Genomic DNA, 72,089 nt, shown 5'->3' on the forward strand with positions numbered 1-72,089 from the left:
TTTACCTTTTATTCATACCAATCTTTGCATTCCTGAAGTCTATTGTAGCTATAGAGCATATCTATATATCTATAAAAGTGAAATTGAGTGTGTCTATGTGTGTGTACATTTCCCTACCAAACTACTCTGTCAATTTTCAGTCTACAGATTCGAGATTTGATATAAGTAGTATTGAAATTTGGGAAGAATTTTTTAATCGGTTTTCGGTCAGAAATTTGACTGTAAAGGGATCAAAGTTCAACGATTTGACCTTTGAAAACTCTACCAAACTCCTCCGCCAATTTTAAATCTAAAGACTTGACATTTTAGATGTAGGTTACTTGAACATGGATCAAACTTTTTAACTTGATTTGAATAAATGTTAAAGGGGCAAAATTGGGGTCAAAGTTAAAAAAAATTGACTTTCGAGGTCTCTACCAAATTACTCAGCCAATTTTTGGTTTATACATTTGAAATTTTACATAATGTGTATTCAGAGATAGGGCAAGCTTTTTAATCGACTTTTGGCCGAAAATTTGGTTGCTAAGGGGCAAGAGTTGAGCTTTGCAGACTCTACCAAACCACTCTGCCAATTTTGGGTTTAAACACTTGAAATTTTAGATGTAAGTTACCTGAAAATGCATGAAACTTATATATATGCACATAAAGTTATGGACAGTACATAGGGCCGGGCCAAACCGGACTGAACTGCTTGTAACAAATAAATGACAAAACATAAATAAAATGAAACAATTAGGTTAAATAATGATAATTTATTAGTACAGTAAGAATCCACGAAATCTAAAAAAAAAAAAAAAATATATATGATAATGGATTAGATAAAGGGAAATAACTTTAATTATAAAGTAGGTTATCTCCCTTGTAGAGATTATAAACAAATAAAAAAATTAAATAGATCTTTTAAATTAATGTTAAACAGCGTTAATTATAATTAATTAAATGGCAATAAAAAAAAAATTCAGCGTGAAGTAAAAATAAATTTAATAAAAATATTTGTATATGTAATAAAATAAGATTGATAGTTAGGTAAAATTTAAATAGATTAGGTAATTAGTTTCGTATAAAAATAAATATATACATTGTAGATTTTACAGTTATCAATATTATCTAAATAAATAAATATAGGCTAATTATCTATATCTATATATATAAAAGCGAAAATGTGTGTGTATATATGTTCGCTTTTTGTGTATGTCCAAGATGTGGCCGGCTCACAACTTAAAACTTTTTATATCACATATAAATCATAATATCTCCGAGTTAACAACAGAGTTCGCTTGTTTATTTAATTTGCTCGATTTTGAGAAGATAAATATTCAACAGTTTTCGCTCGCCGCATGTGGATTAGGTTTTTTAGTATAATAAAAGCGACACTAATTCTGGCGGTATTTTTCCGGTCGCCATTGCCGGAAATGTCCGAAAGCAATCAGTTTTGATCAATGTGGAAATATTTTCCTTATATCAGACAATTGCTATTCAATTTGGACAAGGGAAGCTGGTTCCGCCCTCCCCCACCATCTTGGGGAAATAAAAATAAAAAAACCCGGGTCAAAGTTGACCTCATTAAGTCATTAAAACGTGCACCTGCAAATTTTAAGTAATTAAATAAATTCAAACGTGTTTCCGTTAGAAGGAGCAAAAATGAGAATTAGAAGTGAAAACTGAAATATACAGTAAACGGCGATAAGTTAAAATATATAGAGTTGATGAATAGTCGATTAAAAATATAGATCGATTAAAAATATAGATCGATCAAAAATATAGATCGATCAAAAATATAGATCGATTAAAAATTCGAGTATTGAAATCAGCAGGTTCGTGGACACTCTTACCAAAGTCGGTCCAGTACGAACTACGCAGGACATTTTAGAACGTTACTGCTTTTCTCGAATGCAATATCATTTATAGTGGGTTGAAGGGTTCTAATATACGACACTTCAAGAATTTTTAATTTTTTAATATTATTCTCATGTTGTATAATTTTTATATTGTCAATGATGACCTTTCTAAGATTGGAGGAGGGACAGTTATGTTATTTTATCAAATATATATATATAGCACTAGTATTATTTAGATGCATAGTTATTCGCCGGGATATATATATATAATTAATAATTATTACGCACATGAAAGTCATCTATATACATGTATGTTTCAGAGATTACTCCTCATCAGTATAGCTAGACTGTATTGAAACATGCATGTATGTAGATGACTTACTTTCATGCACGTAATAATTATTAATTAATAAATGATATTTAAATAAAATAAAAACAAAAATAATACGTCCTAAAAAATGTGGGCGAAGAAAAATGTAAACCAAGGGCAAATAGCTCCTTTCTTATAATAAAAACGCTCAGGGAGCGAAAAAAAGAAAGATATTAATCCCTAATAAAAAATAAATAAAAATTCAACAATCTTATATATATATATATATATATATATATATATATATATATATATATATATATATATATATGTGTGTGTGTGTGTGTGAACAAACCACCTCTGTTGGTCGAATTTTACATTATTAGTGATTAAAATATACCATAGTTAGAGCTTTTATTATGTGACCAATCCCGGGCAATTATCGGTTGCTTTGCTAATTATGCTTGTTTGGGTGATGAGGAAACCCAAAACAAAGAAAAATGGCTTCAGTTGATAGATTTTGGATTGGTAATAATATTTAATATTATTATTTTGTGAAGGAAGCCATTAATTTAAAAAGAATAGTATTTAAGTTTGTTTTAGCTAGATTTGGGAAACAGTATTTGACCCGAGGGCCAATCCTTAAGAACAGCTGACGGAACAAATTTGATGGAAATTTTCTTCGGTATGCGAGTATGCACGGAGCCATTCAGAAGAGAGGGAAATGTGTCATAGCGACCCCTAATTGGCCGGTTAGGATTTGGGGAAGCTTCATTCCCCCACCCAGCTACCAATATATATATGTTCATGGAAGAGCGGTTGTAGGGAGAAGAGAGATAAGACGTGAGATGACAGCTGAGGGTCCAGGCCAGTTGAGTACAGTTGAGGTTAGTGACCACATTTAGATTGAGATTCTGCTGTTAGTATCTCTTCAGCTGCAAAACCTTTTCGCCACATATCGTATTTTCGCATAACCAAAACAAAATTAGTGTGCGAGGGAAGATAAAAAGAATCAACTTACTGGCAAGATTACTACAGCCCAAACTTCCCCATTCCAAACTCGCATCCATTTCTGCTGATTGTTCGTGATACATAAAAAAAGGATAGAAAAACAATCAGGTTCACGTAATTGTCTCGACGTTATCATATATGAAAATTGAATCCGGAATTATAGATTAAAGGTACAAGCGCTCTTGGGCGCAGGCAATACGACACCTGTTGAAATATGGACTCTGAAGTGATTAATTTCAAGTACCTACACTTTTATCTTTGTACAGTGGTATTTTATTAGTATTTTGTAGTTATATAGTTTCTGTTAATATAATTTGTTATAACAAAAAAAAATCAACAGCTGGAGTTTTTACTTTTTGCTTCTGTGAAGGAGTTTGCATTGCTACCAGACCAGATGGTCAATTTGACTAAGTTTTCAAGAACCATCTATCAGAAGAGTGCCTACCTTGACACCGGAGATAGAGCTGTAGCCGGGCAGATCAGCAACAACAGTCACGACGTAGTGTGAACCCCACCCCTCTCCCTGAATTGACAGACTTTTCTTATTGAAACAGAATAACTAGCAACCATCGTCAACTCCTATCTCCGCGTAGACGATCAGGCCAAACTGTCGTACTGTGAGAGTTGTTCTAGATGACTAGAATAACTGTGAACTTTGGTTGTTGGGCGTTCCGTAATCGAGAAGGCCTAACACAAACTTAGATACCGAGCTAACTTCTGTTATTAGCAATGAGCGTGACACTGTTGGGTTATATAGATAAATATATAAAATGTCACCTGTCTGCTTAAATGTATGTATGTATGTATGTATGTATGTATATCTGCCTAAAACTTTTGACAGGCGACGGATTTTCACGAGATTGGTATCTTTTTGAAGCTCAATCCTTCGGACGATAAATATAAAAAAAATGCCTAAAAACATTAATTCCTTCACTCTCAACTTGGCACTTCTCTACAGGGAGGGGTCTTTTTTCGCCAATATTTTCGAAGATCACCCCCTCTTTTTTATTGACTAGCCTTAATTTAAACCTTCGTCACTTCCAGTGTGGCGATGGACGCAACAGCAAAAACGTCATTTTTTTTTCAAGTGCTTTGCCTTCTTTACAGTATGGGTTCGAGCATGCCAGCCTTACTACTACTTTTTTTCTCTTTTTTTTTTTTTTTTTTTGCTCAACTCACACCTCCGAACACCCGGGCAACGCCGGACGCCCAGCAAGATGAGAATGTTAATACAAATAGTCTAAATCCTCCCATGAAAAAATACAAAATGGCGGTTAAGTCTGTTTGGTTGTTTTTGCTTTACGACCAATCAACAATATTTGGATTATTAAATGCCAAATTCATTAATTAGGGGAAAAAGTTTTTATGCTTCAAATATTTATTCATGGAGTTTGGTTAGGTTGTTTTGTTTTACATTAAATCAATCCACTTCAGGTTATTTAATATCGAATTCATTAATTTTGAAAAACAAAAATTCATAGCTTCAAACATTTATTCCTGGAATTCAGTTTGATTGTTTTGTAGAAGAAAATTGTTGGTTTTGTTAGTTCTTTGCAGAACATGATTGAGTTTTGTAAAGGGAGAGAAAAAAATAAGAATAATATCAACGTTTGATGCATTTATTGGTCAGGAAATTTCTTATTTTGTTTTCACATTCCTTGTAACTCTCAAATGGTCTCTCAGTACTTGATGCATTTGAAGGTCACGCCCATGATCGAGTGTGTTTAGAATATAATTTTAAGTGATGAACGCACAGATTATATGGACGTATCTAAGCAATATTCATTTTTTTTTCTTTGCTTTTGAATGACCGGTGATCAGAAAGTTTAGCGGCAAAATGATGACCAGCCTGATTTCTCTTTATTAACCATCTAATGGTAGCAAAAAAAAAAAAAAAAAAAAATCCAATCACTATATCGAAATCCCCCCCCTCCGCAAAAAAACAAAAACAAAAAAAACGCCCCAACATTCAAACAATTTCTTTTTCCGCCTTATAACCGGCTTGTCGAACACAACTGGTTAGCCGCCATGCTGTATATGTGTTTTCCGTCTATTTTATATCAGTACGACTGTTTTTATCGAAGAATTCTTATTTTGCAGTTTTATTTTTTTAATGTACCTCATCTCTTCTACCGAGTTGGGTGACGCGACGCGACGTGATGCGAGAGAGAGAGAGAGAGAGAGAGAGAGAGAGAGAGAGAGAGAGAGAGAGAGAGAGAGAGAGAGAGAGAGAGAGAGAGTATGGGAAATGGTTTCTCGGTGAATATGAAAAGGAAAGATTTTCTTGTCAGTTGCATTATCTGATTGACTCGGGCTTATTGTTCCACTTTCATGGTCTTTTGCCCCAAGACATCTGCCATTATTAAGATAATGACTTGTTAAAATTACTTGCAACACTCTGCCTCCATTTTCTTATTTCTACAAAAGAGTTGAAGAGGACAAAACAATAAATAAAAAAAAAGACATTTAAAATTTTTTTTATTTTGTTTGGTGCAAAGTTTTGTTAAATTTTACTCCAACAATATATTTATTGTTCTGCATGTGACAATCAGTATATATATATAATATATATATATATATATATATATATATATATATATATATATATATATATATATATATATATATATATATATATATATAGTGTGTGTGTGTGTATATACTCCTATAAAAAAAATTTTGTGTATGTGTATTGATATTCACATTAAAAACCGTTTTTTTCCTATTTATTTAGGTATTTATTTGCTTCCCCAAGAAAGCCAATGTGACACAAGGTCGTTTTTAATGTGGGGGGGGGGGGGGCAGCTTCCCCAAAACAGGGGCGAAAAGGGGGCACTCTGGCAGTATAAAAAAATAGTAATTGTCTCAGTATGAATGGTTTTCCCTACATTGACCAATGACCAATTAACTCAAGTGAAACATCAGAACAGATACTACACTTTGATCTTGTTTATATATTTTATTGAGAAAGAAAAAATTGAACATAAAAAAACGTACAAAAAATTCAATTCAACAAAATTAGGCACAAGGCCCTACAAGAAATTGGGAGGGGGAGGGTACAGGGTCTTTTTGACTACGTAACAGATGAGACTTTGAAGTCTTACTCTTGACTGGCAACATTTACCAAAATACCTCAATCACTCTGTGGATCCTAATCTAACTAATAACCCCAGCGTTCAATGTAAAATTTAACTATGTACAATTTGTATATTCATTTCTGTATGTTGTGTGTGCCTTTTTTTTTTTTTTTTTTTTTTTTTGTGTGTGTGTGTGTGTGTGTGTGTGTGTGTGTGTGTATGTGTAAGAAGGCTCGAAAACGAAAATACAACTTCGGTATATATGAGTCGTTGAATTGCATTCATCTGCGAGAGATTTAGGTAATTTGCATATTCTTTTAAACATTTATCTTGATTAATTTCCTATTAGTTTTTATTAGATTTTTTATGTGATGATCATCTTTAGTTAACTATTGCGTGTAATTATATTCATGCAGATATTATACATGATTTATATTTGCGTTAAAAGTTTATAGTAAACACAAAACTCTTTCTCTCTCTCTCTCTCTATATATATATATATATATATATATTTATGTATGCGTATATATATATATTTGTTTAAAAAATTTTGTCTACCAAATCCTGGTTAAGTTTTTGGTCTACAGAGATGAAACGTAACATATAGGGTATTTGAACCCATGCGAAACTTTATATTTAGGTTTTTAAAAAGAAAATACAACTTTGTTATATATGGGTCGTGAAATTGCATTCATCTGCAAAAGATCTAGCTAATTTGCATATTCTTTTAAACATTCATTCCCTATTAGTTTTTTCGGTTTTCTCATGGGATGATCATCTTTAGTTAACTATTACATGTAATTATATTCATGCAGATATTCTAAATGATTTATACTTGCGTAATAAGCTTATAGTAACCACAAACATCTTTCTATATATATATTTTTGCATGCATATGCATATTTGTTTAAAAAAATTTGCCTACTAAACTCTTCTGTCAGTTTTTGGTCTACATACATGAAACTAAATAAATAGGGTATTCAAACGCATGCAAAATTTTATATTTGGGTTTCAGCCAGGAAAAATTACTGAAAAGGAATGGAGTTAGCATGATACTATATATATATGTGTATGTATCTCTGTATACATCTATACTCCTATAATTTTTTTTTGTGTGTGTTGATATTCATTTTAACTGGCTCGAAAACGAAAATACAACTTCGTTATACATGAGTTGTTGAATTGCATTCATCAGCAAAAGATTTACGTAATTTGAATATTCTTTTAAACATTACTTTTAATAAACTCCCTAATTATTCGGTTTTCTTATGGAATGATCATCTTCAGTATGTGAAATCCATGATGGAAGAAATTTTCGTTTATAAGCCTTCCATGAGTAAAGATTATTTAAACGTTAACGTTTTCTTCTTTTATGGACAATTTAAACGGCGTAGCGTCTTCCCTGGCCGTCAGAATAGGGATTAACAGGTAATGTAAAAACAAATTATACAAAAGAAAACAATTGGAATAAAATTATAGCGTAAACTGAAGACTAAAAAGAAAAAAGAATATATATCTATACACCTATAAATTTTGGTATTAAACACCCTTTTTATTTATATAACATAATAATGAAAATACGAAAACTAGTCAGAAATGCAAACAAAAAAAAAACTTTGTGCAAAGGGTTTATAAAATGGAGAAAAAGTGTAAGAAATCATAAAATATATAAAAAAGATACATTAAAACACGAAGATTAAAAAAACAAATGAAAATATGTGAAAAGATCAAATATTATCAATACGTAAAGATGATGAGAGATAATATAACAGGAAAGAAAAATATATTAAACACCCTTTTTCTATTTATATAATAAGAAAATACGACTTTGTTATATATGGATAAAGGCATTACATTCGTTTACAAAATATTTAGCTAATTTGCATATTATTTTAAATATTCATTTTTATTAATTCCCTAGTAGTTGTTTTCGGTTTTCTTATGGGATGATCATCTTTAGTTAACTGTTACGTGTAATTATATTCATGCAGATATTCTACATGATTTATACTTGCGTAATATTTGCGTAAAAAGGTTATAGTAAACATGAACCTCTTTCTATATATATTATTTAGAAATAATATTAGAATCTGATGACAATGGCTGATGTGTATCCAAATATGGCGGAAGAATGTGACCGGATCACGCCTAACGAATGTGGCAAAATAGTGACGCTATGTGGGTGTAGACGTGCGGACGTAGTTAAAGCCAACGCTCTTCACAAGTATTAATAATCTGTTGTAATAAGAAGTCAATGTTGAAAATTTCATTTCCATTTACCTTTACACAAGTAGTGGTCCTAATAGAGCTCAATTCTTAATAACAGACAGAAGAACACGAGATCTCCATTGACAATATTTGCCCCTCGCTCTCGAATCATATGACAGAGGAAAGGAATGGAGTTAGCATGTTACTATATATATACATATATGTTGTGGGGACATACACACCCCTTATAATCACTAAGATGGACTTATCCATTAGCCATATAAGCAGCAAGTATAGACCGCTTAATGAGAGCTATCCGGATGTCGTACCGAGACCCCCCCCCCCCATCCTCATAGACTTACTAATCTTACTGCATCACTAACCCTGTTCTGGATATAAATGTTCTTCGTATTCTCACCAGTCGTCGTGTTTTCCTACTTCAGCCTTTCCCGACTCCACTACAATATATATATATATATATATATATATATATATAATTTAAAGGAGATTAGAACAATTGTCTAAAGAGCTGAGTGTATTTCAATGTAACAGTGAAATTACTAGTTTAATTAAAATACAGGAAAGAGAAAGTGCTCGTTGTAATTTAGATATATAATAAGCTCGATAGGTAAATATCCTAGAGCTAATTCAATATTAAGTAATGTGATTGATAATTTAAAATTTTAAATTCCATTGCGTACACCAAGTAAATACTACATTTTCATTTCATTACTAATATATAAGTAATGTGATTGATAATTTAAAATTTAAAAATCAAATTATAATTAAATTAAAAATCCGTTTCATAAGAAGGAACAACAAAATCAATTATCTTGATTATATTGATTTTGTTGTTGTTCCTTCTTATGAAACGGATTTTTAATTTAATTATAATTTGATTTTTAAATTTTAAATTATCAATCACATTACTTATATATTAGTAATGAAATGAAAATGTAGTATTTACTTGGTGTACGCAATGAAATTCAGGCGAACAATAAATTTTGATTGTGAAGTTCAACTTACAGTTTTAATTTTCTTTCTCTTATATATATCTAGGTATCTCTGTATATATATTCCTATAATTTTTTTGTGTGCGTATTCTACGTGATTTATACTTGCGTAATTGCTTAAAAAAGCTTATAGTAAACACAAACCTTATATATATATATATATATATATATATATATATATATATATATATATATATATATATATATATATGCGAAACTTTATATTTGGGTTATAGCCGGGGAAAATCTGTGCTAAAAGGAAAATTAAAAAAATGGAATTTGCCATTAGAAGGTTAAAGGACGCTTTACGAATATGCATGCATAATGTAATAGGTGTTGGTTCATGTCTTAATTTTTAGCCTTGTAGCAAAATTTTTTCATAGCTCAGGCATTAATGTCAAAGGAAGAAGTAAATCGTAAGCTGAACGTTTTGGCTTCGTTTCTCGGTGGTGGTGCACGAATCATTTTTTTTTTTTAACTTTTTAAATCATTACTGTATATTGGGTCTAATATAATAATAAATGCGAAATCTGCAGTAATCAAAATATCATACTCAAGCATATTTTACGACCGGACAATGCCGGGCGGCCTGCTAGCTAATATATATATATATATATATATATATATATATATATATATATATATATATATATATATTGTATTTAGCCAGCCTCTGTTTAAATACACCTTTTTTATTTTTGCGAATTTTCTTATATTTTTTTGTGTGAAAATCAAAAAAGTTAATATGTTCCTTGTGATAGTCATGTATATATATATATATATATATTTAATATATATATATATATAATACATATATATATATATATTTAATATATATATATATATAATACATATATATATATATATTTAATATATATATATATAATACATATATATATATATATATATATATATATATAATACACATATATATATATATATAGATAGATATTCTATTTTAATATATGTTTATCGTTGTAATTATATATACATTATATATATATATGTGTGTGTGTGTGTGTGTGTAATTACGAAGATAAAAATATATTAAAATAGAAAATCAAGATAATAAAAAGCTCAATAAACTAGATGGATCAATTAAAGAAATAAAAGTTAATAAAACAACAAAATCGAATAATTTAAATATCCATTAATATATATACGAGGTGCCTTAAATAAGTTCCAAGACATTTTTTTTTGTATTGGGCAATTTTATTGACAGCACACACATGAAACTCTAGTCCCCTTCAAAGTAATCTTCTCCAGCTGCAATGCACTTGTTGTACCGTTTCAGCAACTTCTGGATAGCTCCATCAGGGAAAAAGCCAAAAGCCCCAGGGAGCAAGGTATGGACTAAATGGAGGGTGAGAAACTGTCGTTATGCCCGTTTTGGTCATGACAGCGTTTTTCTTTCTGATCATCTCTGAATATCTTTGGCACAAATCTTCCACATCTTCAGTTCCTCGCAAAAAATTGTGTGTACAGTTCTCACACTGACATCAAACTGTGCACTTATTGTCTCTATGGATACACGGCGGTCCTTATGTATAATTTTTTTATTTGGCCAATCGACTCTGGTGGTCTGACTTCTATACTTCTCCCACACCTCTCGTCATCCCTCACAGACTCCCTGCCTTCCTTGAATCTCTTATGCCACTCAAAAACTGATGCTCGATTCATGCAAGATGGTCCAAAAGTATTCCATGCATTTTTGTATCATTTTTTTTTCAAGTGTAAAACAGAATGTTATTGCATATCGTTTTTCTAAAACAGTCAGATTGCACTTTTGAAATCCATCAACTGTGACAATCAAGCTTCAGTAGAGTGTATTCCAATCCATCTGTAGCTGTTCATTTGAAGCTGAAATCATAAAAAATGGTCAGTCATCACATAAAATATATAGCAATAACATATTGAATTTACGAACGTCTATGACAATTTCAAATATCTGTACAAAGAAGTCTGAAAACTAATTGAAGGTACCTCGTGTGTGTGTTTAGATATATATCTATATCTAGATATATATAAAGTGAACATGTCTGTGTGTACATTTTCCAACGCAATAACTCTGTCAATTTTAAGTCTACAGACTCGAAATTTGATATACAGGGTACTGAGATTTGGGGAAATATTTGTAATTTGTTTTTGGCCAGAAATTTGGCTGTTAAGGGGTCAAAGTTCAACGATTTGACCTTTAAGAACTCTACCAAACTCCTCCGACAATTTTGGGTTCAAACGCTTGGAATTTTAGATATAAGTTCCTTGGACATGGATCTAACTTAATAATGTGATTTGAGCCCAAAACAATAAACGTTAATGGGTCATAATAGGGGTCAAAGTTAAAAAAAAATTTTTTTTTTTTTGCTCAACGTACACCTCCAAACACCCGGGCAACGCCGGGTTGAAATGGTTATATATATATATATATATATATATATATATAGAGAGAGAGAGAGAGAGAGACAGGATGAAGAATTAACATTTATGAAATTATCAATCTGCTTCACAGGGAGAAACAAAACAAAAATCAAATGATGTGTACAATCGTTTTGGAGACGATATCCATTTATTCACTTAATATTTACAAATAAAATATTTCCAGATATCGTCTCTTCGTCCTCACAAATGAAGCGGGAGGGGGGGGTAGATTGGAAAAGAAAAAAGACACCCAAATGTTAAACTAGCGTTTTTGAAGTGATTATATGGCTGGTGAACTTAGAAATTAATTAGATAAAGGAAAATTGTGCAGCAATAAAAATTAAAAAAAAATAAAGTTAATATCTTTTTTTTGTTTATATGATTAATATTAGATATATGTTCAATTATATTTAATGTAAATGAGTATAATGTAATTATATAATGTCTAGCTGATACAATTAAACTATTGTATGATGATGTTAAATTGGTCGAATGGTGAAAGGAGGAAAAATAATAATTACATTTTTGATTTTATGCTTGGGTAGGATTTTTATAAGGGAGAAATTAGTTATAAGTGAGGTTTAAAAATGTATGAAAAATTGATTTTATAGAATTTTTCTCTAAGATATAAAAAGATACATATATAAAAGGCAAATGTGTGTTAGTGTGTGCACATTTTTTGTATGTCCGGCAAAGGTTTCTTTTGGAGGGGGGGCGATCGGAGGGAGGGTTTCTGTTTCTTAGAACTTTTTATATGCTCCCTAGATTATAATATCTACGGTTTACGGAATGAGGGCGCAGGAATCTTTTATTTGGGCGACTTTTTCCCGCTATTTTCGCAATATTTTTCACTCTCTGCATGTTTGTTTGGCTTTTCCGTATATAAGCGAAACTGAATCCCTAGAAAAGGCAATGGCCTGGCACTTGTGCCAGGGACGTCCAGAAAGCAATGAGCTTTGATAAATGCAGCGAAAATCCATCATATCAGAAAATTGCTATTCATTTGAACTCTTCCCTTTTTACGGGGAGCTGGTTTTCCCAAACATCTTGAAGGAAACTGGCTTGCAGCCAAAGCTTAGTTTCCCCTATGGCGTGATGTCTGGCCTCATTAAATTTAAGCACCTTTCACTTAACTTTTTAATTATTTAATTAGAACGCTGTCGGTAAGATGTTAGTTTTTTTCACACTTTCTTTTCTACCTTCGCCTCAAGGCTTTGGTTTCGAGTTTACCTGCCTACCAAAACTTTTTTTTTTTCTTTTACATCGAAAAACACCCGGGCAACGTTAGTAAGATAGAATCGAAAGTAAGAAGTTATATTTACAACAAAAAAGTTAATAAAACAAGTACCTTTGTATGGGCGTGGTTTCATTTTTTTTTCTTTTTAATTTCCGTAAGGAGGTTTTTTGATGTGTAATATTTACGTTTTTGCTTAATAAACATGTTTTAAAAATCTAAATTACTGAGTAAGGTTATTACTTTTTAAATAGATGCTTATGTCGGTTATTGAAATTCCAAGAGAGATAATTTAAAATCATAATGAAAGAGAGACATTTGTTGGTGGATTATTTAAGGATCGAATCTCCTGATTTCTAGTAAATGTTTATTTAAAAAAATTTTTTATGTAAGATTATGATTATTGCCTATTAATCTATTACATAAAAGCGATGCAAGTGTTTGTGTATGTCAGCGAAAGCTTTTTGCATCGGGGTTCTCACATCAGTTAGATTTGCGAGAAGTCTTTGCATACTTCCAAGATCGTAATATCTCACATTCGCAAACGAACACCCTTTTTTTCCATTTTTTGATCAAAGTAAACAAAATCCCCACTGTAACGTCGTCTCGAGTTTTTGTTTGGCTTTTTCGCATGAAGCGAAACTGTTTGAAAAAGCGGCAAAGCATTTAAATTGATTGACTATGCTTAATTTGACGCACGCAACTTCCACTTGCGCAATGGCGACATCGGTTAATGTGTTATGTTTTTTCCACCTTCCTTCCCTCCTTTGCGTTACGGGTTCGAGCCTGTCTGCCTACTACCACTTTTTTTTAAACCTCACCTTCTTTTTTTCCTTTGTGTTATGGGTTCCAGCTTACTACCACTGTTTTTAACACCTCTATCCACCCTGTTGTATTCTCCCCCCCCCACTGGGTTAATGTTCATTCTCACCCTTGTTACACCACCGCAACACACCCGTGCAACTCCGGATACCCCCGTGGTCTTTTATTTTTCTGCATCGTCTATGGCCATGATCGTCTTGTCTATTGCCCTCTGGCAAATAAACTTCTCCTGCAGGAAAACTTTTGCCAAGTTTTTTTTTAGGGTTTTATTGGAGAGAATTTTACGGAGAGAGACTGAGACTATAAGTAATTATTTACTTAGTTTTCTAAGTTTAGCGTGGAAGGCCAGACATTGTTAACATTGATGTCTCGTTCGTTTGACTTCCAATGGAGGGACTGATTTTAAAATCCTTTCTTTTTCCTGCTTGAAAAGGTGGCGTAATCATATCTTGATAGTTAAACTGTTATTTTGTCTATGGACTATGACTTTTTGCAGTGGCGTAGCTAGAATAGGGCGCCCTGGGTGACATCAACATTTTTCAGCCAGGCTGAAGAGTGAAAATAGTCTGAAAGTAGGATTTATTTATTGAATATTATGTAAAGTTTTTAATCTTTTCGAAAATATTAGAAACTCTCACTTTTTTTTAAAAATTAGTAACTGATATACAGGGTACTGAGTTTAAATTAGTAACTGATATACAGGGTACTGAGATTGATATTTTTGTCGATGTTTATTGAAAACTTTAAACCCTGTATTTTTTGTGGTTTTTAATACATTTGAAATTATTTAATGACCTTAATTTCATTTTCTTTTCTTTTAACTGTGAAAAATGATTGGAAAAAGGATTAAGTGATTATATATAATATATATGTGTGTGCGTGTGTGTTGTATCAAAGGGGGGGGGCGGTCGAGTGACAGCAAAGGATGGGTGACACAATGTCAGTGGGGTGACATTTGAGCAGACCGCTACGCCACTGACCTTTTGCATGCTTGAACTTTGCGTCACCTATAGCTAGGTACGATTCCGTTCGCAGTTAGGTTATCCTGACATGTACTGATGTAATCCTTGTCAAAATTTACACTAGCTGCTGGTGTAACGGAGTCGTTAATATGTAGGAACCCAACACGTTGTTGACTCCGTCGCAACTAACATAAGAAAAAGAATAACTCGATTCATTTTTTTCTTAGTGAAACACTCGACATTTATTTACAGGTCTATGTGAGATGTCTATCTTTGTTCTTCTCTGACGTGATTCCGTTCGCAAGCCACCTGTCTCAAACATATATCAAATACCGTTCCCCGTCTCTGATGTGATGTTCGGTTTGCACACACGTTATAAATTTTCATAATCTTTCAACTTCTTTCTTGCCGTAAAGTTACCTTGCACCCAGCTTGGTCATTTACATACAGTTGCAATACGTGCGTCCGCACTCTGTTACACTGGCGTAGGGTATATTTTGACAATATTATGAGTTGTCGGTCGATTTGAAAAGTAAACGATTGCCTTTGTATTGCAGTTAGGGAATGCAAGAAAAACGATTAATTTGGATGTATGAAATTGGAAGAAAAAAAATGCTTGCTTAGTTGATTAAACTGTTAAATAAAATTGGTTGGAATTGTACAGATTTGGTGATCCTTTCTTTCATAACAAACAAAGTAAATAGGAAACCGATGTAGAAATCTTACTACATCTTCCACATTCACTACACTAGGTTTTAATCAAACGCAAGTTTTTTTTTTTTTTTTTTTTTGTCAAATATTTTTAGACTTCTGTATTTCTAGACTTGTTTTTTTTTTGTTTGCTATTGTTATTGTAAAGTCTATCTAATCCAATTATATGCCTGTCTTTCATAAAATCGTATATATATGTATATATATATATATATATATATATATGCATATATATATATATATATATATATATATATATATATATGCACATAAAATATATGTGCATATATATATAATATATATGTACATACATTCATATATATATATATAATATGTGCATATATATGTACATACATTTATATATATATATATATGAAATATATGTACATATATTTGTATATATATATATATATATACACACATATATATGTACAAACATTTTTATATACGTGTGTGCGTTTCTTTACTAATTGATAAAACAACAAACTATTTTTTGTTCCTTTTTTTGTGCGTCTCTTGGGATAAACTTCCAAAACAAATCTTCCTATTGTGATCTTCTTGGCTTTGCTGAGCCATTCTGCCTGATAATGTTTTCTATTTATAGATCATATTAAATAAAGACTTTCACATATACCAGATAAGAGATGTCATAACTGTAATCCTAAGGATTACGCATATATATATATATATATATATATATATATATATATACACACACACACACACACACACACATATATATATATATATATATATATATATATATATATATATATATATATATATATATATATATAATCATATATAACATTGCAAAACCAAGTATTCCAATCCTGATCGCATTGGGGATAACTCCAGGTTATTTCAAAATCATGAGGGTGTATTAAATTAAAACATACAACATAATCATGTTAACATACCTGTTCTCATTAGATCACCGTAGTTAAGCAACGTTGAGACTGGTCAGTATCAGATAGGTGACCAATTTCAGAATTCCAGGCGTTGTATGTAGGAGGACGTCGACACCTCCGTGCAAGAGTTGCGAAAACCTAACGCCGTCTTTTCCAAAAGATGCGACTGGAGACCGCTTGTTAATTTCAGACTCCCATGAAACATTCTCCTTTGGACGAAACTGGTTAAACTCGCATAGGGTTAGTACTATTTCCAAATGAAATTAAAACTAATGGATTAGATATTGTGATCTAATATATAAAATTTAGTCAACCCGGTTTTAATAATTGGACCTAAATAGCACAAGTTTAAATGTAATGTGAACAGATATCTCGCGGCTGAACTCCCCACATAAGTACCCTGTAGACATGACCCCAATTAGTAGCTCATATCAAGGTGGCAATACGCTTTGTTTGAAGTAAAAAATATTAATGAATTTCAATCGATTTCATTGCTTACATATCTATAATCCAATAACTTGAGTGTTATTTCTTCCGCCCGTCACACCGATAATTTCCTGGGTAAGGTTAACACTTTTGTCCAAACTTCCAACTTCAGTACACGTAACGCACCTTCTCTCAACTCCCAACGTACTTCTGCTAATTCAACTTATTTCTTCAAAATCCAACTTCAAAATGAACGACCCTCTAAAAAAAAAAATCAACCCTCTTTTATCTCCAACCAAGAGCATCTCATTTGCATATCTGATGGTCACATTGCAGGCATATAAAGAGATAAGGCAGCCATTTTTGTTTCTTTCTTCTTCATTCATTTCATTCCACGAATGACCCGTTGAATTATGCACACGTGCTAATTAGGTAAGTCGCACGTTTCCCTACAATATCTGTCCGACCTGATATTCCGTTCTGTAGAAGACATCTTTCTAAAGTGCCGGACTCAGTTAGCATAAAACAATTATGTTTTTATATAATGTTGTAAAGCGAAGTAATCAAATTCTGGCCACGTTGAGTCCCTCATTTGGTGGATCATTTCCGGTTCTTTTTATATTACGAAACTTTTTAATTATACAATTTAAAAACTAAAATAAAACGTTCAGTTATAATGAGAAAGTATAAAAACAGCAACTCCTGCCTCTTGATAAACAAAGCTACTACCAAATTTTTTTACCCACCCCCCACCCGCAGGTTCCTTACTCGACCCAGGGAACTCTTCTACTATACCATTTAAAAAAAAAACACCTGCACACACCCGGGCAACGCTGGGTACCCCTGCTAATAAATATATAAATATCTTTCAGTCATCTGTAAATTTGTGAATATATGAATGTTTTCTTTGTTTGCCATGTCTTTGTCGCTTGTTATGTAGCTAAACTCCATCTTCAGTATGTTGAGTTTTTTTTCTTTATTTTCTTTCCTTCTGGGAATGAGTTCAGCTCCGATATATTTCTATACTATGAATTTCAAACAAGTAAAACATTTGTTTATTTTCCTAATATTACGTTGTGATTTGGCTTTGCGTATTTTATTTTATTCAAATTAAGTCAACGTTTCTATATTGAACTCACGCCCTTGACGTTAAATGTACCAAATACTTTTGCTACTCGCTATATATATATATATATATATATATATATATATATATATATATATATATATATATACACACATACACATACCTACACACACACACATATATATATACACACACATGCACACACATATATATATATATATATACACACACATACACATATTGTATGTACATTTTGTAAAATCTTGGGATAGGGCATTAATCAGGGCCTAAGGAAAATTTTATAAAGTACATATTAAAAATTACTAAGCAAATACAGTGCAATATATAATACACATGTATATAATCAAATAACATTAGAAATAACACCGTAAGGCGGGGCAAATAGCGTAATTATAGGTTGGAAAAACATTGTATATCACATCGTAACCTGAAAAAACTATCTCGTGTCCACACTATAGAACATATATATATATATATATATATATATATATATATATGAAAACCAAAGAAGGGAGGTATAATATGAGAAATATGTGGAATCAATTCTCCCCTTGCTGTTATTTCAGATCATTTTAAACCATTTACTTTCCATTCAATCAAGGCCAGAAGTTTTGGGAAAATATATATGCATATATTTTGTATGATTTTTTTTTTGTTCAAATCAAGATAACTATTTGGATTTTATTTTATTACAAACCAATGGATAGAGGGCGGCAGTACTAGGGGTCTATCTTCAAAAACCATTTGCACCTAGCTTAATCTCTTCATTAGGATGATAATAGATAGAGAAAAAAAGAATTTTTGAAAAAAAGTCATTTTTGGCATGTGGGGGGCTTTTTTTACGATAGTGCCCCCCCCCCCAGGGGCCCAAAATCACCATTTGCAGCAAAAAATTTACATTATGCAAAATTGCATGCACCTAAACGTCCTAAATGGATACAAATTGGTATAGATAGTTGAGACTGATGATTTCTAGCCATTTTTGAGACATTTTTGGGTTCCTAGGATAAAAAGAAGATCCAAAATGAGCCGAAATTTGCCCAAAATTACCCGAAACTTAAAAAATCGGCTATTTGGCTACTATGTTACTCCTAAAACATTCCAAAGTGACTATGAGTGGACTTAGTTGGCTAAAACATACATTACCCCATAATTTCTAGCCATTTTTGAGGCATTTTTGGGTTCCTAGGATAAAAAGAAGGGCCAAAATGAGCCGAAATTTGCCCCAAATTACCCGAAACTGAAAAAAACGGCTATTTGGCTACTATGTTTCTCTACCCGGGTGGCTGGCTGGTGCATCACGGGTTATCATCATAACTACGTCCACCTCGAGTGGAAGTTTGGCGCCAAATGCATACTTCACCATTTTGGATGATAGCTGTAAAAGAAAAGAAAACCGAACATGATATCTGAAGGACCCAGTTGGTAGAAATATCCATTACAACAATGAAGGACCAAAGAGAAATGAAGGACTACAGTATACTGAAATGAAGAACCTGACAGATATAAAGGACCCAGTATAAAAAGGACCCAGCATAAATGAAGACCCCAGTAGAAACACAGTGTCCTAGGGGGTTAGGTCCCCCACAGGTTTTTCCAAATTTTCCAGATCCTGCCCAAAAAGGCTCCCACCCAGCCTTCCAAAAATTTCATCCTCCCACCAGGGACATAAATTCTATCAACAGGCTTAAAAACCATTCACAGAAACTGACTAAGCAATGTAGGTATATGTGACATAACAACATACAATCCCCTGCCTTTAATAAGCCACTTATTCGAAACAAATTTTTCACCTCAATGTTTTTGTGTGCATAATTATTATTTGTCTCTCTGGGAATTTCCCTAAGGGGATTAAGTGAACATTGCATTGCATGGTTTATTAACTGTTCTTTGGGGGATTTCCCTTTTATGTGAAATGGAACTAATTCCTTTCACAGTTTTGGGGTGGGGGAGGACACTAAGAGAAATGAAGGACCCAGCAGAAATGAATTTCTGTTGAATAGAATAAGAATCTATTGCAGTGTTATTATGAAGCCATTGCAGTGTTGTTATCAAGAAGCCATTGCCATTGCAGTGTGTTCTAGCCAACTAAGTCCACTCATAGTCATTTGGAATGTTTTAGGAGTAACATAGTAGCCAAATAGCCGATTTTTTAAGTTTCGGGTAATTTTGAGCAAATTTCGGCTCATTTTGGACCTTCTTTTTATCCTAGGAACCCAAAAATGCCTCAAAAAATGGCTAGAACTTATGGTGTAATGTAAGTTTTAGCCAACTAAGTCCATTCATAGTCATTTCGGACGTTTTAGGAGTAACATAGTAGCCAAATAGCTGATTTTTTAAGATTTCGGGTAATTTTGAGCAAATTTCGGCTCATTTTGGCCTTTCTTTTCATTCTATAAACCCAAAAATGCCTCAAAAATGGCTAGAAATCATCAGTCTCAACTATCTATACCAATTTGTATCCATTTAGGACGTTTAGGTGCATGCAATTTTGCATAATGTAAATTTTTTGCTGCAAATGGTGATTTTGGGCCCCCGGGGGGGGGGGGGGGGCAATATCGTATAAAAAGCCCCCCACATGCCAAAAATGACTTTTTTTCAAAAGTTCTTTTTTTCTCTATCTATTATCATCCTAATGAAGAGATTAAGCTAGGTGCAAATGGTTTTTGAAGATAGACCCCTAGTACTGCCGCCCTCTAGATGCTTTCTTTATTATTTTCGAATTAGTCAGGGGGCTCAGAGTTTCAGCAGTTTCCAATGTTTTTTGTAAACCTCCTGGAAAATTTTGACGATAGCACAATGCTTATACCGCGATCTTTGTCTGAAGTGTAAATCCCAAGTAAGCAAGTATTAAAGTGAAGTTAACTATTGATTAATGATGACCCGCAATCGTAATCATTATCATAACATTTACCATCTTAAGTATAATCATAATCATTATCATAACATTTACTATCTTAAGTATAACCGTAATCATTATCATAACATTTACCATCTTAAGTATAATCATAATCATTAGAATAACATTTACCATCTTAAGTATAATCATAATCATTATCATAACATTTACTATCTTAAGTATAACCGTAATCATTATCATAACATTTACCATCTTAAGTATAATCATGATCATTATCATAACATTTACCATCTTAAGTATAATCATAATCATTAGCATAACATTTACCATCTTAAGTATAATCATGATCATTATCATAACATTTACCATCTTAAGTATAATCATAATCATTATCATAACATTTACCATCTTAAGTATAATCATAATCATTATCATAACATTTACCATCTTAAGTATAATCATAATCATTAGAATAACATTTACCATCTTAAGTATAATCATAATCATTATCATAACATTTACCATCTTAAGTATAACCGTAACCATTATCATAACATTTACCATCTTAAGTATAATCATAATCATTATCATAACATTTACCATCTTAAGTATAATCATAATCATTATCATAACATTTACCATCTTAAGTATAATCATAATCATTATCATAACATTTACCATCTTAAGTATAATCATAATCATTATCATAACATTTACCATCTTAAGTATAACCGTAATCATTATCATAACATTTACCATCTTAAGTATAATCATAATCATTATCATAACATTTACCATCTTAAGTATAATCATAATCATTATCATAACATTTACCATCTTAAGTATAACCGTAATCATTATCATAACATTTACCATCTTAAGTATAATCATAATCATTATCATAACATTTACCATCTTAAGTATAACCGTAATCATTATCATAACATTTACCATCTTAAGTATAATCATAATCATTATCATAACATTTACCATCTTAAGTATAATCATAATCATTATCATAACATTTACCATCTTAAGTATAATCATAATCATTATCATAACATTTACCATCTTAAGTATAATCATAATCATTATCATAACATTTACCATCTTAAGTATAATCATAATCATTATCATAACATTTACCATCTTAAGTATAATCATAATCATTATCATAACATTTACCATCTTAAGTATAATCATAATCATTATCATAACATTTACCATCTTAAGTATAATCATAATCATTATCATAACATTTACCATCTTAAGTATAATCATAATCATTATCATAACATTTACCATCTTAAGTATAATCATAATCATTATCATAACATTTACCATCTTAAGTATAATCATAATCATTATCATAACATTTACCATCTTAAGTATAATCATAATCATTAGAATAACATTTACCATCTCAAGTATAATCATAATCATTATCATAACATTTACCATCTTAAGTATAATCATAATCATTAGCATAACATTTACCATCTTAAGTATAATCATAATCATAACATTTACCATCTTAAGTATAATCATAATCATTATCATAACATTTACCATCTTAAGTATAATCATAATCATTATCATAACATTTACCATCTCAAGTATAATCATAATCATTATCATAACATTTACCATCTTAAGTATAACCGTAATCATTAGCATAACATTTACCATCTCAAGTATAATCATAATCATTATCATAACATTTACCATCTCAAGTATAATCATAATCATTATCATAACATTTACCATCTCAAGTATAATCATAATCATTATCATAGCATTTACCATCTTAAGTATAATCATAATCATTATCATAACATTTACCATCTCAGTTATAATCATAATCATTATCATAACATTTACCATCTTAAGTATAATCATAATCATTATCATAACATTTACCATCTCAAGTATAATCATAATCATTATCATAGCATTTACCATCTTAAGTATAATCATAATCATTATCATAACATTTACCATCTCAGTTATAATCATAATCATTATCATAACATTTACCATCTTAAGTATAATCATAATCATTATCATAACAATTACCATCTTAAGTATAATCATTATCATAACATTTACCATCTTAAGTATAATCATAATCATTATCATAACATTTACCATCTTAAGTATAACCGTAATCATTAGCATAACGTTTACCATCTTAAGTATAATCATAATCATTATGATAACATTTACCATCTTAAGTATAATCATAATCATTATCATAACATTTACCATCTTAAGTATAATCATAATCATTATCATAACATTTACCATCTTAAGTATAATCATAATCATTATCATAACATTTACCATCTTAAGTATAATCATAATCATTATCATAACATTTACCATCTTAAGTATAATCATAATCATTATCATAACATTTACCATCTTAAGTATAATCATAATCATTATCATAACATTTACCATCTTAAGTATAACTGTAATCATTAGCATAACATTTACCATCTTAAGTATAATCATAATCATTATCATAACATTTACCATCTTAAGTATAATCATAATCATTATCATAACATTTACCATCTTAAGTATAATCATAATCATTATCATAACATTTACCATCTTAAGTATAATCATAATCATAACATTTACCATCTTAAGTATAATCATAATCATAACATTTACCATCTTAAGTATAACCGTAATCATTAGCATAACATTTACCATCTTAAGTATAATCATAATCATTATCATAACATTTACCATCTTAAGTATAATCATAATCATTATCATAACATTTACCATCCTTAGTATAATCATAATCATTATCATAACATTTACCATCTTAAGTATAATCATAATCATTATCATAACGTTTACCATCTTAGGTATAATCATTATCATAACATTTACCATCTTAAGTATAATCATAATCATTATCATAACATTTACCATCTTAAGTATAATCATTATCATTATCATAACATTTACCATCTTAAGTATAATCATTATCATTATCATAACATTTACCATCTCAAGTATAATCATAATCATTAGAATAACATTTACCATCTTAAGTATAATCATTACATTTCGCCCCAATGAATATAAAGTCCAAAAAGAGTTTTCAATCTAATCGGTCCCTATCAACTAAGCTCGAGCCCCTGTCTCATTGCCGCAATGTTGCATCACTGTGCCCATTTTGCAAATATTTTAATGGAATGTGTTCTGATGAACTCGTTTCACTTGTACCCCCTCGATGTACATATCCCCGACAAACCCGCTTAGCAATAAGATCTCACCCCTTCACTGTTGATGTCCCTAAATGCCAGAAAGCTTTTTATTCTAAAAAATAGTTTCTTCCCACGAACAGCGAGACTTTGGAATTTCCTTCCTGTTGCCTGCTTCCCTGGCTGTACTGATATGCAGAAGTTTAAATGTAACATAAACAAATATCATGTTAATCTTTCCTAGACATGACCCCAAATAGTAGAGCCTTACGTCCAAGTGGCGATATGCTTTGTAAGGGGTGAACATGAGTAAAAAAAAAAAAAACAAACAAAAAAAGAGGATGCGAAGTTATTTTAACAATTTGACAGCGAATTGGCGTGGATAGGTGATGGAAGATTTCGAGTCAATCTTTTGAGGAAGACAGAAAGAAAAAAATAGACGAGTAGGAGATGGCGGATATTATATTTTTATTCTTTGAAATTTTATTATTTTCATTGTTTAAAAATCTATGACGCCAAAACTTTAAAAAAAAAAAAAAAAAAAAAAAAAACTGGTTCAAAGAATTAAAAAAAAAACAAAAAAAATCTATTTATAATTTTTTTTTATTGTTTTTTGTCCAAGGGTTTATCGGTGGCAAAAAGAAAAAAACAAAAACAAAAGAAAGAGCAAAAATATTTGGCGCCATCTTAGAAAAGACATAAACTGTTTTTAATAACAGATCTACTGCAGTTATCTTTCGTTATAAATAGACGTTCTCTTTCAATATCACCGGTGCCCTCCATCTAGATCTGTGTCTGTCTACTTTCAACATACACAGAATATTTCGGAGAGTTCAAAAGCAATCTCGTAACTAATTTTTTTTTTTTTTAGATCCACCTGCGTCTTTCTTCTAGCAAGTATATCTACTAGTGTTGGGACGATTAATCGGAATAGGGAATTGGAAAAATCGGAACTTTTAGGGGTATCGGAATCAGAAATAGTTGTGCCTATTTTCCGATGTCAAAAACGATCCTTTTGTTTCTTTTTTTATTTGATTTTGTTTGAAGCAAAATCTTCTGCTGCTGGGAATAATAATAATAATAAAACAAGTGAAGCATGCATGGTCCCCCGTGAGTGCACAGTGGACGAGGCATAAAAATAAATGACTAAGTTCAGCATTTCCCCCACTCATTTAGCCCCCAAAGTCCCCAGGGGACGTCAAATCCTGGTGAAAATGAACAGACAGTGCAGTTTTAGACCTTAACATATGTAAATTTGAATTCTGCACCATGCAAAAAAAAAAAAGAAATGACTAAGTCTATCATTTGCCCCTCTCCATTTAGCCCCAAAAGTCCCCAAGGCCTTAACATATTAAAATTTAAGTTCAGCACCATGCAAAACTGCTAAATAGACATACACAGAAAATTTTGGACAAATATGGTAAAATAGTGCCAAAAATGAAGTGTTTTTATTAGCCCTAAAAGAGCCCCTAAGGCACACCCAAGAGTTATCGCGAAGTATAGACAAACAAAATTATATAGAAATCAGTTCGTTGCAGCTTTTCATCACCGAAAGTTTTATAAAAATCCAAGGCATCAATTATTTTTAATAAGCACAACAGTGTCAATTTTAGCCATTTTAAACTGAAAGGCACCCCTAGCGGGCAACCAGAGTTTTCCCGGAAAATCCGTTCTGTTACTTTTTTACTCATATCATGTTTAATGTTTGTGCAAGACTTGAAAAAATTCCAAGGCGTAGTTATTGAGAAAAGTGTGGACAGACAAATGGACAAGGGTGAATTTACAGGTCTACCCTTTTTTTGTTGGGAGACTAGAAATGTGAGGAATCAAACTCATGTACATGGAATGGGGTGGGGGACTCTAAGTGGGTGTAAAACTTGCTGTGAGCAGTTGAAATTAGTAGTCAGTGCTTAGCTGTCTGACCAGTTGAGCTCAACTAAGTAAACTGTGACAGAAACCACCACCACCGAGAGAGTAGGCCAGTGAACATGACAGCGTAACGTCACTTCCTGATCAACTTGTAGGTATAGAAAGTTTCCGTTATTCAACCATGTGGTCACATTAACAGGCATAAAAAATATGGCTGTGTTACCGATTGTCACTGTATGTTCTAAAGAGAAAGAACAATCTCCATTTGGATAATTATTATAATTGCACATTGGGATAATTTTAATCTAACAAAATATAGTAAGTGAACTCGTTTTTGAACTTTTATTTCTATCGGAGAAAGTTGAATATTTCATTTAATTTATTTTTTTCCCCTGTAAAACAAAGAATTTTTATATAATATTTTTCAGTCCGTTCTTTTAATAATAAATAAAACTTTTCACTGAGTATTTCCAAATATTTTAAAGTTAGCATTTTTCACAGCAGTTTTTTTTTTTTTATATATATAATCGGTGAATTTTCAATATTTTAGCACCGGGCGTAATTTATTTCTTTGAAATATATTTAAAACTTTTGTTTCTTATAACATTTTAACTGTAAATAATTTACATGACTGGTTTGTTTTACTGTACACATAGATTTGAAAAAGTTGTCAAAAAACAAATATATAACAAATAAATGTTATCAAAGGTAAGATAAGTTACTTTTCTACCAAACTGGATACATTTTTAGTGTTTTTATTTAATGTAAAGTGTTTATTCTGCTCGAAAAACATAGTGTTTACCGATGTATTTGAAAAATGCAAATGGCGGCATGCTTGCTGTTGAATACAGTAAGTTTTGGAAAACGAGTTTAAACAAAAAAAATATACAAAATACTGTTAGAAACTCACTCAATATATGTTACCGTAACATAGGCGGACACATATTCGGTGCGTTTCTAACAGTTTTTGTATAATTTGTTTGTTTGAACTCATTTTCCCAAACTTACAAGTTCAATAGCGAGCATGCCGACATTTTTCTTTTTAAAATATATCGATAAACATTGTGTCATTTTCGAAGCCATTACACGTTTTAAAGTAAGTAAAACCACTAAAAACCTTTCCAGATAGGTAGAAGAGTAACTTATCTTGTCTTTGATAACATTCATTTGGTATATATTTGATTTTGACCACTTTTTCGAATCTGTGTACAGTAATACAAACACAAAATTTAATTTAACTTGGAAATACTATTTAAAATACACGTGTGTACACTGCACAAGCATCCTTATTATTATCATGATAGTAATAATAATAAAAAACTGGTGTAGATGGCATCGGCTGGTGTCACAACAACTAGTTGTGAAAGGTCAGGGAAGATGGAAAGACCGAGGTGGAAGAGTACTAACCAAATCTCCACTGGAAGTGTGCAGTTCAAATCTGGTACCCTGGGGAGGCGTTTTGTCACCCAAACCCAAGGAAACATTAATGGCCGATGTCAATGAGAAATCCGTGATAACAGCTGTTGCGATAACATACAATCATCTGCACAAGTGGTCAAGAGGTGGAGAACGCTGGAAATCTGCGGAGACTTGTTGTCACTTGGTCTCCAGAGAACATCACAGGTTACTGCCAGTGAGCGATCAATGACAGCCTATGAGACAACTAATACGTTACACATTTTGATGAAAAACATGGGGAAAAAATGGACATAGAAAAACAGAAAATCAAAAATTTAAATATAATTTCCAGCTTCCCAATAAGAAGCACTCTGGATAGGAACAAAAATAATCTCAGTCATGAAAGATTTCTCCTCCACCGACCGAGGACAGAAAAGGTAAAGTGTAGCATCAAAACAGATACTACACTGTGATCTTGTTCCGAAGGCCAAAAAATATTTGTGTTTAATGTTTCTTTAATTGTTTGTTCCCTAAATTCATAATTCAGTTTTATCAGTATTAAATTGTATATGGCTTTAAAATTACGTAATTTTACATAGATAATATTTATATTTTATATTGATTAAAGTTCAGTTTAAGTATTAATCGAACAGTGTTACTTTTTCTTTTTAAAAATGTTTTATTGCTCTTTTTCAAATGGTCCTCATATAGTACTGACAGTATGACAAATCTTACCTGCATTGCACACAGACATTTTTCAGTTAACAGGCCTTCGTCTTATTCTCGGTGGCCGTGCAGAAACCGAGGAAGCTGGCTTATAAGGCTGGGACATTCTATTATGCACAGTTGCACCAGTCTATTTTTCTGAGTTCTGATTGTACATGAGTGAATAATCTCTTATAACTCTTATCCCACTAATTGTCAATTTCATTTTATTAATACACTAGTGGGGATACCCGACCTTTCCCGTGTGTTTGGAGGTGTGTATGTAGGAGAGGGTGACCCTGTTTCAATATTATAAAAAAAAACACGATGTTAAAAAAAATTGGAAAAAACAAAACAAAGCAAAAAGGAAAAAAAAGGTGTAAAAGAGGAATAAAAGTTTAGGTAGGAAGGTAGGCTCGAACCTGAAGCATCGAGGCTAAGGTGGAAAAAAAAAAGTCCAACACGTTATCCCTACGCCAAAGAGACATACAATTGAGAATGGATAAAATTAAACCTTTAAAAACACTTGCAGGTGGTTTAAACTAACGTCAATGTTTTCTAGGTCAAACATGACGACATTGTCGTAGTAGTAGAAGGAGAGAAAATGAAGGAACGGTTTTTTCGGCACCCCTCCTTGTAAAAAAAGCGTCCAGTTTAGGGTGAAGGAATTAATGTTTATGGCCAATTTTTCGATATTTGTCGTCCAAGATGTCGGGCTTCAAAATGATACCAATCTTGTGAAAATCCGTCGCCTCTGTCAAAAGTTTTTGCGAGACATACAAACACACATGATGATGATGATGATGATGATTGCAACGTCTTGTCAGACGAGTGTCATTCCCTCAGACACTTAAAATCCATGAGCCCAAATGCCTGAGGGAGTATCTATACAAAGATGATGTTAGAGAGTTTTAGCTTTGTACGACAGCTAAGTCTCTCTCTCTCTCTCTCTCTCTCGGTTCAAAATGTTGAGATCCAGCAACAAGCAAGAGCAAGATAGCCAGCAACAAATTAAACTGCAGACCAGCTTAATGCGGGTACTGGTCTTTTATATATATAGATGAGTATTCATTAACTCTTTATGACCTGGTTGAATTATTAGGTGGGCGTGGAAGATCTTGCGGAATTTTTAATTTTGATTTCAGATGATGTATTTTCGAATCAGTTTCCGTTATAATACCTTTACTTTATATATCACTACCCTGGGTGTCGGCGTTGTCTGGGTATTTGGAGGTGTGTGTTGAGCAAAAAAAAAAAGTGGTAGTAGGCAGGCAGGCAGGCTTGAACCTGTACTGATAAGGAGGAAAAGAACGTGAAAAAAAAAAAAAGACAATGTAAGGTCTTTGCTGTTGCATCCATTGCCAAACTGGAATTGGTGAATGTTTAAATTAAGGCTAATCAATCGAAAAGAGGAGATGAATTTCGAAAATATCGATGGAGAAAACGACCCCTCCTTGTGGAAAAGTGCCCAGTTGAGAGTGAATAGATTTATGTTTTTAGCCAATTTTTCAATATTTGTTGTCCGAAGGGTCGAGCTTCAAAACGATACCGATCTCTTGAAAATCCGTCGCTTCTGTCAAAAGTTTTAGGCAGACATACAAACATACATACATACATACATACATACATTTAAACAGACAGGTGAGATTTATATAATAGACTAGCGGGGGTGCCCGGCGTTGCTCGGGTGTTTGGAGGTGTGTGTGTTGGGGTGGAGTGGGGGTCACAACAAAAAAAAATGATGTTAAACTTCTTTAAAAAATCGGAAAAACAAAAAAAGAAAACTGCCCTGCGTCGCCCATGTGGTAAAAGAAAAAAAAGTTTTGGTAGGTAGGTAGGATCGAACCTAGAAACTTGAGGCGAAGTTGGAAAAAAATCTTGACATGTAACCCACTCACCCACCACGGCAGAGTAGCAGAAATGTGATTTAATTTAAGTTAAATGCGCGATTTTAATGACAATGAGGTCAAACATATCCCGCAGTCAGTTTTTACTGCGGGGCTGTTTTTTTGTTTTCTTTCCCCAACTTTGTTTGTTTTCCCAAGATGTTGGGGAGGGGGAAACCAGCTCCCTATACAAAGGGGAGTGTCCCAATGAATAGCAACTGTTTGATATTGCTTTTCTGGACGTCCCTGCCATGAGTGCCGGGAACTGCTGATACTGATTCAGTTTCGCTTTTTTATACTGAAAAGTGAAATAAAGATGCGACGATTGAAAAGTGAAATAAAGATGCGACGATTGAAAAAAATCTCGATAATAGCAAAAGTAAAAGTCGGGCCAATTAAAGATAGATGCGACCTCCATTTGTAACTTGTATATATTATGATTTAGACAGTATATACAAATTTTTAAGGAGTGAGCACGCCAAGTGTCCCCTCCCCCTCACTCCAAAAGCCTTTGGCGGACATACACAAAAACTGCACACACAAACACATTTTGCCTTTTATATATATAGATTATAAATTACAATCATTTTGAAACCATCATGTCTTATTTTCAGAACGTTGAATACAAGATGGAAATTCAAGCTAGGCTGAAAAGCTACTGAAACCGCTTGCGATATCAACAAAGCGTTTAGTCCATGGACCACTACTGGTTGCAGAACACAATAGTGGTTTGAGAAATTTTGTGGCGGCGCCAAGAGTCTTAAAGATGATGAGCGTAGTGGTCGGCCATCAGATGTTGGCACTGATAAAGTAAGAGCCTTAATGGAAGCCAATCTACACATAACTGTTTGAGAACTTGCTTCTGAATTGGACGTAACGTAAATAACGATTTTTAACCACTTCAGAGAAATTGGAAAGACAAAAACAAAAACTTGATAAATAGGTGCCTCACCTATTGAACAACAACCAAAAGAAACGCAGTTATGAAGTGTCGTCTTTAGTCGACCTGAACAAGAATCACCTATATATCAATAATACTCCACTGAAAAAATTGCAAAAAACTCAAAGCCATTCTTAACATGGGGAGGTTAGGGTGTTTATTATTAGTCGTTCTTAAAATGGGGGGTTGGGGGGTGTTTGTTTTGAAAGCCGTTTGTAACATGGGGGGGGTTTGTTTTGAAAGCCGTTTTTAATACGGGAATGTTGGATGCTTATTTTGAAAGCCGTTCTTAAGATGAGGTGATTCTCATTCAGGTCTGCCTCATCTTCTCTTCTTTTACACTACAAGAATGACCCATTTCTCGACAGGATTGCAACTTATAATCAAAAGTGGGTTCTTTACGACAACCAAAGATGTTCAGCTCAGTGGTTAGATGCTGACGAAGCTCCACGACACTAAGCCAAGAAACGAACTTACAACAATTTAGTTGATAGTCGACAGCTCACATCATTAAGCCATGGAACATGCACTGTCATATAAACACACATGCACTGTCATATAAACACACATGCACACACACAGAGCACCGCCAAAAAGAAAGCCCGCACTTGTCATTTTTCCAAAAATTGCAAATTTAACCTAAATTGAATGTAACTGTTTAAACAACCTATACCTCATTTGATTCGCCTTTTATTTCTCTATAATTTTAATTGTACGTATTTGACTTTTAATTGAAGTATCTTAGTGTTCACGTCAATTTGAAAAATTAGCTTTAAATTACTGTATATAAACACTGGTTGTCCAGCTTTTTGTATTTGCTTGCTTGCTTTAACATTATATATGAAACTAGCATGGTAGGCGCCCAGCTTAAAATACGCTTAAATATGATATTTTAAATTTGTTCAGATTCTGTATATATTATTATAGTCGTGATTTCAAAGGTAAAATAAAAATATTTGAGCGCCATCAGCTAGAATCGAAACTGAAAGCAAAACTGTAGCATACAAAGCTGATGACGTTACCACTGTAATAACGTGACACGCATATGAACTGATTAAAAATAAACTAAGATGAATGTACAAAATGTATAACGATTTTTTTCCAATTTTTACTCATTTTTTACCTATTAAAAACTATTATAACTAGCTAAAGACTTATAAAAGAACGGTCTTTAAAGAATCCGATCATTTGAGACCCCTAGCGCTGCTCTGCGACTTTTGGTTTCGAAGGAGATCGTTTGAAAATGTGGAGACAGATAGATATATAGCCTTTTATATATTAGATTAGATTGGCTTAGTGGTGAATGCCCTTTTCTCTTCCCAGCAACCACTCTCCCACAGGAGAGACGTTGCAAGTCTTTGTTTTATTGTTACTTCCATGGCAAGTGCTCGTCTGAGCTCCAATCCCTGGTCCCCCTCGCCAATCTTTCACGAAAAACACCCGACTAGCTGAAACCACTGTCAAAAATTGTCCCCACTCTTTATCTGCGCCAAAACCAAAACGTAGATTCCATGAACAAAGCTTCTTTCTTAGAACTGCACGCCCGTGGAACTCTGTTCCGTTTGCCTGTTTCCCACCTGACTACAACTTGGATGTCTTCAAGTCCAACATAAACAAATTCCTAATGAACCACCCCTTAAGTAAGACACTTTATCTAATCTCAACACTAACGTACTGTACACGCAATAACCCTTATTCCCGAGTGGCTTCCGGGCCTTGATAAGTGGTGACCACCTTGTAAAAAAAAAAAGAAATAATAATTTTCGATGGTTTTGTTATTAAATACCAGACTAAAGAATCTACGGATTCTTTGATTGGCAGTAATTATCACTTCCTATGCTGCTGAACGCATAACTATGAAACACTCTATATAAAAATATTTAGTTATAAAAATATTATATATTGTATAAATGCCTTTATTGATACAAATATTGGCTGCATATGTGCATTCATGTCTCAATTCTGATTTCTTTTAAAATGCGACCTTTTCAGTCTTATGATAGTCTTAGCGTAAGACTTCGGGCCTGAAGGGTCATTATGAAAGAAATTACAAGTGAGGTATGTGTGCACATATGTAGCTAATAATGTTTGTATAAATAGAGGAATTTATGCTATAATACTGCTTTGCTTGTTACTAGGTACGTTTTATAAGTTTCATTGAATTAACATCTAGGAAACTACAACAATACACACACACATATATATATATTTATAAACTTTTTGTTTTATTTTACTTTCGTCGAAGTTCTCAGAAATCAAGGGACCCACTGCCTAGAGCTTACACTTAAACTCTATATGAGATACAGATATTCAAATGTTCCATTAAACTTCTTCATCTCTCAAACAATGAGTTAGCAAAGAAAAAGAACATAATGTTTCTCTCCCCAATTACCCATTTTCATATATTGTAGTATATCTTTCGTTTTGGTCTCTTAGTCTTGCTGAATTCCAGGACAAGAATTTATCTAGTCTGGTCGAGTAGCCAGCTTCGCGCTATTACTTGAGGTAACATCACTTAGAGAAGGTGCACCGTTCCTTGTAAAAACTAATGTGGGTTAGCCATGGTGAGGATATCTTATTTAGGCTGCGAATACGATGTGATTTTGAATATTTGGTCAGGGTTTACTTGTAGGAAAAAGTATCCTCATGCTAAGTTGTTCTGACAAACCCCTGTACAGAGAGACCTTAGACACTCAAGGATAGTGTCTAGTAGGCATTCAAGTTCTCTCCAGTAGGCATTCAAGTTCTCTACTAACTTTTACTTTTATGTATGTATATATATATATGTGTGTGTGCGTGTGTGTAAATAAGTCAAAAACATGTAAGTATTGTTTGACTTAATTTACTCTGTTAAGAAGTTGGTAGTACTAATGCAGTGGTAATCCACTTTTGAACTGCAAATCGCAAAAGCAAACCCAGCATCAAGCGGAAGAGTTGTAGAATAAGTTTGTCAGTTCCCCTGGCCTGCTTCTTCCTTTTAAGATTCCTTATTTCATTTTGAGAATGTTCTTTTTCTTGACCCTTGGGGATCTTCCTCCAGATTGTTTCCATGAAATTTTAAGCTTATTCTTGAAGCCTGACTCTTGGGGTAGTCCCAGCCATTTTTTTTTTTTTTCTACTTTTCTTGTCCTCGTGTCAATCCGATTGAAGACTGTCTTTTATTTTACTTTGGGCCTCTCCTACGCTTTGCAGTGATTGCTATGTGACGGACATGTGCCATATGCCAAGGGAGTGCTGGTGACATTAGGAGCAGAATGTGAAGGTCCTCGAATTTAAAGTGATAGATCGACTTGTTGTTTGTGCTTTTTGACATAGCGACGGAGATGGGAAAGAAAGGGGTGAGGAAAAGGGATATAAAGGACCGAAAAAAATATGAGAAAGAGAAAGAATAAATCATTGAGTGAGAGAGAGAGAGAGAGAGCAAAATGGAGAAGGAAAGGGTAAAATAAGGAAAGAGAAGGGAAAGAACAAATTAGAGAAAGAGGGAGAGAAAAATAAAGAAAGTGAAGGAAAGGGTAATTTAACCTAAATTGAATGCAACTGCTTAAACAACCTATACCTCATTTGATTCGCCTTTTATTTCTCTATAATTTTAATTGTACATATTTGACTTTCAATTGAAGTATCTTAGTGTTCACGTCAATTTGAAAAATTAGCTTTAAATTACTGTATATAAACACTGGTTGTCCAGCTTTTTGTATTTGCTTGCTTGCTTTAACATTATATATGTAATTAGCATGGTAGGCGCCCAGCTTAAAATACGCTTAAATATGATATTTTAATTTGTTCAGATTCTGTATATATTATTATAGAGTCGTAAGGAAAAGGGATATAAAGGACCGAAAAAGATATGAGAGGAGATTAGAGAAAGAATAAATTATTGAGTGAGAGAGAGAGAGCAAAATGGTGAAGGAAAGGGTAAAATAAGGAAAGAGAAGGGAAAGAACAAATTAGAGAAAGAGAGAGAGAAAAATAAAGAAAGAGAAGGAAAGGGTAAACTATGACACGTGTGGGAAATGAATAAATTTGAGAAAGAAAGAGTAAAGTGTAGAAAGAGGAGGGGAAAGTGTGAAATATAAAAAGAGTAAAAGAGATAATCTCGAAATGAAAATAGAAAAGAAGGGAGGATAAAAAAGAGAGAAAGCAAATAAAGAAAAAAAAGATGAGACGAAAAAAAAAGGAAACAAAGAACGGAACTAAAGAGATAAAAGAAAACAAGAGGAACAGAAAACGAGAGTAAAAAATAGTGTGAAAAAAGAAAGGGAAGTAATAAAAAGAAAAAAGAAAAGATATAAATAAACGAAAACTCTAAAGATAGGACAAGTTTTCAATAAACAAGGCCGATAGCCATTAGTCGCTTGCTCTCGTGTAATGAATGAATGCGTGAACGTAGGATTGACATGAAATTCTTAAAGATAAACTAAAATGACCGAAAAATGGGCTGAAATGACTTAAATAAATAAAAAGTAAATGACTTAAAATGACTTTAATGAACTTAAGGATGAATTGAATGACCTTAAGAATGACTCGAATGCTTAAAAAATAACTGGAATCCTTCAAAAACAACTTGAATGATCTGGAGAATGACTTGAATGGTTTGAGACTGACAGGTTGTAAAGGAGTGAAGGGGAAATGGGGACCAACTCCCCGGGGAGTAGGGAAGCTGGATAGTGACAATTGGTATAAAGGGTTTCCCCTACATTGACCAAGGTCTTATATGTGGGGTTACCCCCACATATGGTCTTTGCTTGCAGTATCTGTTCCGGCAGATACTACACTTTGATCTTCATATATAATTTATTTGGTGAAAATTACAATCAAGATAATTTAATGTAAAATCAAAAAATATTAAAAGAAACACTTTGATCTTGGCCAAAAGGCCAAGAAAAGCTTAAAAAGCTAAGAACAGCATCTATTAACAACAGACCTTTGATCTTAACCAAAAAGGCCAAGCACAAAAGTGTTACGGACAGACCGACCGACCGACCGACGGAGTGACTTATAGATTCGCTTGCATGCGACTAAAAATAGTTTGTGTGAGGGTAAAGGACACTGATTTGAGACGGGTGGGGGTGGAAAGAAGATCAGATTGTGTGGACGTCATTGCATCTGTACTGTCAAGTATTTATCTGCATTCTAAATATATGAGGTGCCTTCAATAACATTGTGTGAGCATGTCAATTGTCTCATAACGACAGCCTCTAAGGTTTTCCTTGAGCTTAGGGAATAACTAAAAGTCACAATGAGCAAGATATGGACTATAGGGAGGGTGAGGAACTGTCTTGATGTCCATCTTGGTCTGTGACAAGGACGGAGTTGTGGACAGGTGCATTCACACAAATCTTCCACATCTTCAGTTCCTCGTGAATAATTATGTGTCCAGTTCCCACACTGACATCAAACTGTGCACTTATTGTCTCTATAAACACATGACGGTCCTTATCCATTAAATTCTTTATTCGGACAATCAACTCTATTCAAATTTGGGTATTCGAGTTATTTTTAAGACGTAGATTCGGATGGCATGTATATTTGCTAGTATTTATAGTGTATTATCCAGGAAGTTGGTTAATGTTTACTGACGCGTTGGGTGGAGGCATTAACAAAACATTGACTTCAAAGATGTTTTCATTTTAAAAAGGTTGCATTATTTTCCTCGTCTGCGAAAGATTTCTATTTTCTTTTTGCGTAATTTGATGTAATTAGATGTTTTTAAAGATAGACTGGACATTAACATTTTTCCCTTTGATGAAAGCAAACGGTTTTGTCTCTAAAGGATTCTGTGAAGTATCACATTTCCATGCAAATAGAGTTCTGAAATAGTGACAAAAATGATACAAGTAAAGCACAAAAAACAACGCTGTAAACGCGACGGAGGAGTGTAACATACTCCCTTTCTTCACTGGTCTCCAAATCGAAGGGTGTTCCAACAGAAATGAATACATCTAAAACAGGAGTATTTTTTTTTTTTATAATATATATATATATATATATATATATATATATATATATATATATATAGTATTAGGTTGCTGCAAAAATTATGTCGTTTTTTGACGTTCAACTATATATATATATATATATATATAAACATTATTTTTGCATCAACCTAATAGAACCCCGGGATACGACATAAAAAATTAGTAACAAAATACATTGCACATGTATATAATCAAATAACATTATAAATAACACCGTAATGCAGGGCAAATACCGTAACTAGGGACTGGAAAACCATTGTATTCCACGTCGTAACATGAAAAGAAAAACTCTATCATAGGGCCACCGTATCCCGGGGATCTATTCATATAGTTTGTTTATTACACAAATAATTATTGGTTACATATGTGCATACAAGTTTCAGTGGAATCCCAATATAAGGATTCGATACAACCATTTTATATATATATATATATATATATATATATATATATATATATATATAAAATTTTTTGCTTATGTTAAGCAAAAAATAAAAAAGCAGTTAGTGTTTTAAACTTTGACCCCTATTATTACCCCTTACCATTTATTGTTTTGGGCTCAAATCAAGTTATTAAGTTAGATCCATGTTCAAGGAACCTATATCTAAAATTTCAAGCTTTTAGACCCAAAATTGTCGGAGGAGTTTTGTAGAGTTCTCAAAGGTCAAATCGTTGAACTTTGATCCCTTAACAACCAAATTTTTGGCCGAAAACCGATCACATAGATTTTCCCAAATCTCAGTACCCTGTATATCAAATTTCGAATGTGTAGACTGAAAATTGACAGAGTTATTGCATAGGGAAATGTACACACAGTCAAACAGACACACAGATACACAGACACGTTCACTTTTATAGATATATCTATACTCCTATAAATTCGTTTTTCTTTTTTTGTGTGTATTGGTATTCATATTAAAAACCCTCTTTTCTATTTATTTAAAATTAAAATACAACTTTCTTATATATGGGTTGTGGAATTGCATTCATCTGCAAAAGATCTAGCTAATTTGCATATTCTTTTAAACATTCATTTTAATTAATTCTCTATCAGTTTTTTCGTTTTTCTTATGGGATGATAATCTTTATTAAACTATTACGTGTAATTATATTCATGCAGATATTTTACATGATTTATACCTGCATAATATTTGCGTAAAAAGTTTACAGGACACACAATATTGTTTCCATATATATATTTATGTATGCATATATATTTTTGTTTGATCTATCTATCTATCTATAAAAGTGAACGTGTGTGTGTGTGTATCTGTGTACATTTCCTTACGCAATAACTCTGTCAAGTTTAAGTCTACAGACTCGCAATTTGATATACAGGGTACTGAGATTTTGGGAAAATATATGTGATCGGTTTGCAGCCAGAAATTTGGCTGCTAAAGGGTCAAAGTTCAATGATTTGACCTTTGAGAACTCTACCAAACTCCTCCGACAATTTTGGGTTTAAACGCTTGAAATTTTAGATATAGGTTCCTTGGACATGGATCTAACTTAATAACTTGATTTGAGCCCAAAACAATAAATATTAATGACGATAAGTGACGTACGGGTGTGGGGAGTACTTGGTAATCACATGTTTATTCTTGATTGTTCATTTCTGCACGAAACAATTGTCAAGAGTTACATTCATTTTATTTTTTAAATTTTATATCAGCAAATAACAAAATATGAATAAAGACTGGGTCATTTGAATTGAAGATATCATTGTGAGATTTGTTTTGTTTTTCTGTTTTTTTTTTTATAACAGCTGTTATGAACACTATCATATGTTAAATTTACTTCCTAAGTGATGAGAGTTTTCTCCCCTTACATATATGCATTGAGTCACATACATTATGGGAGTGTTTATTTATTTTATAACAGTAATTGGGTATTAATCTTCAGTATGGCTAACTTTAGCCCACGACCACATTGCGTGTAGTTTTTTTACTTACACACAAACACACATTTTAGCGGGGTGACCCAACATTTCTCGGGGTCGAACAGAGATCAACGAACGTTTCATGCTCCCATGTTTTTGTTATCATCGAAATCAATGAAATAGCCTATTTTTCTATCAAATCGATTGATTGCCTGCTCTAATTGGGGTCTCTCGCAGTGACTATGTATACAATATATTGTAGTCTACATTGCACTGTAGAGAACCTACTGTTGATTTTATAAAATTATTTTTTATATATAATGGCTTGCATTAAAGTTTAAAATGCAAAAGTCAAGTATCATGCTTCAATTGTGCTCTGAACAGAAACAATTTCGAACGCCCCCCCCCCCGTCATATCAAAGAATCTACTGTTAATTTTATATGGCTGGCCTTACTGGTTGTGCAGTGATAATCGCTTGAATTTAAGTTTAAAATTTTAAAAAAAAGTCAAGTATCCCTGTGAAATTGTGCTTTAAACAGAAACATATTTCGAACGCACCCCTGTCATACCAAAGAACCTACTGTTGATTTTAAATGTTGAACCTTTAGGCTTGTGTGGTAAAAAAACTTTTCAAATGTACTTGTGGTGTTAGGCTGTGTAAGGTGTTAACTTGAGTCAAAGTCTCCTATTCCTTTCTTTCATCGGATTATTTTGATTATCGATACTTATCAAAGACGTTCCGATACAAAACCTATCTAAGAACACTGCCAATCACATGAAGTACTTTCGTGTGAAATTTCATAAAAATCGATCCAGCCGTTTTCGAGTCCATAGGGAACGAACTCACAGACACACAGATAAAGTTCCTTCTATATGATAGAGAAGAGATATAGATTTTTTTTTCTTTCAGTTAAACAAGGTTTCTGTTGGAAACTCTGTATAGCTGTAAAGTATACGATGCATCTGACTAAGGTCGGAGGTTATCTTCTATAATATAAATTTTACCTGTAAATGTATGTATGTATGTATGTTTGCATGTCTGCCTAAAACTTTGGACAGAAGCGATGGATTTTCACGAGATTGGTATCGTTTTGAAGCGGGGCCCTTTGGACGACAAATATCGAAAAATTGGCTAAAAACATTAATATCTTCACCCTCAACTGGGCACTTTTCTACAGGCATGGGTCGCTTTTTCGGCGATATTTTCGAAAGTCATTCCCTCTTTTCAATTGACTAGCCTTAATTTAAACCTTCGCCACTTCCGGTTTGGCGATGGGCACAACATCAAAGACGTCACGTTTTTTCTTTTCTTTTGTTTTTTTTTGTTTTCTTTCATGTTATCCTCCTAGGGGTTCGAGCTTGCCTGCCTGCTACCACCTTTTTTTGCTCAACACACACTTCCAAACACCCGGGCAACGCCGGGCACCCAGGCTGGTATTGACTAAATCGTTGCGAAAATAACACAAGATGTGCATAATATTCAAATTATTTTCACTTGCAAAATTTTTTGTATGAAAAAAGAAGAAAAAAAGAATTGTAATTCATGCAGAATTCAATGTAAACCTTTGTCAAAGAGTCGGATTCTCAATTACTTTACGAACGGTTTTATGGAAATTGAATGGAAATGAAAATCTCGAAGAAATGGAATTGGTTGTAGTCGAGGATTAATGCACACAACAACGACAGAATAACGCTATTCTATGTTTGATAGCAACTCATTGAATATAGTGAAGAATAAATGTAACCAACACTGACAGACGCATATAAATCTATATTCTTATGTATATATATATATATATATATATATATATATATATATATATATATATATATATATATATATATATATATTTTTGTATTGCTATTCATATTAGAAAACCCATTTTTCTATTTATTTAAAAAGAAAATACAACTTTGTCATGTATGGGTCGTGGAATTCCATTCACTAGCAAAAGATTTAGCTAATTTGCATATTCTTTTAAACATTCATTTTAATTCCCTATTAGTTTTTTTTTTTGTTTGTTTGTTTTTTTTTGTTTTCTTTTTCGGTTTTCTTATGGGATGATCATCATTAATTAACTATTACATGTAATTATATTCTTGCAGATATTCTACATGATTTACACTTGCGTAATATTTGCATGAAAAGGTTATAGTAAATACAAACCTCTTTCTATATATATATTTATGTATGTGTGTATATATTTATTTAAAAAATTTTGCCACCCGAACTCCTGTGTCAGTTTTTAATCTACAGACATGAAACTTAATATATAGGGTTTTCGAACCCATGCGAATTTGGGTTTTAGCCGGGAAAAATCGGTGCAAAAGTGTGCAAATTAAAAAAAAAAAAAAAAAAAAAAAAAAAGTAACTTGCCGGGTGAAAGTCGGACGACACATTACGAATATGCATGCGTAACATAATAGCTATTGGTTCATGTTTTAATTTTTAGCCTTGCAGTAGACATCTCTTCATAGGTCAGGCATTAACGTCAAAGTAAAAAGTAAATCGTAAGCTAAATGTTTTGGTTTCGATTCTCGATGGTGACGCACGAGTCCTTTTTTTTTTTTTTTTAATTATTACTATATATATAATATAATTTTTAATTATTACTATATATTGGGTCCAATATAATATAATTTTTAATTATTACTATATATTGGGTCCAATATAATATAATTTTTAATTATTACTATATATTGGGTCCAATATAATATAATTTTTAATTATTACTATATATTGGGTCCAATATAATATAATTTTTAATTATTACTATATATTGGGTCCAATATAATATAATTTTTAATTATTACTATATATTGGGTCCAATATAATATAATTTTTAATTATTACTATATATTGGGTCCAATATAATATAATTTTTAATTATTACTATATATTGGGTCCAATATAATATAATTTTTAATTATTACTATATATTGGGTCCAATATAATATAATTTTTAATTATTACTATATATTGGGTCCAATATAATATAATTTTTAATTATTACTATATATTGGGTCCAATATAATATAATTTTTAATTATTACTATATATTGGGTCCAATATAATGTAATTTTTAATTATTACTATATATTGGGTCCAATATAATATAATTTTTAATTATTACTATATATTGGGTCCAATATAATATAATTTTTAATTATTACTATATATTGGGTCCAATATAATATAATTTTTAATTATTACTATATATTGGGTCCAATATAATATAATTTTTAATTATTACTATATATTGGGTCCAATATAATATAATTTTTAATTATTAATATATATTGGGTCCAATATAATATAATTTTTAATTATTAATATATATTGGGTCCAATATAATATAATTTTTAATTATTAATATATATTGGGTCCAATATAATATAATAATAAATATGAAATCTGCATTAATAAAGATATCATATGTAAGTATATTTTTCAACCGGGCAATGCCGGGCGGCCTGCTAGTACACACACACACACACACACACACACACACACACACACACACACACACACACACACACACACACACACACACACACATATCTATATGTAAATATATATCGATAAAAATTCAGTACGAAAAATATATAAATGTTTATATCTTTTCTGTATTTATTTCCTGTGTGTTGATGTGTAGGAAAACAAAAAGTCTCCTGAAAAAACTAGAATGTTACTTTCAAACGCTCATAATTTTCGACCGATCCTTCGGTCTTCCTCAGTGAGAATATATATATATATATATATATATATATAGTTCCAAATGTAAAGTCTCCTATTTGTGTAATTGAAACGTTGAGGAGCTATGAAGACGGGAATGGTACCATTAAAACAAGCAAAATTTTGTGCTCCCAAATAGTCATTACCATTCTAAATACACTTTGGCCAGGAATTCAATGATACATATCTGCTTCTGACAGATGTTGATGACAGGGATTGCTTTCTTAGTCTGCAACAGAGAGATAAAACTTTCCGGTCATCATAACAATGCAATTTGCAATCATCTCTGATCCATTAGGGCGGAATAAGAAATAGGAGGTATTTACTTTTGGAACACCCCTCTAATATATATTTGGCATAATCACGTTGACACACTGGTTCTTGTTAGATCACTGAAGTTAAGCAACGTTGAGCCTGGTCAGTACCGAATGGAAGACCAATTGGGGAATTCCAGGCGCTGTATGTAGGAGGACTTAAATACCTTCCTGCAACAGTTGCAAAAACCTAACGTCGTCATCTCCCCTAACGGGGATATACATACGACTGGGGACTGCTTGTGAATTTCATACTCCCATGGAACTTCCTCTTTTGGAGGAAGCTGGTTAAATGCGCATAATGTTAGTGCCATTTTTAGTTTTTTGTTTCCACACACACACACACATATATATATATATATATATGCATGTGGCATTAACAGACAGGCTATTTTGGTGTATCATAGGTCTTCAGGTTGGCTAAACCAGCACCTATCAGGATCGAATCAGCAACCACCAAGTCGATAGTCAGAAGCACTACCCAACAAGCAATGATATGTAACAATGCTTTATACAAAAATGGACCGTCACCCTTACAGTGTTCAATTTGTTTTTATTTACAAAGAACTTTGCATTACGCTAAAGTAGGAGGAAACAATGTCGTCATTAGCAAAAGTGTTCAACCCAAGGATGAATAAGGGTGGGAGTGGGGTGAGGGGGTTGCTATATAGTCATCCACAGACATATTTTATCGCTCTGTCACAGATCTTCAGATGTTAAAGGTGGGGTTCAAATTTCGGTAGCTCGAGATGCTTCCCTCCACTGACAGAAGAGAAGGCAATGCCAACATCTCGATAAAGGGTCCTTTTTTTATGCTGTTGTGAAACATCAATTGCAAGTACTAGGAGTGTTTCAGACATTGTTTTAAATAATGTTATTTCCATGGCAAGTGCTCGTCCGAGCTCCAATTTCTGCCCCCCCCTCGCCAATCTTTCACAATAAACATCTGTCTAGCTGAAACCACTGTCAAAAATTTTCCCCACTCTTTATCTATGCCTAAATCAAAGCGTAGATTCCATAAACAAAGCTTCTTTCTTAGAAGTGCATGCCTGTGGAACTCTCTACCGCTTGTCTGTTTCCCACCTGACTACAACTTGGATGTCTTCAAGTCCAACATAAACAAATTCCTGACGAACCGCTCCCTTGAATAAGACACTTTATCAAATGTCCAATACTAACGATTACTATGACACTATCCCGTTGATTACTGTACACAGAATAACCCTTATCCCCAAGTGGCTTCTGGACCTTTATAAGTGGTGACCTCCATGTAAAAAAAAAAAAAATTGTGCTGTTATGATTTGTGATGGCTTTGGATAATAACCTATTATATTTGGGTGTGACATTTTTTTACATGGGATACCGTTTATAAAGGCTTAAGAGGATAAGAGTTAATAGTGTCATGTGGTGAGTGAGGTAACAACGTGATGATTGGTAATAGTTAAACTTGGATAGTATTTAATTATTTAAAGGGATGGCTCAACAAGAAATTGATGATATCATACGTGAAAACAGCCATCTTAGTCAGCTGGGAAGCGGCCCTATTCTATTGCGTTTCCCGTATGGACAGTTCTAGGAAAGAAATTTTGCTCATGGAATTTTCGTTTGGTTTTACACAAAGTATAAGGGAACCTGTTGACAGTTGTTGTACCTAATTACTATGCCTCCCCACGGGACAGAGTTAGACACCAGGGTCGTTTTCTAACGTGGAGAAAAGGTACAAAAATAAAAATTGTCTCAGTCGTGAAGGATTTCTCCTCCACCGAAAGAGAACAAGAAATCAAAGTGCAGCATCTGAAGAACAGATGGTATTTATTTGCTCCCCCACCGAGCAAATTAGGCACAAGGCCGATTTTTAATGTGAGGAGTGAAGGGAGGGGGGAGGGAAAAAGGGGACCAGCTCCCGAGAGGTGGGAAATGGGAGCTGGTTAATGGTCAGGCATGTGGGGTTGCCCCCACATCTGGTCTTTGCTAGTCATAGCTAGTCACAGCTTGCAGCATCTGCCGGAACAGATACTACACCTTGATCTCGGCCAAAAGGCCAAGTGGATGGAGTTGACAGTTGTTGTAGCTATGTGACATAACCGTTACTCTTTACTTAAGTAATTCATAAAAATTTTTAGTTTTAAAGTGTTAACATTGAAAGAGTTATTTATGCCATTTTTTTTTATCGTTTTTTTAAATTTTTTCCATCATGATCGCTGTTCCCCCCCCCCCGATTTTCTTAAAGAAGTTTTAACATTATTCGCTTATTTATTTTGCATCACGTTTGCTGCTTTTTTTTATTTTATAATATTTAAACAGGGTTATTACGTTCGCTTATTCTTTATTTTCCATTTTGTTTTGATTTACCCCCCACCCCCCACCCACACACACACACACACCTCCAAACATCAATAAATGATATGGGAAAAATGTTATGCGATGTGTCGAAAGATACAAGAGCAAAAAAAATTTAAAAAAAAACAGATTTGATATTCCCGAAGCGCTTTTCAACCGACTCTCTTCAGGGGAATCGTCGGTAAATTGGTTGATTACTCAAAACCATGAATTGGTAAAAAAAATACTCTAATTGTAAGGTGGTCGGAAGAGAAAAAAAAAAAAATTAGTTCACGGACGACCAAGAGTCATTAAATAACTGCAGTGAATGTTTTAACTGCCTTTGTCTGCAGAGAGAGCGACGTCGAGAATTGATGACAATCGCCTCTAGTACGTCGAGGTGGAAACGATGTCGTGCTCTATGTAAAATGGAAAAACTGTTATCAGAGTAGAGATCACGACACGTTCTCTTGTCCAACAAGTGGTCACCTATAGCAGACTCTTGCGCCTGTGAACTTCTAGAAGACGGGACCGGTTCGTGTCTACGGATACAGCCTGGAACATGCTGAGTCACTCTGGCCGATAATCGCTGTATCGTCTTGCCAACATAGTGAGCGTCGCACTGACATTGGTAAAGGTAAATAATCGAACTTTGTTCATTGGAAGGCAAGGCGTCCTTAAGAAAGGAAAGGAAAGCAGGACGAGTGGAATAAATAATGCGCAAATTAGCAGCATTAAAGAAGCGTGTTACCGAAGACGATATTTTGTCTGCTAAAGGTTGGATGGAAGAGCCTAACCACGGAAGCTTGAGATAAATGGGGCAACGAGGAGGACCAAATATATATAAATTAACTAAATATAATCATCCCATGAAAAAACTGGAAATAAATAAATAAAATCTGGTTCGGCATCTTTTCTTTCTCAACAAAATTTTTTTTTATTACGTTATAATTGTTTCGACGCCACTTAAAAAGTCTCACCATCATCCATCTCACCCGGTGGACACTTTTTCTCTCTATCTGACCACACGCCAGCCACAGCCTGTTATTTCTCACCTTCACTTTACACGTCCATTTTCTTCGACGTCCACTTTGTTTCTCTCTGACCTCAGGCTGGCATTAACTAGCCATTTCTCGCCTGACACTTTGCATGTCATTCACAAACCAGCCATCGTTTGCTGACACCGACATCTTATGTGCTCATATGCACTATGTTAAAGTTAGATGGGTGTTTGCTGCGAATGTTTTACAGGTGGATGGATTATAGATAGAAGCTGAGTATTCAAGGTACTATTGTATTGCTAGGCAAGCATGTTTAATCTAAAGATGCACATATAGCTCGCTTGAAACTATGTTGTCAATAAGAAAATGAATACTCGCTGTGTTAACAACAAAAGTCCTATTCATGAACTGCGAAACTTTTGAAATATTGTTTTGTCTACGTGCTGATGAAGCCCAAGTTGTGCAAATTATAATTTGATGAACGGTTATATTCTTAAAGGCCAACAATAGGGGCTGAAACAATTTTATGCAAGGTGTTACCAATAGATGATAAAGTTTCTGAAAATGAGTTACTTGTTTGTCTATTTCTTCTAACATGGTATCTTTAAAGATTCTATATATATATTACACCGTTACACACACACATATATATATCAAATTTTAGGTGTTTAAATTTTATGATTTAAAAAGATCAATCTTCAAATATAGAATTTTTGTTTGAAAACAAAGAATTGAATGAATCTATTTCCTTAACCCATGAGTTTTCGATGCTTATTCCTCTCCTCTTCAATTGTATCTATTGTTTTCAAACAAAAAAAAAATTCTATATTTGAAGATTAACTTTTTCAAATAATAAAATGTTAATAGAGCAAATGAATCAAATTTTAGCTATCTTGTATATTGAGCAATTTTATTTAGCTGGGACTGTCTTATATAAAATATTACATCTAATAATATTTTGTAAGACCAAAAATCATTGGATTAGAATACCAGTAGATATATTTCATTTCATTATTCTGAGGTAAATATATATGTGTGTGTGTGTGTTTAGCATTGTCGCTAGAGCAGAACTCCAGTGCCTCATCGGTGTAGCTAGCCTCGGAAGGAAAGTAATATAACACATTTTTCTCCTTTTTTTTTTATTACTCGAAATGTTTGATAACTTTTGACCATCTCGATAGGAAATATTAAATAAGTAATATGCATATGCATCATATATAACATGTGCTTGTCTTTGCGTGCATAATAAGGTTTTAATGGAGACCAACTGATCCTGACGTGATGGAAATCCTGTGAGCCGTGTCTTTGGCTTCTCTCCAGGATTTCTTTATAGCAATCCCTTTTCCAATTGCCTTTCTCGCTACTTTGTCCGTTTTATGATCTTCTTTTCACTTTTATTTTCCGAAGTATCCGTCCTTTGGTGATTGATGACTCGTACGGTGTTCGATCCGTTCATTCTGGTGCTTCTCGCTGGCGATGAAAGGCAGGAATTAAATCTAGCCTGACTGCCCCATTTTTCAATCAAAGGTTACCATGCAAATATTAATCGATGTCTGGTAATATGGTTGAGTGACACCGACATGCTATGGCCTATCCCAAATCCTTGTTGTCATATGAGCTTCATATCTCCGCAAGGCAGTGACCAATTAGCCATGAGGAGCAAGACAAATTACGTTGCAGTCTGTTCCAGTTGAACCCCGTCTTTTTAATACGAGACTTCGGCATAGTGCCAAATGGTTGTTTGAGTTATCTGCATATAGACACAGCTTTGTGCTTATACAGCATCTAAGAAAAAAAAAAAGATTAAATGTTGGTTAGAAAGATGCAAATTTAAATGCGATCTTAAAAACAAATTATGAGAGTCACTGCTTATTAAGGCCCAGAAACCACTCGAGAATAAGAGTTATTGAGTGAATACTGATAATCGGTAATAGGTAGAAATTGCTTATTTACGAGAACGGCTCAATAAGGATTTGTTTATGTTGGACTTACAACAGATAATTTTATAGTAAGCTGGAAAGCAGACGCGTGGTATTGGTTCACAGACGACCAGCTTTAGGTAAAAACCTTTGCTTATGGAATTTTTGTTTAGTTTTAGGCATGTAGAGTAAAAGAAATTGTTGACAGTGGTTATAGCTAGGTGAGTGTCTGCTGTGAATGTTTTATGACGGGGGCATAGTGAAGCTCAGTCTAGCACGTGTCATGAAAAAAAAAAAAAAAAAAAAACGATAGAGCAATGACTGACTCGTTATGTCTCCTTTGTTGCCCACTAGATTTCAAATCGGTTTTGTACCCATATTAAGGCAGGAAAATATCCTCTCCAGATGTGCGACAATGCTCTATTTTTTTTTTTTTTTTTTAATGTATTTGGCTTTTCTGTGCAAAATGAAGTTCGGCAAAAATAAAGAAAAAGAAGTTTGGTAAGTGTTAAAATATTTAGATGATTTGGATATTTTAAATATGACTGCCAAGAAATGAACAGAGATAAAGAGAAAGCAAAATAATTCGTGTGGGCGATTATCTGTGTGTCTCATCAGTACATAGTTTGGTAAGTGTTAAAATCGACGGCCGAAAACTGAAGACAATGGAAAATTGTGTATAGGCGATAAAAATGATTTTTATTGAACCGTTTGGGCTCATCGAATCCCAAGTTTGGATGTGTTCAACTGATGAACACAAATGAGGGCGAAACTCGAGCCTTGGACTTCCGGTTTGTTGACTTTTTTTTTTTTTTTTTTTTTTACACAGGCATCACCACATTATCAAGGCCAAGAGGCCACTCAAGGATAAGGGTTAAAGAGTGTACAGTAGAAATTGGACAATATAGTAATCAGTGTTCATGGAATCTACGTTTAGGTTTAGGCACAGATAAAGAGTGGGGGGAATTATTGATAGTGTTTACAGCTGGACGGGTGTTTCTTGTGAAAGTTTGGCGAGGGGGGACCATAGTCGAACACTTTCCATGAAAATAACGATACATCAGAGACAAACTCGCAACATCTCTTCTGTGAGATAGAGGTTGCAGGGAAGAGAAAAGGACATCTCCTACGAGGCTACAAAGTCTATTTTGAACTCTATCAAGGTAGGACAAGTCCTTTCTAGCAGCTCCTGCCCAGATGTGGCAACAGTATTCCATCCTTGGACGTACCTGGCTCTTATATAGATAGAGAATAGCATCAGCAGTGAGATATCTACCGGATCGATAGAAAGATCCCACCATTTTTCCAGTGGCCTTGGCAACAGATTTGATGTATGTGTTCCATTTAAGATCAGGAGTAATGGTCAAGCCAAGAAGCTTGTCAAAACTTGAGGCCTCCTGAAGACGAGAGCCATTCATTTCAATTGATGCCAGATGTGGATCAGAATGTTGATGATGTAAAGAGAGAAGCTTGGTTTTAGATGCATTAAAAGTAACCAGCCACTCCTTACCCCATTGTACTACGTGCTCAAGACGTTGACTTTCAGGGATTGTGTGAGCTGCGACATTGATTGTAGAAAAATTCTGGAGGAAACTGTTTAGATTGTCGATTTTAATACGTAGCCATAGTTTAGAGTTGAGTTAGGGTTAGAGTTAAAATATTAGTCGTTTTTTGTACATTTTTACTATTCCTAAATGCAAGAGGGCTGATGTGTTGCTAGATATTAGTTATATTATTAGATATTAGTAGGGCAATGCCGAAAGATGTGCTAGTCGACGATTATTATGATCATAATAATATTTGTAAAAAAAAAGAATGTCATTGCTGAATAAACATTTACAGTTGAAATTATTTATATTAAGATGTTTTAATAGAAAAGAATGTTAGAAAGAATGTTAAGTTAGTTATAACTTAAAAATAGGTTGACCTCTAAAGTCTGGCGTAGTTTTACATAGTCATTTAAAATAACGTGGACTTTAGGAAGAGCTTGAAAAAAATTAATCAAGAATCGGGAGTGAGAGAGGGCATACAAGGAGCGTGCAATAAGTAATGCCCCTGACTCACTTCTAGTTGTCTGAGCTAGCTGAAATTTTGCATGTGCAATAATTTATATCTCTATGGGTTATGTAGCAAATTACAGCTCTGAACTAATTGTGGTTTCTGTTTTACAGGTGTTTGAACTGAGTCAGGTGTGAAATGGAGCCTGTTGAATGTCGAGCAGTGATCTGGTTTTTGTATTTGAAAGAACGCACACCACAGGATACTTTTGATGAAATGAAAGAAACTTATGGTAAATTCAACCATGGCCGGAAGTCTGTAGAAACAGCTCCCAGACCTGGTCGCCCCCCCTTCTGCCATGATGAGGCATCTGTCCGTCAAGTTGAGGCTGCCATTTTGGAAGATCAGCGCATTACTATTTGCCAAATAGCCCAAGATGTCAAGATTAGTACAGGGTCCGTGGAAACTATCATTCATGACCATTTGCATATGCATAAGGTTTCTGCCAGATGGATTCCCAGGTTGCTCACACCATTCCAGAAGCGAGAACACGTAGAGTGCTCGAGGATGAATTTGGAGAAGTGCCAAGAAGATGAGCCAAAGTTTTTCAAAAGACTGATTACACAGGATGAAACCTGGGTCCATCACAATGATCCAGAGACCAAAGCCCAGTCAATGCAGTGAAAGCACTTGGACTCACCACCTCCAAAGAAGACAAGGGTGCATTCCTCCACTGGCAAGGTCATGCTCACAGTCTTCTGGGACCAGGACGGAGTAGTGATTTCGGATTTTCTGGTAAAGGGTACCACAATTACAGGAGCCTATTATGCTTCACTTTTGAGGAAATTAAGGAAAGCTATTAAAATTAAGAGGCAGGGCAAGATCAGCAAATGTACCCTCCTCCTGCAGGACAACGCTTTGGTCCACAACTTGCATGTCGCCAGATCAGAAGTATGGACGTGTGGTTATGAAATCTCCCTACTCTCCTGAGTTTTCACCCTCTGACTTTCACCTCTTCTCAGCCATGAAGTTGGTTTTGAAAGGAAAGCGTCTCCAAGATGATGCAGCCTTGATTTCTGAAGTCATGTCATGGTTGGAGGACCAACCTGGGGTGTTCTACAAAAATGGTCTCGAGAGGTGCATCAAACGATGGGAGAAATGCATAACTCTGGGTGGTTCCTATGTAGAGAAAGACTAATAACTGTGCCAAGTTTAGTTGCTCTACTGCTATGGGAAGTGGGTCAGGGGCACTACTTATTGCACGCCCCTCGGAGCAGTCAGTTGAGAGAGGAAGAAAGACGGTCCACGGATGTGATGGTTTTCAGTGGGGGGATCAAGATACGTTAGTTTAGGACCAGCGGCAGCTTTCCAATGGGGAAACCTCGGTCAATAAAGTTGCTGAAAAGATAACCCGAGATTTGTTGATTCATTGGGATGAATCTTTTTTTCAGCGTTTTCCAAGGATCCATCAAACAAGGTCAGGGACGTCCCGATGTTACAACCCTAAAGAACTGTTATTTGTCCCTTTCTGTTATAAATGTTACATGTCCTGTAAGTGTTAATATATCAACACTGTTGTAAGATTATACACGCATCAATTCAATGTAGAATAGAAAAATTAGACAAACACAAGTACATACGCACGTCATATACAAACGTGTATACATTTGTTAGAATAACACTAGACGATGTACGAGTTAAGGCACAGATACATAATATATACTCCCTTAATATACAACAGTGTTTGCATTTCTCATTACATTATCCCTTTAACTACTGTACACTCAATAACCTTTATTCTCGAGTGACCTCCGGGCCTTGATAAGTGGTGACTATTATGTAAAAGAAAAAAATATTTTTTGCAGATTTTTTCTGCTTAAAAGTATTTTTTTTCACAAAATTCAATTGCCCTTGAAGCACTATTTTTGTATACCCCCTCCCTACAATGCTTTTATTTTTTCTAAATTTCCTTTTTATCGTGAGTAAGAAAAATACGGTAAAGACGTATTAATGTTTATTTTGAGGGAGGAATAATTATCATGAGAGAGAGAGAGAGAGAGAGAGAGAGATTAGTATTCGCTTAAATAATTAACGTTCTTATTAAAGAAAAATGGGTTGACACAGCGAACAGATATCTTAGCATTTCGCTCTTGGCGATTATCAAAGTTTTTCTTTCAGTTAACAAAGCATTATTGTGCTGTTAGTCCCACCCGGCTCCCATAGACAAACTGATTGAAAACTTAGTTTCTCTCTCAGCCTCGATATCAGTGACGTCATACCATGCCGACTGACGTCTCTTTGTTTTCCTCTACTTTGACCGCATTTAAATTCGTCTAATCTTCAGGTCATTTCCTCCGGTCCTCTTTCATGTGAATCGATTTATTTCCCAAACTTCGTGCCACTTCGATTTGCACTTAGTTTAACCCTTGTCAAGATGTAATCGCCTTTTCTTATGTCCACATGTTCTATTATGCTTACTTATTTATTTCGACATTTTGATTAAATATTGAAATATCTTTCTTCGCCAGGTTCAATATTGTATTGTTATCGGCACCGCGAGAGAGAATTTGGAAGAGGCTTCATATTTTATTAAACGTCTTCACTGATTTATTGTAACAATATTGCTCACCTGATTGAAACACTTGGTCTGATGCTATGATGCTGTGGAATGGAGATTTTCCATTGACTCGGCTAATAGAAGTTCCAAAGCCGTTCTTCTGAATATTGATCCTCGTTAAAATGAAAGAATTCAACAAATGCAGGGAACGCCTGTCGTCTGCTCCAAATTATCAGAAACATAAATGGTTGATTCGTGGAAATTTGAAAGTTGCTGAACTCGTGTTCTTGGACTTCAAAGGGGTCACTCAAAGTATGCATGTTTTTAAATCGGCGTTAATTCACCGATCATGCGTTTTTGTCTTTGATGTCGCCTCGTAGTGGAATCCTGACATTTTTTTAAATTCCTTTCTGATCTTTTCTACCATTCTTCTGCTAATGTTGAGTAACTTTCAAATCTTATATATATAAGTGTTATGACGATTATCAGGAATCGGAAAAATCGGAGCTTTTTGTGGTATCGGAATTGGAAAAATTTAAGCCTATTTTCTGATACTAAAACCGATTACTTAAAATATCTTCTTTTTTTTAATTTGATTTTAGGTCGCAAAAATTTTCCACTGCTTGTAGTAATAATAAATATTTATTGATTAAAACTTCAAGTAAGACTAAAATCTCTAGATTACACCCTCACAAGTGTGTTTTTACGTTTGAGAAAATATAGGCACATTTAAGATGTGTTTTTACAATAATCATAACATGTTATAGTTAAATATTGAGAGATTTATAAAGAATCGGAATCGTTAATTGTATCGGAATTGGGAATTTAGTATGGAATTAGTAATTGTATCGGAATCGGGGAAAAATATTGGAATCATCCCATCACTAATATATACTAGTAGGGGAGACCCGACGTTGCCCAGGATTGAATGATGATCAGCGAATATTTCACACTCCTATATTTTTATTGTCATCGAAATCTGTGAAATCGCCTGGGAGGAAGCTTCACATGCCTCCATGCAGTAACTTAGTCCAAAATATATGTTATTCTACATTGCACTCTAAAGAACCTACTATTTTATTTATAAAATTATTTTATATAAACTTCTTTCCAGTTAACAAAAAAAAATTAAGAAGTTTACGTGCGGGTTTGAACCTAAAGACCACGTCATGCAAAAAAAAAAAAAAAAAAAAAAAACGTAAATTTTTAAGTTTTCTAAATTCTTGGCAGTTAATGAAAAAAAAAACCCAAAGAAATTTACGTGCGAAGTTTGAATCTAAAGACCACGTAAGGCAAAACAAAAAAAAAAAGAAAAAAATGCTATCAACTTACAGTAGAATTTTCACGGTCCATTGTTCTATGATTGTGGCTAAGCGACATGAAAAAAATGCCTTTACCGATGATAGATAAATTAAAATAACGGTTTTAATTATCGATTATGGGTAATTATTGTGGGTATTCTGAGAGAAAACTTAACTGAGATCACTCTCAGACTTATACACTAAAGTTCTGTAAATTTTAAAGAATATCTGTTGAGCCGTTTTGGAACCTATAAGGAACTCTCTCTCTCACACACACACACACACACACAGTGTGTGTTGAGCAAAAAAAAAAAAAGTTGTAGTAGGCAGGCAGAATCGAACCGGTACCATAAAGGAGGAAAAGAAAGTGAAAACAAAAAATCCTGACACCTTTGCTGTTGCACCCATCGCCAAATGGGAAGTGACGTAGGTTTAAATTAAGGCTAGACAATTGAAAAGAGGCGATGATTTTCAAAAATAATGGCGAAAAAAGCGACCCCTCCCTGTAGAAAAGTGCCCAGTTGAGGGTGAAGGAATTAATGTTTTTGGCCAATTTTCCAGTATTTGTCATCTGAAAGATCGAGCTTCAAAATGATATAGAGCTCGTGAAAATCCGTCACCTCTGTCGAAAGTTTTTGCAAAACATACATACATACATTTAAACAGATTTTTGCCCTTTACATTATAGCTTTGTGTTCAGTCTTGTCTTGATGAAAACAGTGGCTTTATTGCTCTTCATTTATGCGTATACAAAAGTGGCACGAAAGGTTATTTCACTTATAACAGTTAATTAGCGCATGCAATGGGGATAGTCCACTCTGAGGACTAAAAATTCCGAGCAGAGTCTAGTAGAGAATGTCTGCACATACAAGTAAAATTACTGATATATATATATATATATATATATATATATATATATATATATATATATATATATATATATATATATATACTAGCAGGGGTGCCCGGCGTTGCTCGGGTGTTTGGAGGTGTATGCTGTGCAAAAAAAGCAAAAAAACAAAAAAAATGGTTAATTTTTTTAAAACTTTGACCCCTATTATGACCCCTTAAAATTTATTGTTTCGGGCTCAAATCACTTTATTAAGTTAGATCCAGGTTCAAGGAACCTATATCTAAAATTTCAAGTGTCTATACCCAAAATTGTCGGAGGAGTTTGGTAGAGTTCTTAAAGGTCAAATCGTTGAACTTTGACCCCTTAACAGCCAAATTTCTCGCTGACACCCGTCACACCGATTTTCCCAAATCTCAGTACCCGGTATTTCAAATTTCGAGTCTATAGACTAAAAATTGACAGAGTTATTGCGTAGGGAAATGTACACAGACAGACAGACACACAGACACGTCCACTTTTATAGATATAGATATTAGGGCAGCATTTTTCTATCATGTAACTCATTTACTAATAAGCAATAACTCAACACCTGATGACAATTTACTAAAAAAAAATAGTAATGCCACATATGTTTTAAAATATCCTATTAGGGAATGTGTCTACAAAAACAATTCGTACATCGGCATGACTAAAGTATATCTCGCCGGCTTGCATGTCACCTGTCTTTCCCTAACAGCTCTATCTACCAACACCTTGTAGCACATGACCCCCCCCCAAAAAAAAAATAATAAAATAATACCGCCATTTTAACCGTGTTGCATTTTAATCTGCACCTAATAATTATGGAAGCCCTACTCATTCACTTAAACAAACTAACCATCAATCAGGCTCAATATTAAAGGGAGGGCACGCTTAAGTGATTTTAACGATTTTAAACGACTTTTCCAATAAATACACTAAACGCAATTTTTTAATTCATAACTCACCTAAAGCCGACTCATGGAAATCAAAAAGGTTCATGACTATAGCAAATTTCTTTTTACACCCGAACAGAACGTTTGAACATTGGCCCACTAAATGAAAAAAAAGAATCACAGCAGAAACAAACAGGAATTATCCCTGCTGTTCAATGGAACCTGCATATATATATATATATATATATATATATATATATTACTATAATAATTAAATACCTACAGACACTAGTGTTCCATCCTTTCAGGAATCTTCAGTGCAGGGTGTCACGATTAATACCAGTCGAATGATTTGAACCCCGCAACACGAGACATCTCTGGCTCGATTAGCGGAGACCTAATCCATTCGGCTACCATTAACCACGTGAAATAACGTTGAATTTAAACATCTTAATTTTAAATGTTCATATACGTCAGTCAGACAGTGATCTAATCGTTATACGATGATCTATGCATCTATATATATATATAATTTCCCCAAAATCTCTTACCTTGATGGAGGGGAGACTAAAACTTGCGTCAAATTATCTGAAATAACATCATTGGGAGACTTGATTCCAAATATTTCTCATATGTTATATCTCCCCTCTTTTGGAAATAGGGTACGATTATGAATATCTCCAGTATCAAATAATCCTTATACACTGTGAAATTTACTTTATGAATGAAAACCAAATAGAGGAGATATAACATATGAGAAATAGTTGGAATCAAGTCTCCCCTTGCTGTTATTTAAGATCATTTGAAACTATAGCAGCAATCTTCGCTCCCCCTCCATCAAGGCCGGATGTTTGGGGAAAAAATCAGACATTTTTTAATTCATATACAAAACTTTTGACTTCCGGTCACGTCATGGAGACATCAGATTTTCTTTCACTTTCTTTTCCGCCTTTGAGGCACGGGTTCGAGTCTGCCTGCCTACTACCACATTTTTTTTTTGTTTGTTTTTTGCTCAACACACACCTCCTAACACACGCGCAACGCCGGACACTGAGGCTAGTGTAATACAAATAGCATTTTCTTTATTTTGTTATGCTTAAGTTTGAAATAGCAGTTTGTTTGATTTGTTATGCTTACGTTTGAAATAGCATTTTGTTTAATTTTTTATGCTTAAGTTGTTAGCTTTTTGTTTTGTTTGGAATAGCATTTTGTTTGGTTTGTTATGCTTAGTTCGAAATTGCATTTTGTTTGGTTTGTTATGCTTAGTTCGAAATTGCATTTTGTTTGGTTTGTTATGCTTAGTTCGAAATTGCATTTTGTTTGGTTTGTTATGCTTAGTTCGAAATTGCATTTCGTTTGGTTTGTTATGCTTAGTTCGAAATTGCATTTCGTTTGGTTTGTTATGCTTAGTTCGAAATTGCATTTCGTTTGGTTTGTTATGCTTAGTTCGAAATTGCATTTCGTTTGGTTTGTTATGCTTAGTTCGAAATTGCATTTCGTTTGGTTTGTTATGCTTAGTTCGAAATTGCATTTCGTTTGGTTTGTTATGCTTAGTTCGAAATTGCATTTCGTTTGGTTTGTTATGCTTAGTTCGAAATTGCATTTCGTTTGGTTTGTTATGCTTAGTTCGAAATTGCATTTCGTTTGGTTTGTTATGCTTAGTTCGAAATTGCATTTCGTTTGGTTTGTTATGCTTAGTTCGAAATTGCATTTCGTTTGGTTTGTTATGCTTAGTTCGAAATTGCATTTCGTTTGGTTTGTTATGCTTAGTTCGAAATTGCATTTCGTTTGGTTTGTTATGCTTAGTTCGAAATTGCATTTCGTTTGGTTTGTTATGCTTAGTTCGAAATTGCATTTCGTTTGGTTTGTTATGCTTAGTTCGAAATTGCATTTCGTTTGGTTTGTTATGCTTAGTTCGAAATTGCATTTCGTTTGGTTTGTTATGCTTAGTTCGAAATTGCATTTCGTTTGGTTTGTTATGCTTAGTTCGAAATTGCATTTCGTTTGGTTTGTTATGCTTAGTTCGAAATTGCATTTCGTTTGGTTTGTTATGCTTAGTTCGAAATTGCATTTCGTTTGGTTTGTTATGCTTAGTTCGAAATTGCATTTCGTTTGGTTTGTTATGCTTAGTTCGAAATTGCATTTCGTTTGGTTTGTTATGCTTAGTTCGAAATTGCATTTCGTTTGGTTTGTTATGCTTAGTTCGAAATTGCATTTCGTTTGGTTTGTTATGCTTAGTTCGAAATTGCATTTTGTTTGGTATTTCATGGTTAAGTTCGAAATAGCATTTTGTTTGGTTTGTCAGGCTTAAGTTTACAATTGCATTTCCTCTAGCCTGTTACGCTAAAGTTTGACAATGCATCTTTGTCACTAAATTCGCATATGGAATAGACATTTTCGAAAAATATTGTTGCTTATTATTTTTATAACATTTTTATTGTCTTTTCTTTTTTTTTTTCTTTTTTTTTGCATACCAGTTTTTCATTTTTTTTTTTTTTTTTAGTTTTTCTGTCCAAATCATTTTTCCTGTGATGAGAAATAAGAAAATGCTGAATGATGAGATATGTGTTTGTCTTTGATGATTTTATTTTTATTGCCGGACAAAGAAATATCTATTTCTTAGGTCGTTTCGCAAGAAAATGAGTGTTTTGATGTTTTTAACGTTCTTACCTTGGATGCTATTCTCAAACGTTTCAACCGATATAACCTCCGATCGTTCAGAATATCTTGTTCAACTTTGGAATCCGTACAGAATTTTGAACGCAACCTTTAATTTAATCAACAGAGATAAGTTGTTCTTGTCCCATCAGCCGTGATGGAAGTGTTAAGTATTTTGAAATAGTATTCTTTCAAGGACCTGTGGTATGATAACCGTAAGCACTAAGTAATAATCAGTTCTAAGTGACTATCTCCTGGAGGTTGAAGGTTCAATCCTCAGTGCGGGCGATATCTATCTATCCATTTATCTATCTATCATATAAAAGGAACTTTGTCTGTGTATGAGGGAGTCCGTTCCCTATGTCCTTACGTAGGTTTTATATTGGAATGCATTTGATAAGTATCGAAAATCTATAATCGAAAAAAAAATACAATTAAAGAAGAAAGTCTGATTTTGACCAAAGTTAACACTTTTATACAATCTAACATCACAAGTGCATTTGAGTAGTTTTATCACTAAACAAACAGAAAGGCCCAGCCTATGAAATCAAATATAGATTCTTTTGGAAGTCAGGGGTGCATTCGAAATGAATGTTTCTGTTTGGAGCACAATTGAACCATGATACTTTACTTTTGAATTTTAAACTTTAAGAGAAGCCATTATTTACGGATAATTTTATCAAATCAACAGTAAAATTCTCTACAGTGCAAGGTAGACTACAAAGTATTGTGGTTTTAGTCACTGTGGGGAGACGTGATGCTTAATTCCGGTACACTGTGGTGGGGAGGTCCTAATTAGAGCAGGCAATCAATCGATTTGATTAAAAATGGGCGATTTCACTGATTTTTATGAGAATAAAAAATATGTGATGGTGAAATATTTGTTGATCCTTATTCTATCCCGGATAACGTCGGATCTCCCTGCTAGTTAAGAATACAATGATGAACTATTTTTCACATCAACCAAGGAAATGAGAGCAAGCTACCACTGTGGATTAAATAAAGGGTTCTGTCCGGAATTGTAATTTGACATAAAGATTCTCAGATTCGACAAGGCACATATGAAAAATGTCGGAGATTACATCGGCTGAAACGTTTGTACAATAATATCTAAGATGAGAACAGTAGTCTGAATAAGCCAACAAATACTAATTTTTCTTTCAAGTCAGAACTAACAAATAATGAAGAATTAAAAGTAACGAATAATGAAGAATTAAAAGTAACAAATAATGAAGAATTAAAAGTAACAAATAATGAAGAATTAAAAGTAACAAATAATGAAGAATTAAAAGTAACAAATAATGAAGAATTAAAAGTAACAAATAATGAAGAATTAAAAGAAACAAATAATGAAGAATTAAAAGTAACAAATAACGAGGAATTAAAAGAAACAAATAATGAAGAATTAAAAGTAACAAATAACGAGGAATTAAAAGAAACAAATAATGAAGAATTAAAAGTAACAAATAATGAAGAATGAAAAGTAACAAATAATGAAGAATGAAAAGTAACAAATAATGAAGAATTAAAAGTAACAAATAACGAGGAATTAAAAGAAACAAATAATGAAGAATGAAAAGTAACAAATAATGAAGAATGAAAAGTAACAAATAATGAAGAATGAAAAGTAACAAATAATGAAGAATGAAAAGTAACAAATAATGGAGAATTAAAAGTAACAAATAATGGAGAATTAAAAGTAACAAATAATGAAGAATTAAAAGTAACAAATAATGGAGAATTAAAAGAAACAAATAATGAGGAATTAAAAGTAACAAATAATGAAGAATTAAAAGTAACAAATAATGAAGAATTAAAAGTAACAAATAATGGAGAATTAAAAGTAACAAAGAATGAAGAATTAAAAGTAACAAATAATGAAGAATTAAAAGTAACAAATAATGAAGAATTAAAAGTAACAAATAATGAAGAATTAAAAAAACAAATAATGGAGAATTAAAAGTAACAAATAATGGAGAATTAAAAGAAACAAATAATGAGGAATTAAAAGTAACAAATAATGAAGAATTAAAAGTAACAAATAATGAAGAATTAAAAGTAACAAATAATGGAGAATTAAAAGTAACAAATAATGAAGAATTAAAAGTAACAAATAATGAAGAATTAAAAGTAACAAATAATGAAGAATTAAAAGTAACAAATAATGAAGAATTAAAAGTAACAAACAATGAAGAATTAAAAGAAACAAACAATGAAGAATTAAAAGTAACAAATACTGAAGAATTAAAAGTAACAAATAATGAAGAATTAAAAGTAACAAACAATGAAGAATTAAAAGTAACAAATAATGAAGAATTAAAAGTAACAAATAATGAAGAATTAAAAGTAACAAACAATGAAGAATTAAAAGAAACAAATAATGAAGAATTAAAAGTAACAAATAATGAAGAATTAAAAGTAACAAATAATGAAGAATTAAAAGTAACAAATAATGAAGAATTAAAAGTAACAAATAATGAAGAATTAAAAGTAACAAATAATGAAGAATTAAAAGTAACAAATAATGAAGAATTAAAAGTAACAAATAATGAAGAATTAAAAAAACAAATAATGGAGAATTAAAAGTAACAAATAATGAAGAATTAAAAGTAACAAATAATGAAGAATTAAAAGTAACAATAACACCTGTTGACAACCAGCCATTTTTTTTTCTTTTAACTTGAGTTCTGCTTCAAATGTTTCTGACTGATATTTGACCTTTTGTTTTTTTTAATTTTTAGGTGATAAAAAAAACTGAGACAATTCTTTTTTAGTTAACAATCAATGGAGGGTTTTCTTAACTAAATTCAAAATAATTTTTTTTAATTTTTGAATAAAAAATAAAGAGTCAAACTTAAAATTTCTATGGCATAATCGTGTTGACACACCGGTTCCCGCCAGATCACGAAAGTTAAACAACGTTGAGCCTGGCCAGTACCAGATGGGTGACGATTTGGCAAGGCTAGGTGCTGTACGTACCTTCTAGGAAAGTTGGGCATGGGTCCAGCACCCTCACCCTGAAAAAAAAACAACTCGTCGCTACAAAAGCATCTACAAAGTTGTGGATGGCCTATGCCCTTCCATGGGCTCAAGACTATGAGGGCGGGGAATTTAAAATTTGTGTGGGAATGTTGTACCTAAGTTTTAAAACAATGTCTCAATCTCTGACATTGACAAAATTCGGATCTATACACATCCAAGACTAAGGCATGAAAGAAATGATTCTAACCTGGAACTACGAAACTCATAAAATGGTGGAGATTCCATTCTAAGCACAACTTCATCAAAATCTGGCCCTAAATATATACATGGAAAAAAAGTATCAATTATCCATAAACAGTAACCACAACATAGCAACAGATGTAAGTGCTAATTAATAATCAGTTCGAAATGACAGTCTTCTGAAGGTTGAAGGTTCAATCCTTAGTGTAGGATTACACAAAAATGTAATTACAAATTGCTTCTCTTAACTCATGACTAACGGAACAAGATATCTATAGCAGGCACGAGGGAAAAACAAATGAACAGATATCTAAGGAAATGGCAGAAACACTAGAGGAAGATCTCCGGTCTTAAATAGAATCGGGACAAAATGGGTGGTCATATTTAATGTGGCCAAGACTAAGCTTGTTTCCTTCAATAATTACAAGAAACCTTCTCTACCACCAATAGCAATAGCCAAAGAAACATTACCTGAAAGTACTTCTTTTAAACTCGTCGGCCTAACGTTCACAGGGAACATGAGTTGGCGTAGATACATTCAGAGCATTGCCAAGGCTGCTGCAAAGAAGGTGGGCTCTCTCTACCGTGCTAGAAAGCCACTTATGCCAAAAAGTATCCTGTACCTCTATAAGGCCACCATTCGCCCATGTATGTAGGATTGTTGTCATATTTGGGCTGCTGCATCTGCTACTAGTCTCTCACTTCTGGACAGGGTTCAAAAACGAGTCGCCAACCTGATAGGTTCTGAACTGACATCTAAGCTTCAGCCTCTGTCCCATCGACGAAATGTTGCATCCTTCTGTCTGTTCTAATTTTAATGGAGAATGCTCTGACAAAGTTCAAACACTTGTACCCCCTTGATGTAAATACCCCTGACAAACGCGGCAAGCAGCTGAATCCCATCCCTACACAGGAGAGATCCCTAGATGTAAGAAAGCCTTCTACTGCAATAGTTTCTTCCTCAGAACTGCTAGTCTTTGGAACTGCCCTCTGGGATTCTGCTTTTCCAACTGTACTGACACGCAGAAGTTCAAGTGTAATGTGAGCAGACAATAGTATCCCCCTACTTCAAAGTAGCACTGTGCCGTGTTTGGGGTGAAAATTGAATTAAAAATTCTTTAAATTTTATTTCTGACGGACAATTATCCTCATCTTTTATTAGTTGTTTCACAGCGTTTCGGCCAACTATTCCTCTGGCCTTCTTCAGGTGATGAGTTGCATCTCTACTGTTCCAGGTGAGAATTGTCTGAAGATAGCGGTTTCAATCCTACCCAACATTGGCCAGAGGCTTACTTGGCCAAAACGTAGTGAGACGACAACTACTACTTGAGGCAGTAATTGCAGTGAATGCAGTCAGGAGATTCAGAGTTCCTATCCGTCAGGGTTACCACCTGACGAAGGCCAGAGGAATAGTTGGCCGAAACGTCATGAAACAACTAATAAAAGCTGAGGATAATAGTCCGCAATAAATAAAAATTAATAAATAATACTCATCTCAATGAATTCCAATTAAATAAAAAAAATTTTTTTTTTTAAGTCTCCGTTGATTAAATGAAGGGGTTTAATCAAAATTCCATACATAGTCTAGAGTTTGACAAGAGGCTCCTGAAGGTCGGAGGTTACATCGGCCTAAATGTTTGTACCATAATATCTAAGGTCAGAACAACCAAATACACCAACAGATACTTATCAGTTTTGCTTGAAGTCAAAACTAACAAATAATGAAGAATTAAAAGAAGAAATTACATCAGTTTACAATCAGACATTTTGTTTTTTTTGTGAGTTCTGCCTCAACTGTTTGTGACTGATCTTTGTTTTTGTTTTTCACAAAACTGCGAAAATTCTTTTTTAGTTTACAATCAATGGAGATTTTTCTTATCACCAGATAAAAAAAAAAAAAGAATTTTTTAAAGAAAATTTTATCGAAAAATAAAGAGTAAAACTCAACAAAAACTTAGGTGCAAAGTGTGTATCTAAGTTTTGAAACAATGCCACATTCTTTGATCTCGACGAAATTTGCCATTCGAATCCATGTACATCCTAGACTAAGGCATGAAAGAAACTATTCTAACCTGAAACTACGGAACATTCCAGTCTAAACATACCTTCATCAAAGTTTGGCATGTAGCTCCAGATATATATGTTGGGAAAATATCAATACCGCTTGTAGGTTATTCCAAATCTCAGAGATATGACAACTAGGTAATAAATGAACCGTTGATGACTTTTTTTTTACTACATGGAGTTCACCATTTATCAAGGCCCAATGGCCACTCGGGGATAAGGGTTATTGTGTGTACAGTAATCAATGGGATAGTGTAGCAATAGTATTAACGAATTGATAAAGTGTCATTACTTAAAGGGGGGGGTCATCAGGAATTTGTTTGTGTTGGACTTGAAGACATCCAGGTTGAAGTCGGGAGGGAAACAGGCAAGCGGAACAGAGTTCCACAGGCGTGCAATTCTAAAAAAGAAGCTTTGTTCATGGAATCTACGTTTTGATTTAGGCACAGATAAGGAGTGGGGAAAATCATTGACGGTGGTTTCAGCTAGTCGGATGTTTTTTGAAAAAGATTGGCGAGGCGGGATTAAATTATAATACAAAATTATATAAAATGCAAGACATGATACAAATGTAAAATTCGCAATTAAAAATTGTGAACAAATTTCGACCGTGCATCCACTTAACCAGGTAGATACTTATTTTTCTTTATTAACCAAAAGTGTACATCGTCTCATTAAATGTGAACATACACTCTATAAATTAATGAGGAAATATGTGAAATTAGTTTGATTTTAACACTTGAATATAAAATCATGCTTTGACAATATCGATGAAGAACTAGTTAACGCGTATCAAAAAAATTTGGTATATTTAAAAAAAATTATGCCTATGTGATTCTTGCTTCTCATCAAGATTGGGTAGAAGTCCGAAGTAATTTGCAATTTTACTTTGAGTCTCACCCACACTGAGAATTTGAACGTTTCATCTTCCAAAAGAGTGTAACTTTACAAATGAATTTCACCAAGTACTTTATCCACTACGTCATGAGTTCTTGCAAGGTTACGATCGAAACTTTGTGCAAATAACATTAAAGATAAGAATAGTAGTCCGATATGGCATAATACACGTTGACACACGGGTTCTCGTCAGATCACTGAAGTTAAACAACGTTGAGCCTGGTTAGTACTAGATGGGTGACCATTTGGTAATTCTGGGTGCTGTATATATTCCAGGTTGAAAAATATTCAAAAGATTAGAATCCTTGAATTCCAGCACGGGTCGTTGATAGGGCTCAGTCAAAGAGAGCAAATTTATATTTTTCGTCTTTATGGAAATGTAGTCATATCTTGCGACGATTTTTTATTTTATTTTATTTTTTATTTTATTTTACACAGTGATCACCACTTATCAAGGCCCGGAAGCCACTCAGGGATAAGGGTTATTGCAAGTACATTAAGTTGGTGAGGAGATTTACTGAAGTGTTTACTTAAGGGGGCGATTCATTAGGAATTTTTTAACATTGGACTTGAAGACATCCAAGTTGTAGTCCGGAGGGAAGCAGGCAGACAGAACAGAGTTCCACAGGCGTGCAGTTCTAAAAAAGAAGCTTTGTTCATGGAATCCGCGTTTTGATTTAGGCACAGATATAGAGTGGGGGAAATTTTTCACAGTGGATTCAGCTAGACGGGTGTTTTTCGTGAAAGATTGGCGAGGGGGGACCAGAGATTGGAGTTCAGACGAGCATCTGCCATAGAAATAATGATAAAACAAGGATAGGCTCGCAAAAAGGGCATCCCCCACTAAGCCACAAAGTCTATTTTGTACTCTGTCAAGGCAGGATAGGCTGTTTTTAGCAGCTCCTGCCCAGATATGGCAGCAGTATTCCATCCTTGGACGTACTTGGCTTTTATATAGATAGAGAATTGCATCAGTAGTGAGATATCTTCTGGAGCGGTAGAAGGATCCCACCATCTTTCCAGCGACCTTGGCAACAGACTTGATGTACGTGTTCCATTTCAGATCAGGAGTAAAGGTCAAACCCAGAAGCTTGTCAAAACACGGAGCCTCACCCAGACGAGAGCCATCCATCACAATTGATGCCAGCTGGGGATCAGAGCGTTGATGATGTAAGGATAGGAGTTTGGTTTTGGATGCATTAAAGGTAACCAGCCACATCTTCCCCCACTGAACCACGCGCTCGAGATCAGAGGAGAGAGAATCAGAGAGAACTTTGTCATTTACAGCCTTTGATGTGTTGCCGTAGATGGTTGTGTCATCAGCATAGATGTCAACGAATGATTTAAGTATGTGTTTAGGGAAGTCATTGATGTAGATCAGAAAGAGAGTTGGGCCCAGGATTGACCCCTGGGGGACTCCAGCATTTATATTGCAGGCCTCCGATTTTTGTCCATCGACCACTACTCTTATGAGCCTATCGGAGAGAAATGATTTAATGATTGAGAAAACATTTCCTGTTATACCGTAGCTGGAAATCCTGTGAAGTAGACCCTTATGCCATACCTTGTCAAAGGCCTTTGATATGTCAAGAGCAATTGCCCTAGAAAGAAAGCCTTTGTCAAGAAATTTACTTATCCTGTGGGATATAACCGTCAGCACATCTGCGGTAGATCTTGCAGAGCGGAAACCATATTGTGTGTCACTAAGAAGGTTATTCCTGCTGAGGTGGTTGACTATTTCTCTATTTAATATGGATTCCAGCAACTTACTCATAACACACAGGAGACTTATAGGTCTGTATTGAGAGGGAGATGACTTATCACCTGAATTCTTAAATATAGGGCAAACTGAAGAGGTCTTCCAGGGAGTCGGAAAGCACTTCTCCTTAAGGCAGCGCTTAAATAGTTTCGTAAGTATGGGAGCAAGGTCTGGTTGAAGCTTTTTTAACACTATAATTGGAATGCCATCAGGGCCAGTTGCTTTACTGGAATCTAGGTTCTTTATTAGCTTGGCGACCTCATGCACGGATATTTGTATGTTACCCAGCTTGTTCTGTGTTATAGGAGGAAATATGGGGAGTTGATGGCCTTCGTCGCATAGGGTAGAATTAGCTGCAAAGTTCTTTGCAAATAGTTTGGCCTTGTCTGACGCTGATGAGATGACCTCTGGTCCATTGATGTACAGACCATTTCGATCATTATTGAAAAGCTTTGAAAATTAAAAAGTCAAAGAACTTTCTGAATTTTGGAGGAGAAAAATATTTTACCATGTCTAACGTGTACCATGGTTTAATGTTCTTATACAGAGCGAGTCACGGGAAATAGCTGTTTCGCGAGCATGCTACTTCCGTGAATTAAATAAGTGATTCCGTTCGATCACGTTGACACACCGGTTCTCGCCAGATCACCGAAGTTAAGCAACGTTGTGCCTAGCCAGTACCAGATGGGTGACCATTTGGAAAGACGAGGTGCTGCATGTACCGCAAGGTAAAATACCAGGTTGACAAACTGGCGCTGTCTATCCTTCTCTCGAGGGGAGATTGAACTCTCGAAAGTCGTGGTAGCCAACCTGTCTAGTGTCACGATAAAAAAAATACCCTTGATAGCCCTGGCGAAGCATCAAATATTCGGCTACCGACAAGATTACTACAAACTTGTGTAGTGAGTTAAGTCTCGGCCGCGCTGGATGGATGGATGAAATCCTCATCTTAAAAATTGAGAAATGTAGAACTTTTATTTTGTTTCCGTCTTTTTTTCTTTTTCTATTTTTCGGGTTTCCTTTATTTTTTGCCGGTTTTTCTTGGTCTTCTTTTTTTTTTAATTTAATTGTTGCTATCTTCCTCTTCTTCCAATCTTTCTTTACTGTTTTTCATTTCAGATACTCGATTTTCGCCTTATTCTCTTCTTTCTTGCCTTTAAAATTTGTCTTTATTTCACCGTTATTTCAATTTTTTTGTCTGTTTTTTTTTTCCTGTAAATTTCACTTCTTCTCCTCCTCCTTTCACTCTCACGTCTCATATATATTTTTTAATTTTAATTATTTTTTTAAATTCCTAATTAAATTCCTTTGTGGTTAACCGTCCTTTTTTTCAGTTTTGTTTTCCCCATCTTTTTCTATAATTCTTAGTGTTTCGTTTTTGATTTTATTTCTATATTTTCCTATACTGTTCTTTCTTTCTCACTCTTTCGATATCTCGCTATATTCCCCCTCTCCCTCTTTTACCTTCATTCTCTTTCATTTGCCGCCAGTCTTTTACGAGTTTTCTTTCTTTTTCTTAATTAAATTGAAACCTAATCAAATTTCATATTAATAACTTTGAATAAAACAGAATTAAACAGCAGATTTTTATTTCAAGACTACTACTAATATTAATAGTGAAATTGATAATGTTATTCGTGCGTATTTCTATTTATATATTTGTGCAAAAAGTTTGAATAAACTCCAATGGAATGTGGATATATGGAAAAAAGCAAATTTCTCGCTCGTCTTTGTCTTACTCTCTCATTTTTTTCTCCCCCCCTCCCTTGCTCTCGTTTCTTCACTCTTTTTCTCTTTCTTCGTCCTCCTCTCTCTGTCATTCTTTCTTTTCTTTTCTCTCTTGGTCGCTCGTTGTTTTTTTCCTTTTCTCTCTCTCTTGCTTCCTCGCTGTCTCTTTCTCTCTTTCTCCCTCTCTGGCTTTCTCGCTCTCTCTTTCTCCCTCTCTGGCTTTCTCGCTCTCTCTTTCTCCCTCTCTGACTTTCTCGCTCTCTCTTTCTCCCTCTCTAGCTTTCTCGCTCTCTCTTTCTCCCTCTCTGGCTTTCTCGCTCTCTCTTTCTCCCTCTCTGTGGCTTCCTCGCTCTCTCTTTCTCCCTCTCTGTGGCTTCCTCGCTCTCTCTTTCTCCCTCTCTGTGGCTTCCTCGCTCTCTCTTTCTCCCTCTCTGTGGCTTCCTCGCTCTCTCTTTCTCCCTCTCTGTGGCTTCCTCTCTCTCTCTCTCTTTCTCCCTCTCTGGCTTCCTCTCTCTCTCTCTTTCTCCCTCTCTCTCTCTCTCTTTCTGCCTCTCTGGCTTCCTCTCTCTCTCTCTCTTTCTCCCTCTCTGTGGCTTCCTCGCTCTCTCTTTCTCCTTCTCTGTGGCTTCCTCGCTCTCTCTTTCTCCTTCTCTGTGGCTTCCTCGCTCTCTCTTTCTCCCTCTCTGTGGCTTCCTCGCTCTCTCTTTCTCCCTCTCTGTGGCTTCCTCGCTCTCTCTTTCTCCCTCTCTGTGGCTTCCTCGCTCTCTCTTTCTCCCTCTCTGTGGCTTCCTCGCTCTCTCTTTCTCCCTCTCTGTGGCTTCCTCGCTCTCTCTTTCTCCCTCTCTGTGGCTTCCTCGCTCTCTCTTTCTCCCTCTCTGTGGCTTCCTCGCTCTCTCTTTCTCCCTCTCTGTGGCTTCCTCGCTCTCTCTTTCTCCCTCTCTGTGGCTTCCTCGCTCTCTCTTTCTCCCTCTCTGGCTTCCTCTCTCTCTCTCTCTCTTTCTCCCTCTCTGGCTTCCTCTCTCTCTCTCTCTCTTTCTCCCTCTCTGGCTTCCTCTCTCTCTCTCTCTCTCTCTCTCTCTCTCCCTCTCTGGCTTCCTCTCTCTCTCTCTCTCTCTCTCTCTCTCTCTCTCTTTCTCCCTCTCTGGCTTCCTCTCTCTCTCTCTCTCTCTCTTTCTCCCTCTCTGGCTTCCTCTCTCTCTTTCTCTCTCTCTTTCTCCCTCTCTTCCTCGCTCTCTCTCTTTCTCCCTCTCTGGCTTCCCCTCTCTCTCTCTCTTTCTCCCTCTCTGGCTTCCTCTCTCTCTCTCTCTCTCTCTGGCTTTCTCGCTCTCTCTCTCTCTCTCTCTGGCTTTCTCGCTCTCTCTCTCTTTCTCCCTCTCTGGCTTCCTCTCTCTCTCTCTCTCTTTCTCCCTCTCTGGCTTCCTCTCTATCTCTCTTTCTCCCTCTCTGGCTTCCTATCTATCTCTCTTTCTCCCTCTCTGGCTTCCTATCTATCTCTCTTTCTCCCTCTCTGGCTTCCTATCTATCTCTCTTTCTCCCTCTCTGGCTTCCTCGCTCTCTCTCTCTCTTTCTCCCTCTCTGGCTTCCTCGCTCTCTCTCTCTCTTTCTCCCTCTCTGGCTTCCTCGCTCTCTCTCTCTCTTTCTCCCTCTCTGGCTTCCTCGCTCTCTCTCTCTCTCTTTCTCCCTCTCTGGCTTCCTCTCTCTCTCTCTTTCTCCCTCTCTGGCTTCCTCTCTCTCTCTCTTTCTCCCTCTCTGGCTTCCTCTCTCTCTCTCTCTCTCTCTCTCTGGCTTCCTCGCTCTCTCTCTTTCACCCTCTCGGCCTTGCTCGCTCTCCTGCTCATTTTTATATCATATTCTCTTGCCCTTTCTTCCGTTTTATGTCTTTATCGCCTTTTCCCTTTTCTTCTCTTTAAATGCTGCTTTTTCTCTCTCACGTTCTCTTTATATTTTTCCCTGCCTTTCTCTTAATTGAATTGAACCATAATCAAATCTTATATTAATAACCTTGCATAAAACGGAATTAAACAGCAAATCTTTATTCAAGACTAATAATGATAATAATAATAATGTCAGGTTATTTTGACTCTAAATCTATAACGACCAGCTGCAAATGTTAACTGCTTACATCAGCCCTAGGAAAGAATAAGAATACAAGTCGTTGTATTCGTCTTGGCACTAGCAGAAAGAACTGTACACATTCTTTGACGAAGCAACCGTTTATTATTCGAGGCTTATTTTTAGAAGCAAGAAAATCAGATTTTCAAATCTTTGTTCTTTCCGAATCCCCCAAACCTGCATCTCCGCTTTAGCGATTGCGCACCTGTTCTCTAATGATTAAAAAGAATGCCCTTTTCGGTTGGTAAATCTCCGTACTTAGGATTGTTCGTGAAGGCTTGAATTAAATCGATTCACGAGTCTTCCGATCAGAAAACCCAAGGCCATTACCTTATTTAAGGCAAAGGGGTGTTCGGTTGGTCATTAACGAGTTCCACGGCAACACTTTGTGTACAGTTCGGAAGCCAGCCGATTATATGTATTTGTGCGTATTTATACCTCTGTATATGTGTGTATATCTATATAAATAAAACAGTAGATGTATGTATGTATGTATGTATGTATGTATGTACGTATACACGACATAATCACGTTGACACACCGGTTCTCGTCAGGTCAGCGAAGTTGAGCAACGTTGAGCCTGTTCAGTATTAAAATGGGCAACCATTTGGGATTTTCAGAAGCTGTATGTGCTCTCCGCTTATCTCGGCATTGTTTCCAATCGTCCTGGACCTCCACTTGCCACTGGTATTTAACAACGCCCACTTCGGAGAGGTGTCGTTGGAGATTGCGCAACTCTTGCGACAAAAATTCCACGCGTAGGCACCCTTACAGTGGGTATCCATAGTTTAAGATTGAAAGAAGCTATCATGTATGTGTGTATCTCTTAAACTTCTAGTCACACAGCACTGAAATGAACAGGAAATGGCAATCATACACGAACGATGGGTTATATCGAGTAAAATTTTTGTTTGGATGGATGAATAACACGCGTACAGAAATATGTCGGTCAAGTTGAAATGCAAAATGTTAATTTCAGCTTGCTGACATGTTTTTTTTATTAGTTTTACGCATGCACAAATTCAATCATAGCTAGAAGGTGTTTAATTTTAAAACTTTTTTTATCTATCTAAGGGGGTAGCTCAAACGGGAAGAAACGCGACTGAACTGCTAAACGAGGGAACACGGATTGAGTGCAAAAGGTTTTGGTTTCGATTCTAGCTATTTTTTTTTTAACTTTTGGAATCAGAAATTCATATATCCCTAGATGTAAGAGAGCCTTCTACTCCAGTAGTTTCTTCCCCAGAACTGCTAGACTTTGGAACTCCCTTTCGGGTTCCTGCATCACCAACTGTACTGACATGCAGAAGTTCAAGTGTAACGTGGACTGATATCTTGCTGCCCAACTTAGCACATAGTACCCCTGTAGCTTATGTCCCTGATAGTAGCCCCCGACATAAAAGTGGCAATGTGCCTTGTTTGGAGTGAAAATGTAATTATATATATATATATATATATATGTGTGTGTGTGTGTGTGTGTATAATATTCAATAGAGAATTGGCTCTGTGATAAGAAATACAACATCTGCATGGATTAAAATATATTTAAGCGTATTTCCGACCGGCAATATGGTAATAAAAAGTATGAAAAAGCGAAAGAAATTCAAGATACACGACCCCCCCCCCAAAAAAAAACAAACATTTTATATCTTGCCCTCGTTCTCTTTATCTCCCTATCTTTCTCTCTCGCCCTAATGCTATCAGATTAGGCTGTCTGAAGATATTGGCTTCCTGAGACGAAATGCATCTAACAGTGATGCTTTTTGTTTTTCTACTTCCTTTTTGCAAACTTAATTATGTTCTGCAAAACAAAAAACAAAAAGAAACCACCCCTTTTCCTCTTTTTCCTTCTTCCCATTTCTCCTTTCTCTTTCTATCTCCCCCACTTCATGACTGATTTCCAAACGTAAAATGTATCACACATTAATACTCTAACCCTTTT

The sequence above is a fragment of the Euprymna scolopes genome, chromosome 45 (genome assembly GCF_053919585.1).
Source record: "Euprymna scolopes isolate OS-2025 chromosome 45, ASM5391958v1, whole genome shotgun sequence".
Taxonomy (NCBI): Eukaryota; Metazoa; Mollusca; class Cephalopoda; order Sepiida; family Sepiolidae; genus Euprymna; species Euprymna scolopes.